The sequence below is a fragment of the Lytechinus pictus genome, chromosome 7 (assembly GCF_037042905.1).
Source record: "Lytechinus pictus isolate F3 Inbred chromosome 7, Lp3.0, whole genome shotgun sequence".
In the NCBI taxonomy this organism is placed as follows: domain Eukaryota; kingdom Metazoa; phylum Echinodermata; class Echinoidea; order Temnopleuroida; family Toxopneustidae; genus Lytechinus; species Lytechinus pictus.
Genome location: NC_087251.1, coordinates 12105832 through 12177920, shown reverse-complemented (window position 1 = coordinate 12177920; position 72089 = coordinate 12105832). Strand labels below are relative to the sequence as shown.

General features: G+C 37.6%; 1 protein-coding gene across 1 annotated transcript; it reads right to left on the bottom strand.

Moving 5' to 3' along the window:
• Positions 1-56857: 56857 nt before the first annotated feature.
• Positions 56858-70975, bottom strand: LOC129264947 (spermatogenesis-associated protein 17-like). The gene is made up of 8 exons (XM_064101946.1): positions 70850-70975; positions 66411-66633; positions 64027-64130; positions 63304-63427; positions 62512-62700; positions 60718-60866; positions 59582-59711; positions 56858-59035 (listed from the first exon to the last, which is right to left on the bottom strand). The coding sequence occupies exons 1-8, from the start codon at positions 70915-70917 to the stop codon at positions 58952-58954; spliced, it is 1071 nt and encodes a 356-aa protein (XP_063958016.1). The 5' UTR covers positions 70918-70975; the 3' UTR covers positions 56858-58951.
• Positions 70976-72089: the final 1114 nt, after the last annotated feature.

Below are 72089 nucleotides of genomic sequence, written 5' to 3'. Positions count from 1 at the left end.
TGAAATTTTATTCATTTCTAAACCACTTAGTTTTTCAAAATTTTAAAGATAAAAAACACCAAATATATCATTGTTATTTCTGTTAGATGATTGGATTGCTTTTGTTTGCTTGAAGTTTGAACTTTTTCCTCTTTCGTTTTTATTCTTCATCCTTTTATCCTTCCTGCTTGCTTTTTTTTGTTCCATCTATCTTTTAATATTTCCTACCTTTCTTTCCTGATCCAGTCTGTGTGTTAATTTTCTTTCTTTCCTTCTTTCTCTTATCTGCCCTTTTTATCTACTTCCTTCTCCCTTCCTCACCTTTAATTTCTTTTCGTTTTTTCTCTCCTTCCATTATTTTTTTTTTCATTCTCTCATCCCTCCAATCTTTCCTCCCTCTCTTTCATTCTTTCTTTCATTCTTTATTCTATTTTTCCTTCTAATTCTTTCTTTCTTTCCCTCCCTCCCTTCCTTCCTTCCCCCTTCATGTTTTCTTCTTTCTTCGTTTCTTTCTTTCAAAGAATGAAAACATTTTTCTTTCCGGCATTCTTTGTTTCCCTTCTTTTTCTTACTTTTTCTTTCTCACCTTTATTTTGTCTGTCACACATCTTCCCTTTCTTTCTTTTTCTTTCTTTCTATATTCAATGAATTCAACGAATGACGGAAACCTTTTTTTCTCTTTCATTCTTTCTTTCATCGTCTTTTTAATTATTCTAACTTTCTTTCATGTTTTCCCCTTCATTTTCCCCTTCATTTTTTCTTTCTTCTTTCTCATTTCATTTCTTTTCTTTCTCTCCTTCATTCTTTCGTTCACCCTCCCTTCCAATTCTTTATATTTTTTTTCACAAGTATAATACTGTGTAGCCTTCTTTGATTATCTTTTTTTTATGGATTGTCCCGTATTTCATTTTTTGAAATCTGGTCACCCTGATTTAAACCCTTTTTTTAAACTATATGAATTACCAGGTCCCAGTACATAGTGCATATAGAAATATGTTTGTACATGATTGGCTTAATGACATTAAAATACACTTTGCCACACTAGGTAGTACATCAGTATTAATCTTATATTTATAGAGAAAACATACTGCATCTTGCACATACTTTCAATTGCCTTCTACGGCGCGTTCTCGAACAATTGACCTAGCAAAATGGCGGCGGTCACGTGACTTATCGAGTTCGCCGGCGATGTTTTGCTTGGGTGAACACGACTTCCACGTATCTCTAGTTCAGTGGATCTAACTCAGCTCGACTCACGTTAGCTTGCTCCATGCTATAATGCACGTCGTGTCCGACCGCGGCCGGGTCCGGCCGCCTTGGGGCCATTGCATGCAGGCATGTCCGCATATGGGAATGATACGATCGATGCAATATCGATGTGGCAGATATGGCAAGTTCCGACTCGGAGTCCTCGTATAAGACACAGTAGAAGTCCGGATCTATTCTAAGTTAGTTGAGCCACATGGCTGATTTGCTTGTTTGTTATGTTAAAACAGTAGTAGAGTACATTTTATTTTAAGGCACTTAATTGCCGGCTTAAAACGAAACTCGAATTTCAATTTCATTTTATTTTCCCTGCATGTCTGTCCCATTGAAGACACCGTTAAAAAAAAATCGCACCGAAATAAAAAAAAATCGCCAAAAATTCAAAACGCGAGTGATTAGGAACCCGCACGCGACGCGAGTGATTATAAACTGCCACCAGACCAGCTACGAAAACGATCATTACTACTATGTGAACATGGTGAATGTTAAAGGATAGAAGAGGGGGAAACGAAAAACAAATGAAACAAACAAGAGAAAAAATGAAATAAAAAAAAGAAATAAAAAAGAAATGTAAAAAACGGATGTAATTGAGAATGCTACAGACCAGGCCACGTGATAAGGGGGAATAAGAATACTTTGCATTTCCCCCTTATACAAAATCGTTGATTATACCTTATGAAAACGATAACAATTCAGCAGATTTTTTTCGAAGAACAGTTTAAAAACCAGTTGCTTAAACAGTGGAAACGTTCCCCAGGTCCCCACTATTTTTCCCCAACACTGTCCCCCCCCCCCGGGGGGGGGGGGGGCACTTAACCATTGACGAGTGGATACCATGCGCGACCACGGGGTCTTGAAAAGCACCCTTAACACGTATTTTCCATATTCTGAAAATTCACCAATTATTGGCGTGTGAAACCGTACCCTTAACAAGTATTGGAAACAAAACGATACTCTTGGCAAGTATTCCCTGAAATGAACCCCTAAACAAGTACAGCGATGTATTTTCCTTATTCTGAAAATGCACCCCTTAAAGTATTGGAAACAAAACGATACTCTTAGCAAGTATTCCCTGAAATGAACCCCTAAACAATTACAGAGGTATTTTATTGTTATGTCACGAGTCCGTCGGTCGTCGGCTTTACCTTTAGACACCATTATTTTGGTTTAGTACGGCCCCACCTTCCACACCTCGCGCAAATCGGACTCTAAACACGTAGTGTTGTGGCAAAAAGGACATCATTTATAAAACATTTTGACTTTGTTTTATCATCCCTGCATATTTGACCCTTAACACGTATATTTTTCCGAGCAAAATAGATACCCTTTTTTTCAATATTTTTGTGTTTTTGACACCCTTATCACGTTACGTACGTAACGTGCCCTATCATGAAAAAGACATCCTTTTTACGTGTTTTTTTGGTCGCGCATGGTATCCACTCGTCAATGTAAGTGCCCCCCCCCCCCCCCGCGGGCACTGTCCACCACAATAGTCCCACAGTATTAACTGTTTAGTGCATGAAATCTTAAAGAACAATTAAAAAAAAAACATTTATCAGCAGTAAACAACCAATGGAAAGTTCATATAGTAAACTTCAATCAATCAATCTAGTCCCACTACTTCAGTCTCTGCATTAGGCTACGAACTAGGCGATTTGCGAAATCAAGGGTCTGTGCCTGCAGACTAACTAAACATTAGTGCGGTGATCGAGACAGCATGTGGGATCGTGTGGGAATTACCCATAGAGTTAACTGTATATTGGAATATATGAATTACCACTAGTCACTACACGGCCATGGCCACACTGAACACGAGAAGCCACCAATGATGACATCTGAAAGCAGACAGCTAGGAATTGCTTTCAAAAAGCATTTGGAACATTTGTTGCCCAAGGAACTCTTTGGTTTCCCTTAGTTACATTATTCGAAAAGACGTTGAGAAAGTATCCTTGTTATATGGCCGCGGTGAACCCAGAGCTAGCTGCATAGAGATCAGTTAGGCTACCGGTATAAAGTAGACAGGGTACAATGCTGGTGTGAATCTTTGCCCCGGGCGCGCCGGGACCTCGACACGTCTTCAGATCGACAGTACTGTGCTCGGGCTATCTCTGTGCCTATTACCGGTATATGATGGGGCTGCCGCAGTAAGGTGAATCTGTATATTAATTTCCTCGATGTATAGCACCTCATCTCCGACCAAACAAGAGAAGCAACGATTTAGAATTACGGTGAGCCTTGAAATTTAGACTTTGTACTACTACTAAAAACTACTAAATAGTACTAGTAGTAGTACTAGTAGTCTGTATAGTATTAGTATAGACAGTATACATGGTATAGACTTAGTTAGGGTGTCTGGAGAAAAAAATTATTTTTCTTATTTCAAGAAAATATCACATTTTCTTTGTGAATTTGAAGAGAAATGACGTTCAGACTGACAGAAATGTAACATTTTTGAAAAAAATCCAATTATTGGCTGCAAAAAATAAGAATGAAATTAGGTCATTTTTCAGCATTTCTCTGCCATAGACTGTGTAGTTAAGAAATGGACACACACAAATCCAAATTTTTAGCTTCCGAGAGCTGTTTTAAATTTATTATTAATGCCAAAAACTTGTCCATAAAGAGTCCAATAGGATTTTTTATGCTCTATCTGATGGTATGATTTTTATAAAGATTTGGAAACCAGATCACAATGAAAAATTGCGACAAAGTGAAAAAAATTGTGCAAAACAGAAATTTCATTTTCCCATAGAAAACGCATGGAGAAATGGCAATCTCAACACACACAAAAATAAGGGTTTGCAATTTATCTCTAAATCCTTATTTAAAATGATCCTATAAACTTGTCCTTTCTGTCAAAAGAAGCCCCTGAATTTTCTCTTTCCATACATGCCAAACACAAGTTGATAATCAATTCAGATCACATTTTTCTAGTAGCCTGAACTTCCCCGAAAAAATGTGCCATATTTTCCCCTAAATCAGCCTGTTTTATGCTGACACTTTTCAGTGTGGCTTCAGACACCCTAGTATAGTCATGATTAGTCTTGAGGACGCAATGATTATGACTTTTTAAATGCTGTCATATACTTCTTCATGACAGTATTTACAAAGTCATCATCATTGCGTCCTCAAGACTAAGTCATGATAGTATTTAGATGCACTTGTCCACTGCAGCTTCCTCCATCCTGCCTGTGGTGTGGCCTGTGGGTACCGTGGGGAATCTACAGGTAGTATAAACTATAATAATACCCGGTACTAACCTCGCAATACGTGTGAGTGGGTAGGACTATAGTATGGTATGCCAATGCTGTACAGAGCACACACTTTAAAACATCATTAAAATATCACTTTTGTGACCAAAATTACTAATTTCCTTACAGTTGCAATTTATTTTTCATTAGTAACTTGGTAATAATTTTTGTATTCACCAGAGCGCTCAAAAACTTGAATTTTTGGCATATTTTTGTGTACGCCTTCTATTGTTGGAAAGTATGTATGGCAAGAAAAAGAGAAAATAAGCCAAACATTGCCACCCTTATTTTGCCACACATGGAGATACAACAGAGAACAAGGTTATATCATAACCTTGTTCATTGAATGAGTGTTTAGATGTAAGAAAAAAAATGTATTGCTGTACACACACGTGGCCAAATTATTTCCAAACACCCCCTAAATAAAGTTTTTCTCTGTGTGCAAAATAACCCCCTAAACAAGTTTTTTGCAGGTTATATTTATTTTGGCCCCTAAACAAGTTGTGGCCAGAATATGATCCCGGGGGTGAAAAAACCATGTTTGGCTAGTCTTAAAAAAAAGCTTTGGAAAAAAACATACCCTAAATACGTTTGACCCTAGTACCTTGCGATTGACCATTGACCAGTCTTTCAAAACTACCCCTTTTTTTTTTAATCTGTGTTTTTGTTACCTTTAAAGGGATGGTCCGGGCTGAAAGTATGTATAGCTTAATAAATAGAGTAGAATTCACTGAGCAAAATGCCGAAAATCGGATAACAAATAAAGTTATTGAATTTCAAAGTTTAGCAATATTTTGTGAAAACAGTCGTCATGAATATTCATTAGGTGGGCTGATGATGTCACATCTCCACTTGTTCTTTTGTATTTTATTATGTGAAATTAAGTTTATTCAATTTTTTTGCCCAAGAACTAGAAAAGTGGATTGACAACTGATTTAGTGCATTAGATATTTATTGCTGCAACTTATTTCATTATAAGGGAGACAAATTATTCACACAAGTATGAAATAATGAAAAAAATATGATTTTATGTAATAACATAAGAAAACGGAAAGTGGAGAAATTACATCATCAGCCGACCTAATGAATATTCATGACGACTGTAACATACTGCAAAATTTTTAACTGTAATAACTTTATTATTTGTTATCCGATTTTGATGAAGTTTTTGGCATTTTGCGCAGTGAATTCTACTCTATGTATTAAGCTATAAATATTTTCAGCCCGGACCATCCCTTAAACGAGTGCATGCACGGCCCGCATCCAAAACTGAGAAAAAACACCCCTTAAACGCGTTTTTTGGTCATGCGTGTGTACAGCAATATATTTTACTGCCCCCCCCCCCCCCCCCGAGAAAATACATCACCTAGTCACACTGTAAGCAACTTTTAAGTAGCAGTGCCAGCCCCTTTGCATACTAATTAACCTCGTACTAGTGTGAGTGGCCCCTTTGCAGTCCTCCGCAGATCCAGGGGGGATGTGCCCCCCCCTCCTTTTGAGAAGCAAAATTAAAATTTGGTATGTAAAAATGCCGTTAAAACCGAGGTGTGCCCCCTCTTTTGAAATTGAAGACCTTTTTTTTGTCACATTTTTTGGGCACGAAATATCCTTAATTTGTGGTTGAAAACCTTTTTTTGGGGGGGCTTGTCAAAATTTTCCTCCTTAAAGTCTGCCCCCCCCTTTTTGAAAATCCTGGATCCGCCCCTGTCTACCCGGGTTGAAACTTTGATCAAACAGTGTCTCCACGCAAAGACTAGCACATATAAAATTTTCAGTTTCGTGCCTTCAGGACACAAGGCATATAGGCTGCACATTTAAAAGGGGTCGAATCCCCCCCATTCAAGAGCATTGCCCCTCCCTCCCCGGGGGGGGGGGGGGGGACGCCAGTCAAATGTATTAATACGCACGCGTGGCCAAATTATTTCCAAACACCCCTAAACAAGTTTTTCTCTGTGCGCAAAATAACCCCTTAATTTCGCGGGCTTTATTTACACATTTTGGCCCCTAAACAAGTTGTCACCAGAATATTACGCCGGGGAAACAGCTTGGGGAAAAAAACATACCCTTAACACGTTTGGCTAGTCTTAAAAAAAGCTTTGGAATAAAAAACATACCCTAAATACGTTTGACCCTGCGATTGACCATTGACCAGTCTTTCAAAACTACCCCTTCTAAAAAATCAGTGTTTTTGATACCCTTAACTTGTGCAAGCGTAGTCCACGTCCTGGACGATTTTTATTGAAAGGGGCAAACCCTATCGGACCGTACCGATGCCCCCGCGCGCACACATATCCTATATAGGAACACTAACATATCCACAGGGGGGTGAAACTCCGCTTCTGCATCCGGTCAGAATTGGGGAAAATTTTGGAGGGTCAAAAGTGCACACTGCTCCCATTTTTCGTGAACAAGCCTATGGACACCGCCACTGTTTTGGTACACCAGCGAAATGAAGGCGTGGTCATGGAACGTCCTTCGCGCAAAGCATAAAAATATGTAAATTAGTATTTTGTCACTAATTAGCATAATGCGTGACCTGATTTAACATCGTTGGTGTCTGTGATTACATCATGTCATCTCATTCGTTTTTTTTTCTCCTCAGAGTTCTATTATTCATCTATTTTAATGATCTATTTGTTATTGCCTGTTACGATTATTACTGCATCTTTGCTTTGTTTTAGCTGCAAATGGCCAGGATCTTTGCTAAAAAATATTACAGAGGAGGTTCCCAAAGAAAATGTTGCCATATACGATGACATCTCTTTATTTTTCTGGAGCCATTTTTTCTTTATATTGCAGAAAACGAAATGAACCTTTTTTCATAATATAAACAAAGATAATAACAAATCAAATTCTATTCCATAATTGTAGTCTCCAATATAAGTCCTATTATGAATAGCAGTCCTCGGAGCACTTAATTTTAAATGGCGACTTCTATGTCAAACATCAATAATCATGACCTAGGTATATACCATATTTTAAGGGGGAGGGGGTTCTCAAAATTAAATAGGCAAGAGAGCAAACCGATCGTAGGCTAAAACGTATTTCTTTTTTATTTTCAACTGAAAATGAATCTGGTGCAATTTTCATATGGAAAGAAAAAATACATTTTATATGTTGGTTTCAAATATTTGGAGAAATAATTAGCCCCCCCCCCGTTACCCGTCATGAACAGTAAAAGAAACTGAACTTTCACCCCCCCCCCATCTCTCTCTCTCTTTCTGTCTGTCTCTCTCTCAGAAACTGACATAACTATTTGCATACAAGCAAATAATTCTCCTGTCATTTTACTTTCTTTCCCACTCTTATCCTTATTTCTCTTGAATAATATTTTAATTGACTGCTGTTTGATCTCATGTAACAGCGGCATCATCACATTTCAGTACAGTGCCATCATCACATTTCAGTACAGTGCAACATCTTGTGCCATTTGTGCATAACAGCTCAGAAGCAATATATCATCACACTTAATTGATAAATGAAAATTACCAAGATCTAAAAATTCAATTCAAAATTAACATGTTTATTAAGGAATCCATTTTCTAAAACATTGACATTAACATAAAAATAATAATTAGCGTCTACCAAGCATTAAATTGTATTTTAAAAAATGAAGGCAATGCATAGCTAAAAAGGGCTGTTACTGGGTAGGGGTAGTATGGGGTGGGTATATAAATGTACAAAAATAGGATTTTTTGGGGTGGGTATATAAATGTACAAAAATAGGATTTTTCCTTCCTTATTCAGGCGATATAATAATTATTATATATATATTTTTTTTTTCTCCACTCACCTCTTTTAGATTTACCACATTTGCTTATTTACATGTATACTATGGTTTCTTCATAATACACCCCTCTCTTCTATATTTGCTTTTACCTTTTTAGGCAATTTGCTTCCTCTTTTTCACATATACAGGTTTTTTTTTCCTACTGTATAGTCCTATGTTTTTTTCCCGTCACACCTAGCGGATTACAATATCAGTTACACCATATGTGTATTTATATTTTTTCATATACATTTCTTTTTTGGATATATTTATATACATATCACTTATAGATACATATTTACACTTACCTTCTTCTCTTAGTTTGTTTAATGCTTTATCATATATATTTATATGTCTTTTGCACATTATCAGTTGCTCCCCATTCTTTTCCTTTTTTTCCCCCACTCTTATGCACCAGTTTATTATGCCTTTCTTTGTAACCTGTTTGACCCACCTCTCACTAATTCTCTAGTTATTCATCCCTCTATCACTGTTTTGTTCCAGATCCTGTTTGATGTTGCCTGCCTCATTATCTTAATCCCTCTTGGCCTTACTTACACTAACTTCCCTTTGTGTCTGCCTACTCCTTTTCTTTCATCCCCTTCACTAACCTGATTGGTCTTCTCTACTCACTAATGCCCCTTTTGTCTCCTTGTTTCTAGTGTTGCTGTAGCTTGTTTGTGGTCTATATTATGGTTGTTCCACTTTATATGTTTGTCATTTTGCCTCCGACGAAGATTCTGCTAGGATCGAAAGCTTAGGCCCCTTTTTTACTTTCTAAAAATAGGATTAAGTACATTTTTCTACATTGTACAATGTTTGTTAAAATTTCATTCAAAGGATCTCGATGAGCCTATAGTTAATATTCCATAAAAGAGCATAAAAATCTTTGATATTTGTTTATCTTTTTCCACAAAAGTTTGTCACTCAAAAAAATTGATAAATTCCTTTCAAATTTGCTGACAAGAAATAGTCTACTGATGTGAGAGCACTCCTCATAAGGGGGGGGGGGGACACAATGCCAGAATCTACCTAAAGAGTGCCTTCCCCAATCAATACATAAGCAAATCATTAACAAAATTTGATTTGTCTACTGTCACTATGGTTAGAATTCAATCTATTTTTGAAATATAGTCTATTTATATATTATTGCAGTGGTAACACATTTCACATTTTTTTCAAATGAAGATAACAATAAATGCAACTTAATAACCCTACATAATTTATGAAGACTTGCAGTGGCGTACCGTGGGTCACGGCATGGGAGGGGGGGCACCAGCAAAAATTTTGAGTCACTTAGTGAGCGCGTAAAGCGTGCTCAGTTGCCAGGTATATTGACCTTATAGAGACATTTTTAAGGACAGTGCCATTAAACGGATATGTATCTCACTGGTCAAATAATGCGAGCGCGTAGCGCGAGCTCAAAATTTTTTATATTCAGACCTAAAAAGTAACATTCTAATCAAATTTTTAATCATGATACGTACATGTCTCGCTAAACAATGCGAGCGCGAAGCGAGCTGAAATTTTGGTATATATTGAGCCCAAACAGGGAGATTTTAAGAACTATATTTTAGGAATCCATTAAGAGTATACATATTTCACCATAGTCATCTAATGCGAGTGCCAAGCGCTTGCTGATTTTGTTAGAATTACATCTAAACACATGAAGCACTTGCAGTCATTTTAATCATGATTATTAACATACGCAAAGTGCGAGCTGAAAATTTAGGAAATTCAGACCTGAAGAGGGGCTTGTTTGTAGGAATTCACGAAGATCATACGTATTTCACTAACCAAATGATGCGAGCGCGAGCTGAAAATGTTTGATATTCAGATCAGAAAAGGGGAAATTTTAAGAACTGAAGCCAAGACATATCCAAGACATATCTCAACAATCCACTAATGCGAACGTAAGCACGGACAGGAAATATTTTATATTAAGACCACAAAATGGGGCAACCACTTTAAGTAGTCATGAAAAAGAAACACTATTTCAAGTAGTTAAGGGATAGACCTCATCCTAATTGACCTTTGACCCATGACCTTTGACCGCATGACCTTTGACCCCAACTTCCGGTCACTGTTGACCCCGTGACCCCACCTTCCGGTCAATCATGACCTTTGACCTTTGGGTACGCGGTAAACAGGAAATTGGATAATGGAGCGCGGGAAGCGATTTTAATTGGATAATGACTCCGCGTGGGGACGCCATCTTAATTGGATAATGAAGCGCGGGACGCGATTTTAATTGGATAATGACTCCGCGTGGGGACGCCATCTTAATTGGATAATGAAGCGCGGGACGCGATTTTAATTGGATAATGACTCCGCGTGGGGACGCCATCTTAATTGGATAATGGAACGCGGGACGCGATTTTAATTGGATAATGAGGGTCGGCGTGGGGACGCCACGCTTCAACCCGGAAATGATGGGGGTGAATCTTAAAGAAAGAGTAAAAAGCAGCGCGTGCTATAAAACCCGCCAACTTGGACACCCGGCGCATTCTGGACCTCGGACTAACCAGAACAGCTCTGCCTCAGGAACACCAATTTATCTACATGCCATGTTGATAACCGTGTGGATGTTGTTTGCGTTTTGGAAAGCGCCCATGTGTGGTTTCGAATATTGGAATCATATCGAAAAGGTGTTTGAAGAGTGGAAGGCGAAAAGAGAATCGCCAACTATTGACAATCATGAGTCAAGCAAGGTGGACCGCCGAGGACGAGGCGACGTTCCGCCTCCTTCAGGAGCGCAGGAGGAGAGCAACGGAGCGGCAAAGGCAGGCCAGAGCAGAGGTGGTGGAGAGGATGCGGGAAGAGAACATCGAGGATGAAGAACGGGACGCGAGGTCTGATATGGACGCGATGGAGGGACATGATGGGGATGAAAATCGAGGTAAGCGTTTGCTATCCTTATTAGTGAAGGGGAGAAATTAGAAATTCGAGGTATAGTAGTCATTTTGACCCCAACGCGAATTTAATTAAACACGGGCGGGGTCCGCGTGAAATAGTCATGACGATCAATTACTATATAATCACACGCAAAAAGTTTTTGAACCAGTAATACGTCGTATCACGAAGCAAAGACCCTATTATTCATTTTGGTTGTTTCCATTTTATCAACGATGTTGGTCACGGTGTGGATAGTATTCGCATGGTGGAGGGAGCCATATATCGGAACCCCCTATTGGACGCGGTTGGGGGAAACGTAGTTAAGGGATAGACCTCATCCTAATTGACCTTTGACCCATGACCTTTGACCGCATGACCTTTGACCCCAACTTCCGGTCACTGTTGACCCCGTGACCCCACCTTCCGGTCAATCATGACCTTTGACCTTTGGGTACGCGGTAAACAGGAAATTGGATAATGGAGCGCGGGAAGCGATTTTAATTGGATAATGACTCCGCGTGGGGACGCCATCTTAATTGGATAATGAAGCGCGGGACGCGATTTTAATTGGATAATGACTCCGCGTGGGGACGCCATCTTAATTGGATAATGAAGCGCGGGACGCGATTTTAATTGGATAATGACTCCGCGTGGGGACGCCATCTTAATTGGATAATGGAACGCGGGACGCGATTTTAATTGGATAATGAGGGTCGGCGTGGGGACGCCACGCTTCAACCCGGAAATGATGGGGGTGAATCTTAAAGAAAGAGTAAAAAGCAGCGCGTGCTATAAAACCCGCCAACTTGGACACCCGGCGCATTCTGGACCTCGGACTAACCAGAACAGCTCTGCCTCAGGAACACCAATTTATCTACATGCCATGTTGATAACCGTGTGGATGTTGTTTGCGTTTTGGAAAGCGCCCATGTGTGGTTTCGAATATTGGAATCATATCGAAAAGGTGTTTGAAGAGTGGAAGGCGAAAAGAGAATCGCCAGTAGTTAAGGGATAGACCTCATCCTAATTGACCTTTGACCCATGACCTTTGACCGCATGACCTTTGACCCCAACTTCCGGTCACTGTTGACCCCGTGACCCCACCTTCCGGTCAATCATGACCTTTGACCTTTGGGTACGCGGTAAACAGGAAATTGGATAATGGAGCGCGGGAAGCGATTTTAATTGGATAATGACTCCGCGTGGGGACGCCATCTTAATTGGATAATGAAGCGCGGGACGCGATTTTAATTGGATAATGACTCCGCGTGGGGACGCCATCTTAATTGGATAATGGAACGCGGGACGCGATTTTAATTGGATAATGAGGGTCGGCGTGGGGACGCCACGCTTCAACCCGGAAATGATGGGGGTGAATCTTAAAGAAAGAGTAAAAAGCAGCGCGTGCTATAAAACCCGCCAACTTGGACACCCGGCGCATTCTGGACCTCGGACTAACCAGAACAGCTCTGCCTCAGGAACACCAATTTATCTACATGCCATGTTGATAACCGTGTGGATGTTGTTTGCGTTTTGGAAAGCGCCCATGTGTGGTTTCGAATATTGGAATCATATCGAAAAGGTGTTTGAAGAGTGGAAGGCGAAAAGAGAATCGCCAACTATTGACAATCATGAGTCAAGCAAGGTGGACCGCCGAGGACGAGGCGACGTTCCGCCTCCTTCAGGAGCGCAGGAGGAGAGCAACGGAGCGGCAAAGGCAGGCCAGAGCAGAGGTGGTGGAGAGGATGCGGGAAGAGAACATCGAGGATGAAGAACGGGACGCGAGGTCTGATATGGACGCGATGGAGGGACATGATGGGGATGAAAATCGAGGTAAGCGTTTGCTATCCTTATTAGTGAAGGGGAGAAATTAGAAATTCGAGGTATAGTAGTCATTTTGACCCCAACGCGAATTTAATTAAACACGGGCGGGGTCCGCGTGAAATAGTCATGACGATCAATTACTATATAATCACACGCAAAAAGTTTTTGAACCAGTAATACGTCGTATCACGAAGCAAAGACCCTATTATTCATTTTGGTTGTTTCCATTTTATCAACGATGTTGGTCACGGTGTGGATAGTATTCGCATGGTGGAGGGAGCCATATATCGGAACCCCCTATTGGACGCGGTTGGGGGAAACGTGGGTGTCAGTGAGCGAAGAACTGAGAAGGGAAGATGACGCCGCTGATTTGGTATTTGACGGGAAATAAAACTTGTAGGTTCGAGGAAAAATCCGAATCTCACCGATAATTGTGTTTTAACCACCGATCGGAAAATTAAAAGGTAAGAATCTTTTACAAACTCTAGGCTTATGCTCTCGTATTAGTGTAAACGATAAATTCACATACGATGTACAAAACAGACGTATGATTTCTGCAGAGTTTCCTATTGAAAAAGGGATATTTTTCCGCCTACCGGCGGATATGCCAAGCGTCTCGCATGACGTCACCGGCTACGCAAGCACCGTGATGTCATATCCCAGGGAATTACCCTTTACCCGGTATTGCACCACCGTGGCGCAATCGCAACGTATAGGATACGATGCACGAAACAGACGTATGATTTCTACACAGTTTCCTATTGAAAAAGTTATCTTTCTCCGCCTACCAGCAGATATTTCAAATGCCTCGCTGTTCACGAATCGATCACCCCATGCACGGCCAACGCGTCATTGAACTTGGGATATCCTATTCAAGGTGAAAGCCGGCTCTCTCTGTCTCGTATTACAACAATTATCGGTAATCCAACATGTGATTATAATCCTGATAACAGCGACATCTCAAGCTCTATTCATTCCAGACTTTCCCCCATCAAAACTCTCTGACTTTTCCATACTGTTTTGTACATACTTCCATACTTTTCATTTTAACTCACATGACCTGCACGGCTCTCTGACTCGCAAAAGTATACTATATTGAAACCCGTAGACGACTCCTTTCAATCAACTTCATTCATCCGCAGTACAGATGGTGATAACATGAAACACTATACAGTCAAGGATGATTCTTTATTATTACTATCATTTATTCTATTCCATTTCAATGTAGATAGGTTCAGATAGTGTATAAACAGCAGATTTTGATACAAAGGTAAAAATAATGTAAGATATGTTCTCAAATTACGTTGTCACAACAAAATAATTAACTGTTCATTGTTAATATTAAAGTGAAGTTCTCGTTTTTCTATTTCTTCGCTTAACTTAATGGATTGTAACACATGTCTATGGATGGCATTCAGAAAATATGAACACAATGAAGTTCAAACTGTCATTTATGTTGACGGCGTTTTCTTGGATTATTCGACAAGCTGATGTTTGTGCCTTTAGTTGTAGGTTCCATCTTCACCCTCCGTTTCTTCTCCACCATCATCATTATCGTCATCGTCACCTTGATACTGGAATAAACCATCGAATTGTGAACCATGCCTGGCTAACACTCTCTGTACGGCTTTCCGGAATTCCATGCCATTCTCTAATCTTCCCGTGAGATCGGACACGATTTCACGATTGATGTCAGCGTCTTCGAGGTACACGTTCTGCTGCAAGAACTGAGAGTACAGATCGAAAAAGATGCGTTTGACTGCCCACATTAGTTTCACGTGAGCCTTTGCTTTAGCGTCTTCTTCTTCCATTCCTTCTGAGATGTATTTCTGATATTTTTCGTCTCTCAAGTCCTTGGTGGCCGTCATGGCTTGCTCTAACCATCCTCGATAAGCGAGGTTGTCTTCAGTTTCTTCCATGTTTGCTGTCATTGACGATTCGTGTCCATCGCTTTCTGATACGCTCGTTTCGGAATCACCGTTGGATTCTTCAACTCTTTGCATTTGAGAGGATGTGTCGGATTCTTCATCTTCACTCGTTTCTTCTCCAGTATCATGCTCAATTTGTTCATGCCTCTGCATGTTATATTTCCTACTAAAAGTTTTATCGCATCGTGAACAAGCGTAACGGTTGGACATATCCAATGTATTCATGCTGACTCGATGATTATTTGTTGGGAAATGAAGAAAATTAACGTTCAAACTTGTAATTATACGTTATCATGAAACGCGCGCGAAGGTACTTTGATTCTTACGGATGTTTACTCATTCTTACGGATTTTTTACGGATTCTTACGGATGTTTACGGATTAATCAATGCTTTCATATAATGTCAAGGAAAATATGTTCATCCACATTGGAATGACCCATGCAGCATGGGAATCCGCAAGAATCCGTAAGAATCCGTAAAAATCCGTAAGAATCCGTAAAAATCCGTAAGAATCCGTAAAAATCCGTAAAAATACGTAAGCTATAATCCGTAAGAATCCGTAAGAATCCGCAAAAATCCGTAAAAATCCGTAAGAATCCGTAAGAATCGGTAAAAATCCGTAAAAATCCGTAAACATCCGTAAGAATCCGCAAAAATCCGTAAGAATCCGCAAGAATCCGCAAACATCCGTAAGAATCCGTAAAAATCCGCAAGAATCCGTAAGAATCCGTAAACATCCGTAAGAATCCGTAAAAAATCCGTAAGAATGAGTAAGAATCCGTAAGAATCCGTAAACATCCGTAAGAATCCGTAAAAAATCCGTAAGAATGAGTAAGAATGAGTAAGAATGAGTAAGAATCCGTAAGAATCCGTAAAAATCCGTAAGAATGAGTAAACATCCGTAAGAATCAAAGTACCTTCGCGCGCGTTTCATGATAACGTATAATTACAAGTTTGAACGTTAATTTTCTTCATTTCCCAACAAATAATCATCGAGTCAGCATGAATACATTGGATATGTCCAACCGTTACGCTTGTTCACGATGCGATAAAACTTTTAGTAGGAAATATAACATGCAGAGGCATGAACAAATTGAGCATGATACTGGAGAAGAAACGAGTGAAGATGAAGAATCCGACACATCCTCTCAAATGCAAAGAGTTGAAGAATCCAACGGTGATTCCGAAACGAGCGTATCAGAAAGCGATGGACACGAATCGTCAATGACAGCAAACATGGAAGAAACTGAAGACAACCTCGCTTATCGAGGATGGTTAGAGCAAGCCATGACGGCCACCAAGGACTTGAGAGACGAAAAATATCAGAAATACATCTCAGAAGGAATGGAAGAAGAAGACGCTAAAGCAAAGGCTCACGTGAAACTAATGTGGGCAGTCAAACGCATCTTTTTCGATCTGTACTCTCAGTTCTTGCAGCAGAACGTGTACCTCGAAGACGCTGACATCAATCGTGAAATCGTGTCCGATCTCACGGGAAGATTAGAGAATGGCATGGAATTCCGGAAAGCCGTACAGAGAGTGTTAGCCAGGCATGGTTCACAATTCGATGGTTTATTCCAGTATCAAGGTGACGATGACGATAATGATGATGGTGGAGAAGAAACGGAGGGTGAAGATGGAACCTACAACTAAAGGCACAAACATCAGCTTGTCGAATAATCCAAGAAAACGCCGTCAACATAAATGACAGTTTGAACTTCATTGTGTTCATATTTTCTGAATGCCATCCATAGACATGTGTTACAATCCATTAAGTTAAGCGAAGAAATAGAAAAACGAGAACTTCACTTTAATATTAACAATGAACAGTTAATTATTTTGTTGTGACAACGTAATTTGAGAACATATCTTACATTATTTTTACCTTTGTATCAAAATCTGCTGTTTATACACTATCTGAACCTATCTACATTGAAATGGAATAGAATAAATGATAGTAATAATAAAGAATCATCCTTGACTGTATAGTGTTTCATGTTATCACCATCTGTACTGCGGATGAATGAAGTTGATTGAAAAGGGATCGTCTACGGGTTTCAATATAGTATACTTTTGCGAGTCAGAGAGCCGTGCAGGTCATGTGAGTTAAAATGAAAAGTATGGAAGTATGTACAAAACAGTATGGAAAAGTCAGAGAGTTTTGATGGGGGAAAGTCTGGAATGAATAGAGCTTGAGATGTCGCTGTTATCAGGATTATAATCACATGTTGGATTACCGATAATTGTTGTAATACGAGACAGAGAGAGCCGGCTTTCACCTTGAATAGGATATCCCAAGTTCAATGACGCGTTGGCCGTGCATGGGGTGATCGATTCGTGAACAGCGAGGCATTTGAAATATCTGCTGGTAGGCGGAGAAAGATAACTTTTTCAATAGGAAACTGTGTAGAAATCATACGTCTGTTTCGTGCATCGTATCCTATACGTTGCGATTGCGCCACGGTGGTGCAATACCGGGTAAAGGGTAATTCCCTGGGATATGACATCACGGTGCTTGCGTAGCCGGTGACGTCATGCAAGACGCTTGGCATATCCGCCGGTAGGCGGAAAAATATCCCTTTTTCAATAGGAAACTCTGCAGAAATCATACGTCTGTTTTGTACATCGTATGTGAATTTATCGTTTACACTAATACGAGAGCATAAGCCTAGAGTTTGTAAAAGATTCTTACCTTTTAATTTTCCGATCGGTGGTTAAAACACAATTATCGGTGAGATTCGGATTTTTCCTCGAACCTACAAGTTTTATTTCCCGTCAAATACCAAATCAGCGGCGTCATCTTCCCTTCTCAGTTCTTCGCTCACTGACACCCACGTTTCCCCCAACCGCGTCCAATAGGGGGTTCCGATATATGGCTCCCTCCACCATGCGAATACTATCCACACCGTGACCAACATCGTTGATAAAATGGAAACAACCAAAATGAATAATAGGGTCTTTGCTTCGTGATACGACGTATTACTGGTTCAAAAACTTTTTGCGTGTGATTATATAGTAATTGATCGTCATGACTATTTCACGCGGACCCCGCCCGTGTTTAATTAAATTCGCGTTGGGGTCAAAATGACTACTATACCTCGAATTTCTAATTTCTCCCCTTCACTAATAAGGATAGCAAACGCTTACCTCGATTTTCATCCCCATCATGTCCCTCCATCGCGTCCATATCAGACCTCGCGTCCCGTTCTTCATCCTCGATGTTCTCTTCCCGCATCCTCTCCACCACCTCTGCTCTGGCCTGCCTTTGCCGCTCCGTTGCTCTCCTCCTGCGCTCCTGAAGGAGGCGGAACGTCGCCTCGTCCTCGGCGGTCCACCTTGCTTGACTCATGATTGTCAATAGTTGGCGATTCTCTTTTCGCCTTCCACTCTTCAAACACCTTTTCGATATGATTCCAATATTCGAAACCACACATGGGCGCTTTCCAAAACGCAAACAACATCCACACGGTTATCAACATGGCATGTAGATAAATTGGTGTTCCTGAGGCAGAGCTGTTCTGGTTAGTCCGAGGTCCAGAATGTGCCGGGTGTCCAAGTTGGCGGGTTTTATAGCACGCGCTGCTTTTTACTCTTTCTTTAAGATTCACCCCCATCATTTCCGGGTTGAAGCGTGGCGTCCCCACGCGGAGTCATTATCCAATTAAAATCGCGTCCCGCGCTTCATTATCCAATTAAGATGGCGTCCCCACGCGGAGTCATTATCCAATTAAAATCGCGTCCCGCGTTTCATTATCCAATTAAGATGGCGTCCCCACGCGGAGTCATTATCCAATTAAAATCGTGTCCCGCGCTTCATTATCCAATTAAAATCGCTTCCCGCGCTCCATTATCCAATTAAAATCGCTTCCCGCGCTCCATTATCCAATTAAAATCGCTTCCCGCGCTCCATTATCCAATTAAAATCGCTTCCCGCGCTCCATTATCCAATTAAAATCGCTTCCCGCGCTTCATTATCCAATTTCCTGTTTACCGCGTACCCAAAGGTCAAAGGTCATGATTGACCGGAAGGTGGGGTCACGGGGTCCACAGTGACCGGAAGTTGGGGTCAAAGGTCATGCGGTCAAAGGTCAAAGGTCATGGGTCAAAGGTCAATTAGGATGAGGTCTATCCCTTAACTACTATTTCACATAAAACAATAACTCGAAGTGCGACGAAATATATTTGGTATATATTGACTTGAAAACGGGAGGTTTTAGTACAACAGGATTATATATCTTGTTAAACAGACAGTGCACGCACCAAGAACATTGAAGACATAGGCCATGAGCAAATTATGTTTCATAAAGTTATAAAAAAAAAATGTTTCTTATGTAATATAACATAACATAATCATAATATAATATAACATTATAATGAACAATAATTTCTTCTTTCCCACTACGTTTCTCTTCCTCTCCCCTTTTCCTCGTTGTTTTTTGTCAGCTGATGGGAGGGGGGGGGGGGGCACGTGCCCCGCCCCATAGTTACGCCACTGAAGACTTGTAATCATGGTAACTTTGCCCCCAGCCTGTTTTAGGTAACATAAAAACCTTAATTTCTTGCTCAGCCCTTTTACCATAATTGTCATAATGACAAGATTGCAATAATAATAACTTGTTTATGAAATGAGGTCCAGGAGTGCTACTAACATTATTTCTTAATCTTCTGATCACCTTTTATTATCATTTAGCTATGCATGATTTTTATTTCAAAATACAATATTTTTTGTCTTACAACCCTAAGTATATCACCAAAGGAAGACCTATTCTGATATTGAATAGGCCTTTAAACTGGAAAAAAATATTTATTTTCATGAAAACTACTAAGAACTAGAAGAAGTACAAAATATCAATAAAAGGTGATACATTTGCCCGTTGGAAAAATATTTCTTACTTGTATTTTGTGTGAAATTTTGTACCAAAACTTGTATACTTCAATGACATTGCCCGGTGATGCAGGGGCCGCGGAAGTGGGGGGGGGGGGCGGGCTTCAGCCCCCCACTTTTTTCCAAAACCATGTACAAAAACGTAAAAATTACCATACGATTGTGACACTTTGAAAACCGTTCCGAGGCCCCTGTGATGAACCTGAACTTGTACCGCATTCTTTTCTACAGATGTGTAATTTAAGTAACATTCAATGCTTTATTAATATATTTATTTCAAATTAATTCATTTTTAATGTGTTATTACAATGAAGTAACTACTTTTTATTAACTTGGCCTTCATATCTCTTCTTGGCACTTATGTTGTGATACCAGTACTTAAACAGCTTGGGAAGTGGGAAACCTGCATGGTAAAAAAGAGAAAAGAACAAAATAAGCGGTAAATTATTCTTACTCATCTAGTCCAGTTTATAAAAAAAAAGATGTAAACTCTATTTTATACTCTTCAGTGGTAAAACAAGTTTAGCACATGCAGTTACTTTCGTCCCACATCCAGATAAATTCATATATCAATATAACTATCTACAGTATGTTTTGAAAATATAGAGTGCAAATTAATTCAAATATTTATCATAATTTTGTGATAACTGTTAATATCTTGTTTTTTTTATGCAAATGCATGTATAGACAGGAGATATGGATAATTAGTATACAGTGTTAAAAATGGAAATACTGGTGAATCTGAATTCAAACAAATATTAACTCACAATGGAACTTTAACATTACATGATATCGCATCATGTTTCAGCACAATTGGCCATAGCCCACCCCCTCCCAAAAAGGGGGAATATTTATTATTATTATTATTATTTTTTTTTTTATTTTTTTTTTGGGGGGGGGGGTGATGAGCTTAGATACAGCCTGTATAATATAAAAACAGTAAGCATACCTTGTAATTTTTCCATTCAGATATCCTGTTCCTCATTAGATTGTAACTAACACTTGCTGATCGGCATGGTTCTCAATTTTGTACTTCTGACTAGGTGTGAACTGTTAAGAACTTGGTCCCATTGGATCTGCAATTGACAATTTAAATTTGAGAGTTTTAGAGATAAACAAAATTACTCTTCTTTAACAATATCTTTGAAATTTCTAGCTGCTCATATCCCAGGTCTATGTATGAATATTCCAAACTAGAACAAAAAAGTTATCTGGACCCGAAACTTCATTCTCTATCACATAGAGGCATAGGCCTACCTCACTCTGTTTATAAAAGTAAAATGATTCCAACCACATATTTCTACAGCTGTATATAGCTGAATCTGGATCTGGTCTATGCTGGGCCTGTATAACTTAAGAATCACATCACATTTGAATGAAGTAAACACTAAGAACGTTTTCAAATTACCACCCCAGGCCAGGCCCAGTGTATCCTGTTCAAATAGACTTGATTTAGGTCTAGGGAGTAGGGTAGGCTACGCATTTCATTCAATTCAAATGTAAGACTTAGTAACACTAACACTTAACACTAAAATTTAACAGACACTAATGCTAGGTCAATCGTATTTCAACACTGATTGTTCTGAAGTAAAAAGTTCCTGAATAAAAGAAACTGCTGAGAATTATTCTTATTCATATGAAGATGAAATAGCGGGGACGGACTAGGCCTAAACTTCAACTTTCAAGCTTGAAGTTTGGGCCTAGTCCGTCCCCGCTATTTTTATACCCCATGACTACATCGACAATCTCGCTAGCCGGCTAGCACCGGCGATATCAAAGGCCGGATCCCGCTCTGACCCTACATTGACCTAAATTTGAATAGGCCTAAAATCGGCAGTTTGTCGTTACTAAAAAACAGGAGGTCGGAAACAAGTCCACATCTACCCCTGATAATTGTCTAATCACAATAAAACTGAAATACATGTTTACTTCGGACCTACATGAAGCATTCCGATGAATGTCTAGATCTACGACAAACTATAGACCCCTAGATATAGTATTTTTGAGAAACTCAATGATCAGACTTATTTGGAAGTCAGGCAAAAGAAATATTGAAATTGAGGTTTACATAGTATACGTAATACAGGATGAGCCCCGAACCCCGGTAAACACATTATGATTTGCAAGTGAGATCAAAACATGAAAATGAGCGTAACTTACGTTTATTCGTATGGAATGTCATTAGAATAGTATTGATGTTCCCTCCAAGATTTTCTGCTCCAATGAAGTTCACTCAGAAACCATGATTTCGAACACCAATTCTATAAACAGATAATTAGTCTAGCTATTTCGTTTCAGAAACTTGGAATTCGCAGAGTCCAAAAGAACGACACTTCGCACAGATATCGTAGGGAATTGTGGGAGGGAAAAAATGTTTAATGCATGACTACATGAATAAAACATTAGCGTTTTATCCAATCATACAAGTGCATTATGCGTATTTTGACGTCATTCTCATGAATAAAACATTGACCCTCCAAAATCAACCTTCAAATTGTCCGCCGGTGTAGCGGCGGATTTGGTTCCACCGGCGGATACCGTATCCGCCGGCAGATATGGTTCTAAATGGCCGATATCGTTTTTAATCGGAACCATATCCGCCGGGTTTGACGCGGCTTGATGTTTGCAGATTTGGTTCCTCGGCGGATTTGGTTCTATTGACTATACGTTTAATATTGATTTGGACAGACAACCTCGGCAGCGCGCGCATGCGCGGCTCTGCAGGCAATGTCGATCGCAATGGGGGGGGGGGGGGGGGTTCGTCCGCCTTTAGTGAATTCTTATTCAGGGGCGGATCCATACAGCTTTTGACAAAGGAGAAATGATGTCTCGATATTTCATGTATTACATAGACCTGGCACATACGCCAAAACTATGCTATTTATTATAAGATTTTGATGAAATTTTCATCATTCTATTTTGTGAATTTTTATACTTTTTTCAGTCCGCAGTATGCATCGACCTCTTTAACTGTGCTTTTTCACACCATGTTTAGTGTCAGTTTGCCAGACTGTTTGGCGAAAATTTGCACCCCATATAGGCCTATAGGTTTTTTAAACTACAAATGTTTAGAAAAATTTCAACAAGTTAAAACTTCATATTTCAAAATAAATGATGCAAATTATGTATGAAAATAATTATGTTTTGCTGTTCGCTCATAATATTATTGCTTGTAGAATGCTAATTTTTGGTAAAAACATAAATTTGATATTTCTAACAAACATAAAAAAAGAATGTCAAAACGTGATCAACTTCTTATGTAGTTAATTGTAAGCCTATATTTTTAATTTTTCATGTATTTAAAAAAAGAATTAAAAAAAACATTCTTTTTTTTTCAATGTTAAGGAATCTGAATTAATTAAAGGGGACCGGAAGTTCACCCGGACAAAAGTTAGATACGCCACGTACCGTTTGGTGCTCCCTAATTTACCTCTCAGTCATCTAATTTTAAGATCAATATGGGATCTTTAGTGAAATATAATTTCTCCTTTATATCTTTTGTTTCTCACTATACCCCTCCTGGTTTTCATTTCTTTATTTGTTTTGCCTTTCTTTCTATCCCTGCTCATTTCGCCCCTTTTGCCTCTTTTCCAGTTTCGTAACCTTTCTGGCACATTATGAATAATATATCTGGGGCGTATACGCGTGGGTAATATAGCACCAAAAAGAAGAAACAGAAAGAGGAAGGGGAGGGAGAGAAAATAAAAAAAAATATACGAGAAAATGTGGAGGAAATAATAGTAATACATTGGAATTTCGTAAATCAAGAATTTCATTTGCAGTGATCATTATTTATACTTCCCTTTAGAAAGCTTAAAGGGATGGTCCGGGCTGAAAGTATTTATAGCTTAACAAATAGAGTAGAATTCACTGAGCAAAATGCCGAAAATTTCATCAAAATCGGATAACAAATAACAAAGTTATTGAATTTTAAAGTTTAGCAATATTTTGTGAAAACAGTCGTCATGAATATTCATTTGGTGGGCTGATGATGTCACATCTCCACTTGTTCTTTTGTATTTTATTATATGAAATTAGGTTCAATTTTTTTCCTCCAATAACGAGAAAAATTGGATTGACAATTGATTTAGTGCATTAGATATTTATTGCTGCAACTTATTTCATTATAAAAGAGACATATTATTCACACAAGTATGAAATAATGAAAAAAATATGATTTTATGTAATAACATAAGAAAACGGAAAGTGGGGATGTGACATCATCAGCCCATCTAATGAATATTCATGACGACTGTTTTCACAAAATATTGCTAAACTTTAAACTTCAATAACTTTATTATTTGTTATCCGATTTTGATGAAATTTTCAGCATTTTGCTCAGTGAATTCTGCTCTATGTATTAAGATATGAATATTTTCAGCCCGGACCATCCCTTTAATACAAAATACTGATTTTAATTATCGAAACTGCCATTGTTTGCCTTCATTTAATACTCTGTATTAATCGATGCATATTGTGCCCAATTTATCCCTAAAATTGTGATAAGAAGGATTTGTCATACTGCAATAAATTAATAGGTATGAAATAAATTAACAAATGCATGTTATTTGAATACAATCATTATCTTGGGGGAAAATTCTTTGTATACTAGTAGTGCAGCAGACATTGACAGTTGAATGAAGACTAAGTGTGGACTATTTAAAGACCCAGACCCCAAAATTTAATTGACAAATCAGACAAATCGAAAGCTATTAATTTAAACTAAAAACAGAAATGCAAGTTTCATGCAGTCATCGCTTACAGCTGAATATATCGGGTTTCGAAAATGCTTTCACCGGCCTCGCAATGTAGAAGTGGTGTAATTCCATAGAGTTGTAACAAGAAAATGCGTTATTTTCCCCTTTCAGATTACGCATTTTATTTTTTCACTCATATCACATAGAGATAACATAAATATCTTTTTCTGCAAGCTTTAATTGATGAAATCTACCGCTTTTGACTAGTTTTCTCGTACCACGTGACGTATGTGAATGAATGATATCGCGATAGCGCAAGAACGATATCTTCCGAAGAGAGTGGTAGTGAATCCGCCAGAGTAGAACACGATCCGCCGGCGGATTTGGTGCCTAGAACAGTATCTGCCAGGCGCAGGATCCGCCGGTACACCGGCAGCCATGTTGGCTATGTACAAAACCTATGGGAAATAAAAACGCGCGGAAAGAGTTCCCTCTCTAGCTCCCTTCGGGAGCTTATACGTAAGATCGTATCTCTGTGCATATCCAACACACACACGCCCTCCACTGATTCACTTACCCCCAGTGATTCGCCTAACCCACTGATTCACCTAACCCACTGATTCACTTTCCCCGAAAAAAATCTGGGATGTGTGTATGCGTGTTCTGGGGATGTAGTGTGTTATGTGTTTGGTAGTCGTATCGTACCAAATAACAACAGTCCAAGAGGTGGACTAGTGCAAGCGCAGCCCGCGTCCAAAACTGAAAAAACACCCCTTTAAACACGTTTTTTGGGTCACGCGTGAGTACAGCAATATATTTGACTGCCGCTCCCTCCCCCCAAAATGTTCAAAACTAAAAACAACACGCATGAAATGTATAGTATTAACTGTTATCGTAAGCATCCTACTCAAATGTAGAGTGCTCCAAAACAACATTTTTGTCTCACCTGCATAGCAGAGTGAGACTGTAGGCGTCGCTTTTCCGACGGCGGCGGCGGCGTCAACACCAAATCTTAACAGAAGGTTAAGTTTTGAAATGACAGCATAACTTAGAAAGTATATGGACCTAGTTCATGAAACTTGGCCATAACGTTAATCAAGTATTACTTAACATCCTGCCTGAGTTTCACGTCACATGACCAAGGTCAAAGGTCATTAGGGTCAATGAACTTACATGTAGACCATGTTGGGGGAATCAACAACAAAATCTTAACCTCAGGTTAAGTTTTTGAAATGTCATCATAACTTAGAAAATATATGGACCTAGTTCATGAAACTTGGACATAAGGTTAATCAAGTATTACTAAACATCCTGCTTGAGTTCCACGTCACATGACCAAGGTCAAAGGTCATTTAGGGTCAATGAACTTTGTTGAATTACCATCATAACTTTTAAAGTTTATTGGTCTAGTTCATAAAACTTGGACATAAGAGTAATGAAGTATCACTGAACTTCCTGTTTCCATACCTGACCAAAGTCAAAGGTCAATGAACTTTGGCCATAATGGGGGTACCTGTTGAATTACCATCAAAACTTCGAAAGTTTATGGATCTGATTCAGAAACTTGGACATAAGGGTAATCAAGTATCTTTGAACATCCTTTCCGAGTTTCAGGTCACATGACCAAGGTCAAAGGTCATTTAAGGTCAATGAACTTTGGCCATGTTTGGGGTATTTGTTGAATTACCATCATATCCGTGTAAGTGTATTGGTCTAGTTCATAAAACGTGTATAAGAGTAACCAAGTATCACTGAACATCTTGTGTGAGTTTCAGGTCACATGACCAAGGTCAAAGGTCAATGGACTTTGGCCATGTTGGGGGTATTTGTTGAATTACCATCATAACTCTGTAAGTACATTGGTCTAGTTCATAAAACTTGGACATAAGAGTCATCAAGTATCACTGAACATCTCATGCGAGTTTCAGGTCACATGACAAAAGTCAAAGGTCATTTAAGGTCATTGAACTTTGGCCATTTTAGAGATAATTATTAGATTGCTGTCATAACTTTTAAAGTCTATAGATATAGTGTATAAAATGTGGATATAGGGGTAATCAAGTATCACTGACAAGTTTTAGGTCACATGATCAGGTAAAATATCAATGAACGTAGTATTGTATCATTATATTTGGTGTTTTTGTGAATAATTATTTTATAGTAGTTTTCAAAGTCAGCACTGCTGCTATATTGAATCGCATGATGCAGGTGAGACCGCCAGAGGCATTCCACTTGTTTTTTATCAGAATTCCTCAGGAATTAGAAAAAATAAGTAGTTCAAGGGCTTTATTTATAGATATGAATAGAATTTGTATTTCATGCACTAAAATTGGTATAATTGATTCAAATGAAATAAAGCATATTGATTTACCGGTAATGAAATTGCATCATTCGTTGGAAAAAAACGTTTTAAAACAATTTAAAACGTTTTATTTGTTTTATTTTAATGAAAAAAAAAAATTCAACCCTGTTTTATAGCAGTTTTCAAAGTCAGCACTGCTGCTATATTGAATCGCGTGATGCAGGTGAGACAGTCAGAGGCATTCCTCTTGTTTATTTTTGCATCAATTATGTTCATACTTGGTACATATGTTGGGTAGTATCACATGTGACCCCATGAGAATGATGAGGTCAAAGGTCATATAGGGGTCAAAAGGTAAAGGTTTTGTTCAATTGGTCTAATTTCTTTATTTCTGTATCAATTATATCACATTTGGTGCAATTGATCGTGTGTCCACTAGGATAATGGGGACAAAGGTCATCTAGGGGTCAAAAAGTCAAATGATGAGGTCATAATCATCCTTTTTTGAAGTTTTTGTGCATCTTGTAATTGTTCTTATTTCTTTATTTCTCCATCAATTTTGATCACATTTGGTTCAAATGATCATTTGGTAATGTGTTGTTGAGGATGAAAGGGTCAAAGGTTATCTAAGGGTCAAAAGGTCAAGTTTTTGTTCTACATGTAATTGCTCTCATTTCTTTATTTCTGCATCAGTTATGACTTATGTTCACGCTCATTACAAATTATCCTTGGGTAATACCACCTGTGTGCTGTTGAACATGGGGTCCAAAGGTCAAGTTTTTGTTCAAATATGAGTTATGTTCACACTTGGTACAAATGATCTTTGGGTAATACTACATGTGTGTTCATGAGGACGATGGGGTCAGGGTCATCCAGGGGTCAAAAAGTCAAAGTTTGGTTCAAATCGCTCACATTTCTTTGTGCATCAGATACATGAATGTTCACACTTGATGCAAATGATCCTTGGGTAATACATGTGTCCATGAGGATGATGGGTGCAAAGGTCATCTAGGAATTAAAAGGTCAAATGATATGATCATATGAGGTCATGTCCATCCTTTTTTCAATTTTTTGTTCAACTTAGCATCAATTGTGTTCTTACTCGGTATCTTTGGGAAAGACGTATGTTAATGAGGATGATTCCGAAATGTCATGTAGGGGTCAAAAGATCATGGTTGGTTCGTGAACCACCTCGTTATTATTATTATTGATATTAAAAACAAGAACCATTTAGAAATAAAAGTGCATGTAACGTTGATTACCAATTTTCGTCAGTGTCCCGGGCCGGGATTCCGGTAGAGAAATACTTTCAGATAATTTATGAAGATGAAAATTTCGCTCACGTTTCGTCCTCGAATTGCACGTTGATCGGACTGAGATCCGCTTAAGAGCTAGCAAAATGGGGCTTGAAATATCCCGTTTTCCATTAATTCTGCTCTGGATTAAAGTTTTCATTATTTTGTTTTAACGATATACAATATTTTTATGTAAGAAAAAATAGTCCACAATATGCGCTCGGATAACTGCCCCAGAGGTTTTGCCCCTCCCCTTGCCCCCTATATATGACAAAAATCATGGTGTTGCCTCTGGTCAACAGGTTCAATGAACGTTCACCATGTTGTGGTGTCAACATAAAATAAGACTTGACCGAAGTTAAGATATTTATTTTCAAGACCATAAACTGTAATATAATGACGATCACGGACACGGTATAGGCCAAGTTCCCGAATCCCTCCCAAATTTTCTCGCATTCGCGGAGGGAAAACAGAATCTCCCGAATCCACCCGAATACGTGTATTCTGATGAATTTGCAGCTGATTCAGTTTAGGTGTACCCCTAGCTTTAGGGTCAGTAAACTAGCTGGTTTCAACTTCAAAACGTTAACCAAAGGCTGATATTTTGAACTGAAAAAATATTTTTGTTGTTGAAATATGAAGTCCTTATTTAATTAAACTAGGACAATCCGACATGTCGGTTATCACAATTTACGATTACCTAAATTTAATGATACGTCACTGGGTCAAGGTCAAACAGATGAATTAATTGTTAAAACTGTATTTTTGTTATTTGTTAAAAACTATTTAATGAATAACAAAAACAAATTTAAAGATCCCATCACTGTAAAAATAAATAAACAAGCATGTTATTTAAACCAGTCATGCATGCAGTGCGCTCTAACTCTCTAACAAGTCTGAACATTTTTTAAATCGTTTAAACGTTTCAATAACTTGATTAAAACTTTAATAATTGTTATAGTTGTATTACTTGTATAGAGTGACTGGCTGAAACAACATACTTAAAACTAATAAACACGGAAGTTCTGAAGAATAGCCTTTCCTGGGGCCTGTTTCATAAAAAGTTATAACTATTGCAACTACCATGGTAACCTTGATTTTGATTGGCTGCTGAGCCCTGTTACCAAGGTAGTTGCCATATTGGCAAAGTTACAACAGTTGTAACTCTTTATGAAACGGGCCCCTGAAGTACGTGTACCGTGTCGAAATAAAATAAATGAAACAGCGTTTTTTTTTTTTTTTTTTTTTTTTTTTTTGGGGGGGGGGGGGGGGGGGCTAAGCGTGAAAATCGGGAGTGTATTCAGGGCCTTGGGATTGATTTTTTTATTAACAGGGGGTGCTGATGTAAGTTTGACAAGCAAAAAAAGGATATCAATGCAATAATGAAGCTAGTCAGTTTGGTCACGAAAAATTTTACAAGCAAAAAAAAGGGGTGTTTGTCCAGAGAAAATTGTAAAGCAAAAAAAAAAAAAAAAACAGGGGATGGAGTCACTACAAATTTAAGGTCATTGTGGTTACATTTCTCAAGTTTGCATACGAGAATTTAAGGGGTGCTGCCTATGGAGAAAACACACGCAGCACCCCCATGGAAAATCTTGGGGGTGCTTCAGCAACCCCGCTTCCTAGGGCCATGAATGTACTGTGTATTTGATCCACTTTAAAACATTTTGGGTTTTTTAATCAAACTGATAATATGACTTTTTTTTTTCTTTTATCCATATTGATCAATCAGAAACTTATACATACTTGACGGCTGAGTGGAAGAACAAACGGTCGACGGTAATGGCTCATCGACATGGACAAATCATCAGTATCAGACATTATACACCACCACCTGATCACCTGACTACCTTTTAAGTTGAACAGTAATTTAGAATAAAGAATATACTACATTGGAGAGTACATGCATTGAGATGCCTCATGGACTGTAAAGGCTTTTTACATTGGACAGTCTGGACTTCGGACCTTCTCTTGCATCCAGAAAACCGAACTTGTTCAGGATACGACTACCCCATGCACCAACACTACGAAAGTCTCACTAGACAGTCATTATTGAACGAGAAGAGGGATGTATTCAGGATCGAAAGACATATTAGATTAGATAATTATAAACATATTTCACTGCGGTTTTTATAGACTCTTAACTCATAATTATTGAATCTAACAAAGAGAAGGTTTAAGTATTAGCCCCTCCTGAAACCTGCTTTCATTTCATTTGGCATAGCTATCTTGTATGCTACTGAACGCTTGTCATAAAAGCTTGTATAAAACCTTTAATGTTTTCTTCTAAGCGATATTATCTGTGTAGACATGGATGGGGATTGCCAAGCAAGTGCAGTGCACACAGCTGATAGTGATGTCAATTTGCCTCATACAATTGTAATCGATGTTCCAAACATCTTTTTGTTCAACTTGGTTAGAGAAATCAAGGGATTTATCAACGATAGGAATGTCCACAAATGTTTTGCTTCCATACTCCGTCGGTATCATATCCCAGAAGATCAGGTGGATTTTGGTAATATATATCCATTAACATGTAAACTAATGTACATATGGAGACAATGGAAAAATATCAAAGGTAGTTCCGGGCGTGATAAATTTAGAAAGAAGTATAACATCACAACTTACTCACTGAAAATCCATTTCAAGTCTGGCAGTCGGTTTCCGATAAGGAGAATTGATGAAAATTATAGGCCTACAACAACCAAACACAGTCCAGTACACACAACTGATGATGATGGTGATCTGCGTCACACAATTGAAATTGATGTTCCAAACATCTTTTTGTTCAACTTGGTTAGAGAAATCAAGGGATTTATCAACGATGCGAATATCCACAAATGTTTTGCTTCCATACTCCGTCGGTATCATATCCCAGAAGATCAGGTAGATTTTGGTAATATTTATCCATTAACATGTAAATTAATGTACATATGGAGACAGTGGAAACATATCAAAGGTGGTTCCGGGCGTGATAAATTTAGAAAGAAATGTAACATCACAACTTACTCACTGAAAATCCATTTTAAGACTGGCTTTCCGATAAGGAGAATTGCAGAAAATTAAGGCAACCGAAAAAAAAAAACATAATCCGATGCCCAGTACCATAATGAGTTCCCTGTATATGTTTCAATTCCAGAGATATATTCGTTCAACTTGCCAAACGGTGTTCATAAAACATATTCAAAGTAGGCCTATACTAACTCAGTAATCGGTATTTTAAAATGCGTGTATAGCATTGTCTCTTGTCTCTAACAGATAAAAGCCGGGTTGGAGTGGGAGAGCTTAAACAATTATATACAAGTTTTTTATGTCCCCGCAGATGAAGTCCGGAGGGGGCATTAAGCGTTGCCCCTGTCCGTCCGTCCCCCACTCGGTTTCCGCGAAATAACTCGAAAAATATTTGATGGATTTAAGAAAATTTTGGTGTGTAGGTAGATGACACCAAAATACAGGCGAAGCTCGAATTCGGAGTCCGCAGGTCAAAGGTCACAGCTCATTAAATATGCGAGTGGGTTTCCACGCAATAACTCGAAAAATATTCGATGGATTTTAAAAATTGTTGGTGTGTAGGAAGATGACACCAAAATACAGGCTAAGTTCAAATTCGGAGTCAGCAGGTCAAAGGTCACAGCTCATTAAATATGCGAGTGGGTTTCCACGCAATAACTCGAAAAATATTCGATGGATTTTAAAAATTGTTGGTGTGTAGGAAGATGACACCAAAATACAGGCTAAGTTCGAATTCGGAGTCCACAGGTCAAAGCTCATTAAATATGCGAGTGGCACAGCTCATTAAATATGCAAGTTTGTTTCCACATGATAACTTAGGAAATATTCAACAGATTTTTAAAAATTTGGGTGTGTAGGTAGATGACGCCAAAATACAGGCTAAGTTCGAATTCGGAGTCCGCAGGTCAAAGGTCACAGCTCATTAAATATGTGACTTGGTTTCCGTATGATAACTTATGAAATATATTCAACAGATTTTTAAAAAAATGGGGTGTGTAGGTAGATGACACCAAAATACAAGCTGCTAAGTTCCAATTCGGAGTCCGCAGGTCACAGCTCACTATATATGCGAGTTGGTTTCCGCATGATAACTTATGAAATATTCAACAGATTTAGAAATATTGGGGTGTGTAGGTAGATAACACCAAAATACAAGCAAAATGCAAGCTAAGTTCGAATTCGGAGTCCGCAGGTCAGAGGTCACAGCTCATTATATATGCAAATTGGTTCAAAGGTCTAAATTTGTTCATTATATATATGCATATTGGTTTCTGCACGATATTAAGTTCAATCATATTGAATGAATTTCTGATCGCGTTAAGAGGGGGCATCTGTGTCCTTTGGACACGTCAAATTTTTGGGGTTTTTTTTATAATTCATTAGACCTAACCTGACAATGCAAGCGTGAAGCGCGAATTTGATATTTATATATATATACTGACCTGAAAGGGGCAATTTAATTTAGTTTATTGTACGCATTAATACGATGATTTATCTCACTATGCGAATTCCTTGAGATACTGAAAAAGGACAGGACTGTTCGTAGAAATTCATTAGTCACGATAATATTTTGCAAGCCCAAAACACGAGGTCAATATTGATATTTTTTGTTATACTGACATGAAAAAAACATTTAAGGACTGTAGATTATGTATAAGAATTCACGAACATTGGTGGTAGTCATTCGTCTGCTGTCTGTGCAAACCCTTCACTCGAGTTAAGGGTCTGAATGTGCAGCCTACTCATGCCTTGTGTACTGAAGGCCCTCTCGCCTGCATTGAAACAGCAAGTTTTGTATGTGCTAGTCTTTGCGTGGAGACACACTTGCTGATCAAAATTTCAATCAGGATCTGTGCCTGCAGACTAGGTAGTCATTGCCCTGGGAAGCGGCGGGCACCCCAAGATTTTCCTTGGGGTGCTGCGTGTGTTATATTCCATAGGCAGCACCCCCTGGAAGGTATGCCATGGCACACACATGTAACCAAAATGAACGACATTTTGTAGGAAAATCCTTTTTTTGTCAAATTTCTCGGGACCGAAGCCACCTCCATTCTGTAGTGAACCCCTTTATTATGCTTATCAAATTTACTTCAGCACCCCCAGTAAAAAATAAAGTTCCCAGCGCCCAGTGTACCGGTATATGCGAACTAAGAGTGAGCTCATAAGTTTATTTCAAGGTTTCTTACCTTAACCCTAAAAAGACTGGGGGGGGGGGCTGATTCAGCCCCCCCTCGACATTTTTCGCGATAAATCTGTAACGCGAAAAGCTGGCGCCGTGCCGTTCCATGACTTTTTCTTTCAAGTCTTGCGCAACTTTTGAGACCAAATTTGCGACGCCCGGGTACGTGGTTCCGCAATTACGCAACATTTTGTAAGTGCATGTCGACCCGAAATTGCTCAAAAACGTGAATTTGTGTACAAATCCAATGCAAATTGTGTTTTTAGCCAAAATTCATAAATGTATCATTATTTTCAATTTTACTAATCACACTCAATTAATTTCATCTTGTTTATGGTCAAAATAAAGCAGCGGACGATTTCCATTGAAAAAACAATAAAAAACAAAAAGTCGAAAAACAAAGAAATACATAAGAAATTTTAAAAACAATAAAATTACATAAAAAAAGAATTGTGATATTGAATTTTTTTTAAGTACATTTGATCAGAATCCTTCAAAGAGTCTGTGAATAAAAATTAGCAGTTTAGAGGCCTTATTTAGTTAATTAGAGCAAATGTTTGATTTTACGCATAAATTAGCATAATTAATGAATTATGAGATTTTTCGGAAAATTTGATCCTACAGTCTTGGAGATTATGCCATGGGTAATGCACGTGCCAACTTTCGTCGCGATCGCGCGGTCGAGATCATATGGGGCTGAATCAGCCCCCCCCCCCCCCCCAAGTCTTCTTAGGCATCGAAATAGCCCAGTCTCTTTAGGGTTAAAGGAGAATGGAGCCTTTGGAACAAGTAGGCTTGTGTCGAAACAGAAAAATAAAATAAACAGATCAACGAAAGTTTGAGAAAAATCGGACAAATAATGAGAAAGTTATGAGCATGTGAATATTGCAATCACTAATGCTATGGAGATCCTCCATTGGCAATGCGACAAGGATGTGTGATGTCACATGTGAACAACTTTCCCTTTGATGGACTGTAAAATACCACCAAAATGTCAATTTTTGCTCTTTCTTAGGGTGATACAAACTCTTTATCCATGATGTATTCTTTAAAATCTGTATTACATGCCCTCCTACAGAAAGAACACATGATCTACAGATAGATGTGATAAAAGAGGCAATTTAAGTGAAATATATACTAAACTAATGGGGAGAGTTGTTCACAAGTGACATCACACATCTTTGTCACATTGCCAATATGAGGATCTCCATGGCATTAGTGATCGCAATATTCAAATGCTCATAACATTCTCATTATTTGTCTTCAAGTTCAAAGGCGGGGCCCACTTAGCTCGTCAGGGATCAGTTTTGACTCGTCAGGGGGGGGGGGGGGCAGAGATACGTCCCTTGCATGTGTTGTGACTCGTCAGGGGGGGGGGCAGTCTGCCCCACCCCCTTAGGTACGCTAATGGCAGTTGTAGTAGGTTCATGGTATGCATCGAGTTAATGACACCACTTATTTACGATGTGTTTATGACATCTATAACTCTGTCCCTAACGGTTTTTTCCGTCTCGCCTGCATAGCAGAGTGAGACTATAGGTACCGCTTTTCCGCCGGCGACGGCGGCGTCGTCAACATCAAATTTTAACCAAAGGTTCAGTTTTTGAAATGTCATCATAACTGAGAAAGTATATGGACCTAGTTCATAAAACTTTGACATAAGGGTGATTAACTATTATTGGAAATTCTGCCCGAGTTTCAGGTCACATGGCCAAGGTCAAAGGTCATTTAGGGGCAATGAACTTTGGCCATATATTTGTTGATTTGCATCATAACTTTGAATTTTTTGTGATCTGGTTCATGAAACTTGGACATCGCTCCACTTAATGTTTTAATCTAATATTCAAATGATTTGAAAGTTTAATCTAGCCCCCCCCCCCCGTATTATGGTTGTTACTGTTATCATGGTTATGTAAATTTGTAAATAGAGTAAAGCATTCCATGTGTGATGTGCGCTCAACGATATGTGTTCTGTTGAGTTTTATCGTACATTGATAAGTTCTGTCGTTATCAATATACGTGTAATTTGATATTAATCCTTTAAGTATGTTATACTTCGTTTTGATTGTTTTACAATTAAAATATACTTGGAAATTAGCCTTGTATGTCTTCGATCACTTCGTTTCTTTCCAACTATCTCCACTTCAAGGATAAAATCGACCCTTTTCTGAATTTTATGTTGAAAAGAAGGAGAAACATAATTATGCAGTCTTTACAATTACAATGTCCTGAAAGTTTTTTGTTAATCCCGGCCCCTCCGCCTTCCTATCCCCCTATCGCTTCTCTCCCCCCCCCCCTCTCTCTTGATCACATTTAATTTCTGCTCGACTTTTTACATTTATGGTATGAAATCCTGGGTAGGCCCTATTTGACAGCTGATTTTATTTGTTATGTGAAAAAACGAAAGATTATGAAGTACGTATTTTTCCAGTTCACTCTAAAACAAGGGAAGTTTGGGGTTGTAACAACCTTAATTGGAAGAATGCATATTCAGTAGGACCGACATTAAGGACTCTGGTCCGGGTCACACATGTTACATGCGATGACCTTAATGAGCTGACCGACCGGGTCACCGGGATGACCCCATATTTGTTACATAAATGAGGAGGAAGGGAAAACTGATGTTGATTGTGAAGATGATGAATGATGATTATATGATTATATGATGACGGATGATGATGGTGATGAATTGATAATGATGATGTTATGTTGATTATAATATTGATGTTTATTATAATGATGATGTTGATTATAATGATGATGATGATGATGATGAGAGAGGACCTCTGGAAAGGGGGGGGGGGTTCTCTCAAACTGCGATTCGAATGAAATCCTTGAACAACATTCTGTTTTCTATATGAGGAGCCAGGCGCGCGTAAGAAATTCTGGATTGGGGAGGAGGCGCAAATTGAGCCTCATTTATTTTTAAAGGGTTCATTTTTTGTGGCATTTAGGGCGCACAGTACACAGAGCTATTGCAGGGGTTGGAGAGTTAGGTTTTTTTGAAGAATCTTGAAATCGAGGCGCTTTTGTGTCTTTTTAGTGCACATTTTTTTGCGAAAAAATCAATGAACATTAATAAAAATCGATTAAGTTATGACATTTTTATTGATTTTCACAAAACGGTCACATGCACATCTTAATCGGTATGCAAAAGAATCAAGGACATATTAGGCCTACATGAAATATTTTAATGTTCTCATGATAATGTGAAACTATGTTCAGTCCTCCCTGACCATGAGGAATTGACACTCTTGTAATCTATTTTGATTCGATGAATAGTGTTTGTTTGAAATCTGAAGAAAAAAAAACGGCTTCAAACAATAAAATATGGCGAGTGACATCCCACAACAACCATTCTTCTCTAGCATGGAGGTATAGTCTACCACGGTGAAAGGGGAAAAGGGTTCTTCGAAAGAATATGTTTTTGGCATTGTAAAGTCCACCCCAGAAAAATATTGATTAGAATAAAAAGAGTAAAATCAAACTAACGTCACACTGAAAATTTCATCAAAATCGGATGTAAAATAAGAATGTTTTGACATTTTAAAGTTTCGCCTTTTTTCACAAAACGGTGATAGTCATTATGTACAATATTCAGTGACATGCCAATGAAACAGAAACTCACTATTTCTTTTGTTTTTTATTGTTTGAATTTCACGATATTTCATTTTTTTTCAGATTTTACAATAAGGACTAACTTGATTGAATCATATAGTATTAAACAATGCTAATTCCACATGTTCATTGAGGAATTAATCATTGATTCACTTGACAATGAGGGGCAAATTAGAATATTTTATATTTCATATAATAAAATACAAAAGAAATAGTGAGTGGATGACGTCATCCGTCTCCTCATTTGCATACCGACCAGGATGTGCATATAACTGTTTTGTGAAATAAAGCGAAACTTTGAAATGTCATAACTTTCTTATTTTACATCCGATTTTGATGAAATTTTCAGCGTTATGCTTCTTGGATTTTTATCTTTTTATTCAATTCACCTTTTTTTAGGGTGGACTTGTCCTTTCATGATTAATTCTGACTGTTTGTATAACAAGTACAAGATCTTGCGAAAAACAAGTCTGTGCCTGCAGACTAAGCAAACCATGACCCGAATGCCATGTGGAGTCTTCTGTGCAAACGTTCACTCGAAGGGTCTGAATGTGCAGCTTACTTGTGCCTTGTGTACTGCAAGTTGTGTATGTGTTAGTCTTTGCGTGGAGACACACTCGTTAATCAAAGTTTAAATAAGAGTCTGTGCCTGCAGACTAGGTGTGACAGCAATCGTGATAGGCCTTGCTCCCAACACGAAGAGATCACGAAATTCTCTTCAAGCCCTACAGCCCTACAGCAAGCAAGCAGACTGGAATTTGAAACTCAACACAGGCTTTCGAATGCTTCGTCGCCCATAGATCTACTCGAAAAGCGTTGAGAAAGTCTAATTTTCTGGCTGCGGTGAAACTATAACGTGCACAGCCTAGGGAGGTGCCCTTGTTTATAGTCAATAGATATCAATATCTCTGTTGTCTACCGGGCATGCTGGGTGAAACTATATGCTGTTGATAGTTGAGACCCATGATGTTGTAGCAACGCAACCTCATCTCCGGCCAAAGAAGACATTCGTCTCGAAGATTAGGAGCAAAGATTGGAATTAAGGTGAGCCTTGAAATTTAGACTTAAGTAAAACAAAAAATACATAAAGTCAAATTGCAAGCAGCTACATAAGCAGCAGTGTCTGCCAAACCCCAGTCAGACCGCAGGTCCCTATGCTAATGAGCAAAAAGGCCAGATTTATCCAAATCATCTCGTGGCTGAATCCTCCTTGCAAAATCTCGTGATTCGTGAGATTTTCTTTCTCTAAGAATTTACCTGTTAAATGAAATATCATTGCACCATCAGATAGAGTAATTGTTATTCTTTCATATTGGTCGTTTATTTTGTATACAATATTTTGATAAATAAGTACATTTCTGGCCTGAAAATGTGCCTCAAAACTGAATTTTCTTCCTCTGTTTTCTTTTGCAAATTGTGCAAAACTTTTTATTTTGAGCCTCAATGATACATATATCACCATAAAGCTGAACTTCTGTACTTTCTCACAATGCCACTCTTGATATGCGGCACCTTTTAATCGGGTCAAGACATAGAGATGTATACTATAACAACTTTAAGGGTCAAGATCACATTTTTCCCACCAAGGTACAAGACGAGATTTCTGAAATTTTGTACTTGCATGAAATCCAGAGTTCTGATTGGCTGGATAAGGTTCGCAGAACAACAGGCGCGGGTAATTTGAGGAGATTACCACATGGGAAGTGTGACCTTCCCATGAACCAGGCACTGGAACCGTTGGAATTTGCCAGTGTGTGGTCTCTTTGACCAATCGGAGTGCAGTATTTTTGTTTTCAAGCTGTTTTATGTACTTGGCCAATGAAAAGTGTGATCTTGACCCGATTAAACCAATTCTTATTTTGAAACCTATACCATTTTAAGGACGTTCCACAGTTATATTTGTGCGCATTATGATCTGCGCATAGTTTACACTCTGCGCGCTGACGTCACAATGGATGAACAGGTGATTAATTAGCTGCGGGTATGAGCTGATTTTTCTCATCTTCTGCACTTTAACTGCAGATCCGATGCGTTATTTCATGAAGCTAAAAAATTGAATTATTCCATGGACCATTCAAAAAAATATTCTCTACAATTTCAAAATACTTTACTCTGCAGTGCTGCCAAGAATCACGAATATTAGCCCGAGTTTGAATAAATGGTAGAGTGGTTTTGATTTTTTCTTCACATAGATACTAAGCATTCGGCCCATTTTTTGGTGTTTTAAAAAGCACATTTGCTCTAATAAAAATGCCGATAGTTTAAAAACAAGCACATGAACCCCTATTTTTTAATGTTTGTACCTCTTAGGTATACCTTCCTCTACAACTCTGCAAATTTTGGTGAAAATGACATGGATTTTGAATAAAGTGCAGCATTTATTGTACGTTTGTAGTTTGTTACTGAAATTTTACATTTTTTAGATTGGGATTTTGTTATCTTTTACGCCATTTTTAAGAACTGACAGTGCTGTTAAACTTAAAATTGCAAACAAATAGCACTATTAATAGATTCTCCATTCTAACGATACAATTATTAACTCTCTTGCGAAATTTGATGACTTTTTCATGTATTTTGAATGAATAATGGAGGTTTAAACTCATTGTAGTAATCTTGGGCGGTCTAAAAATGCCAAATTCTTTTGAATGCGCAATTCTTAAGAACATCAATTTGGGTGAACTTTGAAGCTCTATAGCAAAAAATCAAGCACATGGACCTATGTTAATTTTTGCATATTTCGAATATTAAGGTTCTAAAGTATCTATGTGCAAAGTTTGGTGAAAATGACATGGATTTCACTTTAACTGTGGAACGTCCTTAAAGGATACATACTCAGCTTTATCAGGATCCAAACATCATTGGGCTCAAACAAAAATAAAGTGTGAAAATAGCAGCTTTTGTCAGGTGAAAATAATTATTTTGTAGCATATTTTAGATCAAAATTTTAACCTATATTACAAAATCTTTGAATAAATTCAAACACATGACGTGAAAGAATGATTCTTCTTCTTTACAATGATACCAAAATCATGAAATTCGATGCACAATTAGAGCAGCAATGACCGAATGAAAAGAGGTGTTTTGGTCCGCATCAAGCTCATTAAATATATATGCAAAACATCTCAAGTCATGAATATCACTTGGATGAAAGAAGCCACTTTCTTGGGACCTGCCGACTGACTGACCCCCCTTCCGTCTAGTCTCGGGAGGTGCCATGCACAGGCCCTGGTTGAAAGTTTGTTAAAGGACACGTCCACCCCAATATAAAGTTGATTTGGATAAAATGAGAAAATCCAACAAGCAAAACAATAAAATTTCGTCAAATGAATCGGATTTGAAATAAGAAAAATATGGCAGTTTAAAGTTTCGCTTAATTTTGCAAAACAGTTAAATCCTGCTAGTCGGTATGCGAATGAGCAGACTGATGACGTCACTCACTATTTCTTTTGTATTTTTTATTATATGAAATATGAAAAATTCTGATATTCTCCTCATTGTCATGTGAAACAAATTTTATTCCTCCCTGAACGTTGACCATTTAGGGGAGGCGCGATAGCTCAGTCGGTAGAGCGGGGGTTTCGGATTCCGGTGACCCGGGTTCGATTCCCAAGTGGTGCGCTAGTGCCCTTTGGTAAGGCATTTATCCTCATTACCAGGTCCCTCGGAGAGGACCTTAAGCCGTTGGTCCACTGGTTGCTTGCTCACAGGCATTCGTGCTTTCTTAGCAGTCAGGTAAAACAACCTCGGTATAACATTATTTTAAGAGTTTAGGATTCAAGTTGGTCCTTGTCAAATCTGTAAAAATTGAAATATTGTATAATTAAAAAAAAAATTAGTGGGGACATCATCGTCTCTCATTTGCATATCACTGTATTGTGCATAATATAACTGTTTTGTGAAAATAAGTGAAAGCTTAAAATGTCATATCTTTTAATTTACATCCTCAGCATAATGAAATCTTCAGCATTATGCTTGTTTGATTTTGCTCTATCATTTCCAATTAAAAATTTTCTGGGGTAGACTGGACCTTTAAAAAGTGGGTGTCTACTCTCCACGCAAAGGCTCTCGCAGCTGTTTCAGGCCTTTAGTACACAGAAGGCCCTCTCGTTGAAGTTGTTTTCATGACCTAGTCTTGTATGAAGACACACTTGTTGAATAAAGCCCACCCCCATCTTTATAGTTGCATCCATGTAAATGGTTTCTATTTCCTGCATATATCTGCGTTGTATTTTTTAATTTTTTTACAATGTAGGCTGTCTGCAATTCATACTTAAAATCAACGATAGTTGCCATTAATTGATTTAGGCCTATATAGCCCATAGGTCTATCTAGGCCAAGTCTGCAAGCCCGGGTCTGCAAGCACAGACTCATAATAATAATAATAATGATAACGGCATATTTACCCAGTAGCCACGTCAGTTACGAAAACTGTTCTCCCAGCGGGGCAGCCCTGCTATTATAATTACCCGGCTAAGCTAGGCTACATAGCTTTTTAGGCTACCTATACAGCTTTTTGAGGATTTTTTTCCTGCCGGTACCCATTTACCTCACCTGGGTTGAGTGCAGCACAGTGTGGATAAATTTCTTGCTGAACACGCTATGGCTTGGGTTCGAACCCACGACCCTCTGTTTGAAAGGCGAGAGTCAGAACCACTAGACCACGACGCGCCCACAATTTGACAATAATATTGAAGTGTCATATTTGATACTTCAACCATGCAATAACAGGTCTAGAGTAAAGACTAGACTCCGAAGATTGTCTGTGTAGAGCCAGCCACAGTACATAGTGAATCTAGTCTCACTAATTCAAACTTTGCATTGTGCCCTCTGCGATTCGCACAGCGAAAATCGAGGATATTTGCCTGCAGGCTACTAATCTGTTGGAGCTCCGAGAACCGACGGCATATTATTTTCTACCACACACAAAAATATGCGTTCGTAATTATACCCTAGGTAATTATAGACATTACACAGTGACGTTGCCGACGCTTTCAACTACATGTATTTGTGACATTGACCACCTCCCCCCCCCCCCCCGTATAAATCTTGAAGTTAGGATGTGTTCATGGAGGCATGTGGTTTGTAACATCACAGGCACTAGCGTACCTACGGGGGGGGGGGGGGCAGACTGCCCCCCTGACGAGTCACAACCCATGCAAGGGACATATCCCTGCCCCCCCCCTGACGAGTCTTGAATTATTTCATCGTGTCAATGATAGTGCCTAATAAAATGATGCATGGAGATAATAAGTCTTAGATGACTTGCATAAGATGTATTTAAAGGTCAAGTCCACCTCAGAAAAATATTGATTTGAATCAATAGAGAAAAATCAGAGAAGCATAATGCTGGAAATTTCATCAAAATCGGATGAAAAATAAGAAAGTTATGACCTTTTAAAGTTTCTCTTATTTTTTACAAAATAGCTATGCACAATTTAGTCACATGCAAATGAGAGAATCGATGATGTCCCTCACTATTTTTTTTATTGTTTGATTTATACAATATTTCAATTTTTACAGATTTGACAATAAGGACCAACTTGACTGAACCATAAAGTAGTTCCAAACGTTCAGGGCAAAATAAACTTTGTTTCACAGGACAATGAGGAGAAAATTATAATATTTCATATGATAAAATACAAAAGAAATAGTGAGTGAGTGATGTCATCACTTCCCTCATTTGCATACTGACCGGGATGTGCATTTAACTATTTTGTGAAATTAAGCGAAACTTAAAAATGTTATAACTTTCTTATTTTACATTCGATTTTGATGAAATTTTCAGTGTTGTGCTTGTTGGATTTTTCTCTTTTTATTCAAATCAACTTTTTGTCGGGATGGACTTGTCCTTTAAATATAGAGAAGATGTGTAAATTTCTGTTGTCTCGCCTGCATAAAAGAAGCGTCAGGGGCAGCGCCTTTCTGATAGCGGCGTCGCCAACGTCAATTCTGAATTATCATCATAACTTTGAAAGTATAAGGACATATTTCATGAAACTTGTGTATATACAAGTCTCATTGGTCGTGCGGCATGTGATTCAGGTCACATGATCAAGGCCAGTAGTGGCAGCACCAACGGAGGGGGGGGGGGTTATTTTGGGCATGTGCTCCCAGTTCGAAGCGTTGCATGCCCCCCCCTTCAAAATATTGAAAAACAAAGATATATAGTAATTGTCATAAGCATAAAGCATCATACGCAAGCTGTAAAGTGCACCAATTGAAATAGTACTTTTCACTTTTTCAATTTTTGACACTTTTCTCTGTTCAGTAACCTCAGCTTTCAGTTCACTTTCGTTGCAGCATGCACCTATTGCATGGTTGAAGAGATCCCGCAAAGTCGCATTACGCAAAAACCAGAACCATTTAGCAATAATAGTGTACAATTTAATATTTACCAATGTCTGTCCATCATGTCAATGGCCGGGCCAGAATCATAAACACTTTTAGATCATTTATTATAAAGATGATAATTTCGCTTACGATTCGTCCTCGAATTGTTGTTTGTTGAATGAGACAGTAATCCGCTTAAGAGCTAACACGGGGCTTAAAATATCCCGTTTTGATGTCTGTACGCTCCAATCTTTTCTGCTCTGGATTCGAGTTTTCATTATTTTTTTAACGTGATACGCATATATTTTTTACGTAAGAAAAATTATTAGTCCACGCTCGCGTAACTGCCCCAGAAGTTTCTTTTGCCTCTCGGTATCTACATAAAAAAAACTTGACCAAAGTTACGATTTGTATTTTCAAGGTCATTTTGGTCATCTTTGATCATTTGAAATTATACACAACAAAAAAAGTAAGTCCCCCCTAAATCAAATTGCTGTAACTTTTGAAGCGAATTATTTTGAGATATGATATTTTATAGGTGGTTTTCTACACTCATTAAGCAAGTCCTGGAGAAAAATGAGATTGATCGGTTGAGTCATGCATGAGTAATTAAAGATTGAATTAAAAATGACAATTTTTTTAAGTCACAAGAGTCGTTTTTCAGTTTGTTCAAATACAAAGTTGGGCAAAAGTTGTTTTTAGGTGAATTTTATGGTGTTATGCTGTTTTACTATCCATCATTTAACCACTTCAGACCAGATTTTGATATCGTATGTTCATGGCTGAGTGAGCACAATGTATTGCAGGGGCCGCGGAAGCGGGGGGGGGGGGGCTTCAGCCCCCACTTTTTTTTCCAAAAGCATGTACAAAAATGTAAAAATGACCAAACGATTGTGATTTTTTGCATGGTCAGCCCCCCTTCCCCCACTTTGAAAACCGTTCCGCGGCCCCTGTATTGTGACGTATCATCATAGGGGTTTATGGTAGTATCCTCTACAACTTGTTAGAACATGTTAAAATTTGAAAATGTTGGTGGCTCCCCCGATTATAGGCCACTCCCCCATTTTAAAATTCTGGATCCACCACTGATTTGTCCATACATTCAACTGATCCTGAGAAATTGTTAGGAAAAGAATACATTTATGCAGTATAAAGAGTATTCATTCCTAAGTTTTCGAATGTGCTCGCTCAACCATGAAAATGTTTAAAGTTCGGAAAGTGCGTGGTGATAGAAATGATGGATGATAAAAACAACAACAATTAAAGTCACATTTGAAACCGAATTTGCCCCCAATATTCACTTTATTACCCTTTAAAATGAGTCTGTGACATTGAAAATTTTCCCACTTTGATGCGTGCTCACTCATCCATAAATAAACAAATCGATTTCATTTTTGCACAGAATTCTGCCCATAGGTTGATAAATATTACTGCCAAACGACATTGCTAAAGACAGACTTGAAAAAAAGTTCAACCATATTGAATAAGGGCTTACTTATTAAACATAATATGCATCCATAATGTACACAAGTCTATGAGAGAGGAAGTCAAAATTTTAACAAATATGAAATGAGTGTTTGTTTCATGGACGTTTTTTGTTACTTCTGCTAACAGTTATTTCATGAAACTTCGCACATGGCTTCAGAGTAACACTATCCAAAACACGCGCACACCAATCGATACGGCACAGAGTGGGGCCAAGGCCTTGAACTTTCTTCTCATTTGCATAATTTTCGAATATTGTGTGCTCACTGATGCATTAAACATCGGGATTTTCATAAAAATCAAATCAAATGAACTATGCAAGGAGGTTTGTGACAGATATCCATAGTTACAAATTGCATTTTTTCCAATAACGTACAAAAGAGCTAATCACACTCCACATGTTCATTCAATTTGAATGTTTAATTAAACGCCTTTGAATCATTGAAGCATGTTAATTGGTCATGAACATGACGAAAAAGTTGAGAAAATATCATTTTCAGTTACGAACTGTTACCAAAATGAAACAATACTTGCCTATGATATTTGAAAATCGTATTTTTTGTTTTCAATAAATGTTCATTAAACCGTGAAACGATGAATATTGTTGAAGATACTCTTACCAAAAATAACTGTCATCATATTCTATCATTTGTATTGATAGAAATGTGTAAAAAATCCAATTATAACAAAGTTGGTCTTGTGTTTATTCAACCGTGAAATTTAGCCAAAAAAGTTGTATCGTCTTTTAGAAAGTACCTTTTACAAGCCTTCTGACTATTTTTCATGATGAGAATGTGGAATTAGTTCCAATAAAATGGAATCAAAGTCATGATATTTGGCTCGTAACTTTTGAAAAGTGACATGTTTGCCTTCTGACGGTGCTCACTGAGGCATGACGTAAAATACGTCCATAACATTTACTCAGAGGGTATAGCTTATAAAATTACCTACACGCTCATGTAAAAATATATTAAAAACTCGCATTGGTTCGGAAATGATTGATGTTTGTTTAAGGGGGGACTTACTTTTTTTGTTGTGTATATAATGACGGTATCAGTAAATGGATGATTGTAATTTCAAATAACTGGGCAGCGTACAAAACGTTTTTGTTCAACTTGCTCTCATTACTCTATTTCTGTCTCAATTTTATTGGCACTTGCTACATGATCCTAGGGTAATGTATGTCAATGAGGATGATGGGGTTAAAGGTCATATAGGGGTCAAAAGGTCAAATGATATAATGTTAAAGTTTTCGTTCAACTTGCTCTTATTTCTTTATTTCTCCATCAATTATGTTGATACTTGGTGATGGGGTCAAATTCCATCTAGGGTCAAAAGGTCAAGTTTTGTTGAAATTGTTCTCATTTCTTTATTTCTGCATCAATTATGTTCACACTTGGTACAAAGTGGTAGTACCACATGTGTGCCCATGAGAGTGGTGGGGTCAAAGGTCATCTAGGGGTCAAAAAGTCATGTTATTGTTCAAATTGCTCTCTTTTCTTTATTTTCTCATAAATTGTGTTTACCCTTGTGTGTTCATGAGAATAATGAGGTCAAAATATCATCATATCACATATTTTATCGATCGCGATATCAGGCGAGACTCGTACCATTTTTTTTTTGGTGGGGGGGGGGGGGTTAGCGTGAAAATCGCGCACATATTTTATCCACTTATATATATTCTTTTTTATGAAACTGATAACACTACTTTCTTTATTTCTTTTATTTATATTTTACTCATCAGAACTGAAAGACTCGATGGTGGATTGTAAGAACCAACGGTCAACGGATTACAACAACTATACGGCTGTTCGACATGGGCAAATCAGAATTGAGCAATACAAATCAGTATATGCACCACCTCCTGATCACCTTTTTAGTTGAACAGTTTGAATGAAAATTTCAGAATAAAGAATATAAACTACATTGGAGTGTACATGCGTTTGAATGCATCGATAAATGAAAATTACTGTGGACTATAAAGGCTTCTTTACATTGGATAGTCAGGAATCATACCTTCTCTTGCATCCATAACACCAAGTTTTTATCAGTGAACTTGTGAATCTAACAGAAGAAGAAGGACGGTTTCGTAACCCCTCCTGGAACCTATTTTAATTTCATTTGACATAGTTATATCGTATGCTGTTGAATGCTCGCCATTTTTATTTTTGGAAGAACAAAACTTGTATGAAATCTTGGCTATTCTATCCATTAATGGTTCTTTCGACGTTTATGTCTACTCTGTAAGTGCTACCGTTTTTGACATACTATGGATGGGGATTGCCAAGCGAGTGCAGTGCACACAGCTGTAAATGACGATTTGCCTCATACAATTGAAATCGATGTTCCAAACATCTTTTTGTTCAATTTGATAATGGAAATCAAGGGAATTATGAGCGATGAGAATGTCCACAAAAGTTTTGTTTGCATACTCGATCGGTATCATATACCAGAAGATAAGGTAGATTTTGGTAATATTCACCTATTGAAAGGGAAACTTAAGTATACATGGAGACAATGGAAAAATACCAAAAGTGGGTACAGACGTGATAAATTGCTTAAGAAATATAACGCCACAACTTACTCAATGAAAATCCATTTCAAGCCTGACTGTCAGTTTCCGATAAGGAGAATTGATGAAAATTATAGGCCCACGACAGCCCAAAACAGTCCAGTGCACACAACTGATAATGATGGCGATTTGCCTCATACAATTGAAATTGATGTTCCAAACATCATTTTATTCAACTTGGTAAGAGAAACCAAGGGATTTATCAACGATGAGAATGTCCACAAATGTTTTGCTTCCATACTCCGTCGATATCATATACCGGAAGATAAGGTGGATTTGGGTAATATTCGCCTATTGAAAGGGAAACTAAAGTACATAAAGAGACAATGGAAAAATATATCCAAAAGTGGTTTTAGGCAAGATAAATTGCTAAAAAAGTATGAACTCACAACTTACTCACTGAAAATCCAATTCACGACTGGCTTTCCGATAAGGAAAATAAAGCAGAAAATTAAAGCAACCGAAAATACCGAGAATAATACGATGCAAAGTACCTGGGAATGATGGAGATATTTATTCCCTGTATATGTTGCAATTTCCAGATTGTTTAACTTGCTAAATAGTGTCAATAAAACATATTAAAAGTATACTAACTTGATAATCATTATATTTAAAATGTGAGTATAGCATTATCTTGGGGGGGGGAGGGGGGCTGAGGAAAAGCCACATTTCCCACAGAATGGCTATACACTAACAGCGAAAAGTTGGAGTGGGAGAGATAGTCATTTTGTAAGATTATTTCTGTGAATAATATATAGGCCTATAATTCCTTTAACTCCTTAGACCTACGAGCGCGAATTTAATTTTCCTATAATACTGATCAGAAAAGGGCGATTTCATACTTATATTGTAGGCATGAATACGATGCGTATTTCACTAAAGAATCATGCGAAAATTCTTGGAGATACTGAAAAAAGAAAGGACTGTTTGTAAAAATTTAATTTTGAAATACTTACTTGAAAATGGAACATTTGAAGGAATGTAGATTATGTAGGACCTGTATATAGGAATTCACGGACGTGTCTCAATTATACATAGATGGTGGTGTGAACTACTAGTATATAAATGCGAAGCGAGAGCTTAAATGTTTACTTCTAGGTTTCTTACCCAGAATGAAACATTTGAAAATATATATATGATATCATATATCCCAAAACAGTGGTGAAAATTCCTTTTACATAACATTGATGACTCCTCACCACCGTGGTCACAATAGAAGAAAAAAAGGAGATCCCATATTGCATGGAGGGGGGGGGGGCAAATAATAGCAGTTCTACGTATGCATCGATTATGGATGATACCACTGTGAATAATGGGACAGTCCCCTTTAAAAGAATGATTTATGATGTGTTTATGATCCCTATAACATTATCCCTAACTTAGTGTTATCAATCTAATTTGTATTAGAAAGTTTAATCTAGCCCCTTCCCCCCGTATGGTTGTTTCTGTTAAGTAAATTTGTATACTATAGATTGGGCATTCCATGTGTGATGTACGCTGAAGGATATGTGTTGAGTTTTACTGTACATTAATAATTTGTGTCTTTATCTACATGTTAATGTTAATATTAATTTGCTTATTTATTATTCCAATCATCAGTATTATGTTATAATTCGTTTTGATTTATTACAATAAAGATACTTAGAAATTAGCCTTTTTATGTCTTTGATCATTAATTTGTTATTTTCTATTCCCCTCCTCCACATTGGAAAGAATTCTCTCTAAATTCCGTAGATTGAAAGTCTAAATTATCTGACAGATTGTGGTCAGGGACCAATCAAAAATTGGATCGAAAGTTTCAATAGAATAAGATTGACACCCAAATCTCTTAGATTGAAACTTCAATCTAACTGGATTTTCCCCTGATCGCAATCTAGAGAGAACAGTCTTTACAAATACCACTGGGCATACAAATGTGAAGAATATGCGACATTTAAATGTCATAGGCCTATTTTGCATCCGATTTTTATGACATTTTCAGCATTGTGCTTGTTTGATTTTTCCCCCACTCATCAAATAAGTTTCATTGGAGTAGACTTGCCCTTTGAGAAAACAAAATCGACCATTAGTATATCATGAAACAAACCTGTTTTTACCCAAGGACAAGTCCACCCCATTAAAAAGTTGATTTGAACAAAAGGAGAAAAATCCAACTAGCATAACACTGAAAACTCCTTAAAAATCGGATGAAAAATTAGAAATTAAGTCATGACATTTTAAAGTTTCGCTTAATTTCACAAAACAGTTATATGCACATCCTGGTCGGTATGCAAATGAGGAGACTGATGATGTCATCCACTCACTATTTCTTTTGTATTTTATTATATGAATTATGAAATATTCTAATTTTGTCCTCAGTGAAACAACGATTAAATCCTCCCTGGACATGTGGAATTAGCAATGTTTAATAATATATGGTTCAGTCAAGTTGGTCCTTGTCAAATCTGTAAAAAAAAATGAAATATCGTATAATTCAAAAAAAAAAAAAGAAATAGTGAGGAAGGTCATCGACTGTCTCATTTGCATGTTACGGAGTTGTGCATTGTCACTGTTTTGTGAAAAATAAGCGAAACTTTAAAATGTCATAACTTTCGATGTTGCTATTTTAAGCATTATGCTAGTTTGTCTTTTCTCTTTTTTTTCAAATCAACATTCTTCTGGGGTGGACTCGACCTTTAAATGGTATTTCAGTGGGAGAACAACGGCAGCAATGAATGCTCTGTCTCAGACTATGGACATAGGAGCAATGAATGCTCTGTCTCAGACCAAGGAGCAATGAATGCTCTGTCTCAGACCATGGACCTAGGAGCAATGAATGTTCTGTCTCAGACCATGGACCTAGGAGCAATGAATGCTCTGTCTCAGACCAAGGAGCAATGAATGCTCTGTCTCAGACCATGGACCTAGGAGCTATGAATGTTCTGTCTCAGACCATGGACCTAGGAGCAATGAATGCTCTGTCTCAGACCATGGACCTAGGAGCAATGAATGCTCAGTGTCTCAGACCATGGACCTAGGAGCAATGAATGCTCTGTCTCTGACCATGGACCTAGGAGCAATAGCGCAATGAATGCTCTGTCTCAGACCAAGGAGCAATGAATACTCTGTCTCAGACCATGGACCTAGGAGCAATGAATGTTCTGTCTCAGACCATGGACCTAGGCGCAATGAATGCTCTGTCTCAGACCATGGACCTAGGAGCAATGAATGCTCTGTCTCTGACCATGGACCTAGGAGCAATAGCGCAATGAATGCTCTGTCTCAGACCATGGACCTAGGAGCAATGAATGCTCTGTCTCAGACCATGGACCTAGGAGCAATGAATGCTCTGTCTCACTCCATGGACCTAGGAGCAATGAATGCTCTGTCTCATACCATGGACCTAGGAGCAATGAATGCTCTGTCTCATACAATGGACCTAGGAGCAATGAATGCTCTGTCTCAGACCTAGGAGCAATGAATGCTCTGTCTCGGACCATGGACCTAGGAGCAATGAATGCTCTGTCTCAGACCATGGACCTAGGAGCAATGAATGCTCTGTCTCAGACCATGGACCTAGGAGCAATGAATGCTCTGTCTCTGACCATGGACCTAGGAGCAATGAATGCTCTGTCTCAGACCATGGACCTAGGAGCAATGAATGCTCTGTCTCACTCCATGGACCTAGGAGCAATGAATGCTCTGTCTCATACCATGGACCTAGGAGCAATGAATGCTCTGTCTCATACAATGGACCTAGGAACAATGAATGCTCTGTCTCAGACCTAGGAGCAATGAATGCTCTGTCTCAGACCATGGACCTAGGAGCAATGAATGCTCTGTCTCAGACCATGGACCTAGGAGCAATGAATGCTCTGTCTCAGACCATGGACCTAGGAGCAATGAATGCTCTGTCTCTGACCATGGACCTAGGAGCAATGAATGCTCTGTCTCAGACCATGGACCTAGGAGCAATGAATGCTCTGTCTCAGACCATGGACCTAGGAGCAATGAATGCTCTGTCTCATACCATGGACCTAGGAGCAATGAATGCTCTGTCTCATACAATGGACCTAGGAGCAATGAATGCTCTGTCTCAGACCTATAGGAGCAATGAATGCTCTGTCTCAGACCATGGACCTAGGAGCAATGAATGCTCTGTCTCATACCATGGACCAAGGAGCAATGAATGCTCTGTCTCATGCCATGGACCTAGGAGCAATGAATGCTCTGTCTCAGACCATGGACCTAGGAGCAATGAATGCACTGTCTCAGACCATGGACCTAGGAGCAATAAATGCTCTTTCACAGACCATGGACCTTGGAGCAATGAATGCTCTGTCTCAGACCATGGATCAAGGGGGGCCTAGGTACATGCAGGCAGACTGCCACAGCAGTGAGAGCCATATCTAGTCTGCAGACACAGACCCTTGGTTTTAGCATTGTGCATAACGCAGAGTCGGGCGCAGAGTCTTAATTGAGTAGTGAGACTAGATTCAGGTAGGCCTATATTGTGGCTGACACAGACCATCCATGCACAGACAGAGGGTGTCAAATGTGATTCTGTGCTTGGCTGCTGGGGCTGCTTGCAGCTAGTGGATACCCTTCATAAGAAAAAAAAAGATCATTGTGTAGTCTGCAAGCACAGACTCGAAGCTGACCATGTCTGCAACATTATACACGTAAAACAGTCCCCGTGGAGATTGTGTAAGCGTACATAGTTATGTTATACCGAGGGTTTTTACCTGACTGCTTAGAAAGCACGAATGCCTGTGAGCAAGCAACCAGGGGACCGACGGCTTAAGGTCCTCTCCGAGGGACCTGGTAATCGATAAATGCCTTACCAAAGGGCACTAGCGCACCACTATTAGAAGCATGGTTGAAGCATTATTGTATGACCCCGTTCTCGCATTACCGACCTTTGAATTGGTTTCCGGTGGGGGGGGGGGGCATTTGCATTGACGAGTGGATACCATGCGCAACCCCCCCCCCAAAAAAAAAAAAAAAAAAAAACCTAAAAAGGTTGTCTTTTTCCAGATAGGGCACGTTACGAACGTAACGTAATACGTGTGTCAAAACACTTAAATAATTAAAAAAGGGTATCTATTTCCCCAGGAAAGCAACGTGTTTCATTGGGTCAAATTTGCGAGGGTATAAGAAAATAAAATGTTTTATGAAGGATGTTTTTTTTTGCCCCAACAGTAAACACTACGGCCCGTATTCTGAAGTCGGGTTTAACTTAAACTCGGGTTTAAAGTTGTGTTCTAAGTATGGATAGCCAATTGTTACATCAATAACAGTAGAGATATAATATTTCACCTCATTTGGCTCTCAAATCATTCAGAATTGTGTAGGAAGTGTAAATAGATTATTGTCTTCACCAGCTATGAATCAGAAAAGAGCACAGTAAACATAAGAAACATACAACTTAATAAAAATTTTGACACTTTTGGCTTCCCATTATTTTAGGACAGAGGGGGACAGAGTGCATGAGACCATTTAAACCCAGATAAATACGGGCCTTTGTGTTTAGAGTCCGATTTGTGTGAGGTGCATGGGGCCGTACTAAACCCAATGAGGTAGGAAAAGACAGTAAAACCGACGTCCTTAACGTACAATTAAAATATATCATATGAAAGTGGTAGGGTCCATGGTTTTGGTCATCTACGATCATTTAGTTTACGTAGCAGACGATGCTAGACTGCTAGTTTATACGTATGCAGGCCCTATTGCAAATCAAAATCAATTCCGGACTTGATACTACTATATTAGCTTTCTCGAATTTGAGATATGTTATAAATATCAGTAGGTAAATATCCCGGGTAAATATTTACAGTACAAGAACATTGTTACTATCAACATTAAATGCGTTAATTGATTTTGTTTTAACTGTATTAATTGTTTGAAATGAAAAGGGTCTAGGCATATGCACGGAAACTATCACGTGACGTTCTACAACCATATGCCATGTTCTGCCTGCTCGATCTAAAAGTTCAGGGGAAAAAACAAGATCATTACCAGTCACATACACCAACATGTAGGTAATCTATTTAGCAATGAGATGACAGTCAATCTCGACTTTGGAAATATTTCAGTGGGAAAACAAAGGTGCCAGGGTCTCGAAAAATACGGGTGATTTCGACTGATTGCCATGTGGGATTATTAATAATTATAAAGATATACCCAGGTTTTTTTGCAATATTACGCTGGTGAAAACAACTGTTCCCTGTGTTGAAGCGCTGCAATGTGTGTCGACTTTCGGACACTCAAATGTACGCGACTAACCGTTATGCTGTGCTTGTTTAGGTGTTCAATTCAGTGAATACTTGCCAAGACTATCGTTTTGTTTCCATGGAGTAGGTTTCAGGCTACACTGACTGCCAATCATGAAGATTCTTGCAGACTCGCAGTTATTGAAGACGTTACATATTTCAACAATCAAATACTGCGAGCTGAAAAATTTTGACATTTCTATCTAAAGAATGGAAATTCTAAGTACTTTTTGTAACTTAGAAAGAATAGCTATATATTTAAACACTGATGCGAGCGGAAACTTGAGAGATTTAGACCTAACAACGAGACACTCTATTCATATTTTGTAAATCAAGAAAAGGATGAGTAATTGGGTATCTTTCTTACAATAATAATTCGAGCCCAAAGCGCGAGCTGAAAAATTTTCACATTTCTACATAAAGAATGGAAAATTTTAATAATTGTTTGTAATCGTGAACAGGATATAGCTTTATAACTAAACAATTATTGATGCGAAGCGCGAGCGGATGATTCGAGATTTAGACCTAAAAACGGGACACTCTATTCCTGTTTTGTAAATCATGAAAATGATTAGTAATAGGGGATCTTCCTACTTTAATAATGCGAGCACAAAGCACGAGCAGATTTTTTTTTGATATTGTGATCCGAAACTGGATAATGATATAAATAGAGAACAATTGCGTATCTGAATAAACATGCGCGCACGTGTTACAGATTCAGACCTAGAATCTAGGCATTCTAAATACATCTTTTGTCATGAAAATCAATAAAGCGAAGCGCGAGTTTAAAAATATTTGATATTCCGATCTGAAAAAGGGTTAATAAATTTATGGATCGCTCTTAATAAAGAGCTGGGGTCCGTTTCATAGAGAGTCACAACTGTGTAACTCCGAGTGTAACTTTGCCATTATGTCAACTACCATGCATGGCAACAGGGCTCAGCAGCCAATCACAATCAATGTACCATGGTAGTTGCCATACTGGCGAAGTTACAACAGTTGTAACTCTTTATGAAATGGGCCCCTGATATTTTTCATTATTATTACTTTGAGTTTTGACATAATTATAGGACCTGGACATTCTAAGGACATTTTGTCATCATATTGAAATGATGACTATCTTCCTATTCCTCTTCCTAAGCGCGGGATGAAACTTGTCGATACTAGTATTCCATTCTGAACAAAGGGACAATTTAATTATTAAATCAATATCTTATTTATCAATCTAATAAGCATAATGAGAATGCAAAATCTGTTAATATTATGGCCTGAAAACTGGACATTTCATGCATTTTTGAAATTATGAATACGATACATTAGTTAATATTTTTAACAATTAATGCCAGCGGAAATCGGAGCCGAAATTTTCGATAAACTCTCATGATATGGGGATTTCAAGTAATTTGTTAAAGAATTAACATTGAGATAATTATACATAACTCATCAAAATGCAAGCGTGCAGCGCTAGCTGATACTTTTTTACAATCATACCTGAACGGGGGATATTTTGAGAACTTTATGGAATCACGAAAATGATAGGTACCTGACAATCAAACAGCGCGAGCAAAAATTGTTAATATGACATTTTTACAGAGCACTTTTTTGAAAATCAATTTGTAAATAAAAAATAATAATGAAAGTTCGATTTCCGAGCTGAAATAACTTCAAAATCTTGATATTTTAAGCTCCATATTGAGCAAGATATGTAAATCACCTAACAGGCAATGCGAGCGCGAAGCGCGAGCGAAAATTTTATATAGTGACATGAATTTTTTTCCAAGTCTTCCACTCAACTGTTTTTTTACTCGTCTTCCTCATCTTATCTTTCCTCTTCTTTTTTTCTCCTCTCTTTTCTTTTTTTTTTTTTTGCTCCGCCAATAGGGGGGGGGGGCGGGCCTCTCGCCCCCCCTTCCTGGATCCGCCTATGCTGGAGAGCAATTATGGGTCAGTAAAAGTAGGTCCCTTATCATCGCGTTAAATAAACACTCGTCTTATATCCATACATCTCGGATGACATTGACATATTAAATAGGCGGCATATAGGCCGAAAACAATTCGACTTATCCTTCTTTGATATGATTAAGTGAACGTAATGACTTGGGTAAATAAATAAAAATAAATAAAGAAGCTTATAGGAACAGCCCCGTAGCCAAAATCATATCTCCTAGGCTTATAATTATCAGGGACGTGAGTATATAGGAATGTCATATAACCTAGCACTTCGCTGACTCAGTGTTGGTTATTCAATTTTGGGGACAGGCGCGGTCGAGATGTAATGCCAAGAGTGAAATAAAGCCGCTTCTAAATTCATTCTTATTTATCTCTCAATCATTTAAATGTTTTGTTTTGTTATCCCTCGTGGTTTTATGTAGAAATAATTTATTTTACTTTTAGTGGCAGTAATTGGTTATCTTTTGTTTCAATAAACCCCCCCCCCCTCTACGATTCGCCGCGCGAATTTTTTTTAACCACGCCACTTGCTGACTTTTTACTTTCAAGTCTTGCGCATCTTTTGAGACCAATTTTGCGACGCCCGGGTATACGCGGTTCTTAAAATTACGCAAGCTTGCCGGACAAAAATTGCTCAAAAACATGATTTTGTGTACAAAGTCAATGCAAATTGAGTTTTCAACCATAAATCATAAATGTATGATTATTTTTAGTTTTGTTGATCTAAACGAATTTATTTTATGCTGTTTATGATCTCAAGAGTGCCCAACAAAGTTCATCAAAAAAACAATGAAAAACAAAAGGTCCAAACAAAGAAATACATAAGAAAATTGCAAAAAACAATATAATACATAAGAAATTGATCTGATATCACATCAATTTTTTCACGTATATTTGCTAAGAACACTGCAAAGAGTTTCTATACCAAAAATTTGAAAATTTGGAGCTTTATTTAGGGAGTTAGCGGAAAAAGTATGATTTTGCATACTAGTTACGCATAAATTAGCATAATCACTTAAGTACTTTCCATGCAGTAAATTAATATACAATTTTGTAGATTATGTCCCAGACAACCTGCGTGCCAATTTTCTGCACGATCAACGGCCGAGATCTCAAGGGGGGGGGGGGGGGCCTCCCCACCCCTCGGCTATATGATCTCCCAAAATACCTCGGTCTAGATAGGGTTAACTGAGGCTTTTCCAACAAGACCACATTTTGTAATATTTCATCACTTGATATTAATCTTCAATTTCATGGAATGAACCGAACATGAGTGTACAGGTCATTGATGAAAATGTTGAAAAGATTAATAAAGGCACCCTTTTTTAACATTCGTGAAAAACAAGAAAATGCAGACAAATGTGTATATAAGCTGTATCATACATTATTTTATTCATAAAATCATATACAATAATAATCAGCAAGTCAGAAATGGAATTGGGAAAAATGAATCTTGATCCAGTTTGCATCACGTGGAGGGCTAGAATGAATGTGTTGTGCCAAAAGACAATAATTTTTGTCTGTTGACTGACTCGTACTTTACAAAGGCATACATTTGTAGTCAAATATCAAGGGGAGGGGGTGGTGCAATTCAGTGATAATTATTCAAAAAAAAATCGGAAAATAAGCCAAGAATTTTGTTTTAGTAATTGTTAAGGAAATAGTGTGAGCAGTCATGTGCAGGAACATAAATATAGTAGCACATGTGTGAAACATGAATTGTTCCCTTTTTCATTACTTTTCTGTACCATGCATGGAATTGTGTCTAAATAAAAAATGACCACTCTAGCAGATTATCAAGACAAAAAAAATATATGAAAAGGTTGGAAAATCAGCTTGTGATCTGAATTTGTATATAATAAAATTCTTTACAACACAGTGATGCTCATTGCAATACAAGAAAGGGTAGACATCTTTAAATGAACTAGAATCATCTTGTAACACTGCATGGGGAGAATTTAATGAAAGTACTTGTCAGACGTTTTATCCGACAAGTCCTGTTTTATTTGACAGTTGCCATAGTAACAGTGCTTCTCAGTCAATCAAAATCAAGGAAAGTAGTCGAATCTGACTTTTCAGATGAAAAATGTTGATGAAATGCTCCCCAGATTAAGCTAAATTTAGGTTAACACACTTTATGGAGTCTGAATGATTCACCAGGTACAACTGTGTTAATCCTGTTGTGAAATCCTGTAGTGAAATATTTTATTCACATAATTATTTTTATTGTGACATGATAAGAAAATTATAATCTTAATATACTGTACAGTGGATTTACAGTAGTTCTTTGGAACATCTTCTTTTCCTCCTAGCATTTTAATTTTTTAGTATGGAGTTTAACTAGGTTTGATTATGAGAATACCATGCATGGTGATTGAAATTCAATAAGTAGCTTCCTGTTTACTCATGGTAAACATTCATGTATCTAATCATGTTCATGTGAGATAAGAAAACAGCACATCATATTAATAGCTGGTTTCCCTTTCATGAAAACAGTTTGATTGCAGTAAAAATGCTAAATGCCTGATATTGTCCATACACACATGCATCATTGCATATTATGGATGAAACATAATAATAATTAAACATGTTTAATCTTTGTGTTAACCATCCTAGCAACCCATTCATGTAATGTACCATGTGATATACCTACTTCTTGTTCATTAGTTTCAATCAGGGTCTGTGCCTGCAGACTAGAGGTATAGGGTCCTAGAAACCATGAACCATTAACTCTCCATGATCATCTGATTAATTGAATAACTTTTAAATGAAAAATTGATGAAGTACCTGGTCATACAATGACCATATAATTTCCAATGAGGATACAGCATTTTCGAGATATGTAAAAAAAAATCAGTGATATGCACATGGCAGTAAGAGCACTTCAAATGCATTTTACTTCAATCCTGGTACAGAGGATAAGAAGCTGGTAAAACATGAAACACAGATTGCTGTGGGTGCCTCTTTATGTTTGAAATTTGGAAAAATTCAGGAAATTGATGCTATATCATTTTTTATTGCTTCAAGATTTGTCATAAATAATTGACAAATTATACAAGTATATGTAATTAAAAAATATGGGTTTTTTACACTTATGATATTTCACTACATCATATGCTGATAAAGCATGGGAAGAGAAAGTGCCTATATTAATCTTCAAATTTTTTTTATAATGGAATAAAGTGAATTAACACATTATCATTTTCCAAAACATCAATGAAGTATAAAATCATTTACAGATATAAGTACTGTATATTTACATTTATAGGATATCTACATTAACATATCATACAGATTTGTACAGTTAGGTATATTACAGTTTCATTTACATTTTTGTACAGAAATTTACAATCCAAATGACTCATCATATATTTGATTATTTTCAAATGAAGGAATATAGGAGATAATATTGCAAGACATTTACATATAGGACATCGTAAGAATCAGTTAAGCAGCACCTCTTCATGGAACAGTTTCTGTTCCTTTTGAGTATGTGTCGTTTAATTTATCGAAGACAGGGATTGGAGAAACAACCGGTTGAAACATCTGCAAAGGAAAATAAGTATGAAAATAAGGAAAATCAATTAATAAATGAAAATATAAAATTTAAGAATGATAGTTATCAAGCTCGGTTACTAATATTATCATTTGATACCCAATCAGAGCTAAGAAAGTTTTGCACTGTTTTTTTTTTCATTTTAGTTTAATTATCCCGCGATTTCTGAATGAGCAAATTTTTCTGATGAGAACAATCTTGAGATCATTTGTATTATAGATGCCATTAGGCTGCTTCATGGGTATCATTTCACGAATAAAACCCAGAGTTGTCTTTTGATATTTTTTCTTGGGGAATAAAACATGTTAACAGTTTGGGCTTGGGATCATTTTTCCTGACATACCATAGCATGCTATTTCCACAAGGGAAACATTGTGCATGCTGTTCCTTAGCTCAGAATAACATTCCATGCTCAAGCGAAAATTCTTCAATGGGCATTATGTGTTGAACAGGGCTGACTGAGATAAAATTGAGCAAACTGGGGTTGACTTGAAACCACCTAAAGAAATCAAGATGTGTCACACTGTCACACTTACCTCAGCAGTGATATGCTTTGACTGATCCGATTCTCTGTAGTAATGTGACCCATATGGTAAGTGGCCATATTTGGATGTGGTGTGAAGCAAGGGCTCATAATCTCGATCTCTCCTTGTAAAAGGTACAAAACTGTAAGAAAGAGAGAGGACGAAAAATAGTGAGTGAGACTGATATTTTATAGAGCAGGTGAATTTCAATGAAAATATTTTGAGTGATTGAAATCTACTGAAATCCATGATTCTGATTGGCTAATAAAAGTAATAGCAAATTCGTCCATCAAAACCTCTCACAAATGACTCTATAAAAGAATGCCCTGTAGATGTCAAGGTCTAATGGATAATGTATCAACAGATGACAAATCCACCACAATGCTTATTTTGTCTTTTTAGCAAGACCTCATCCCCGGCATTTATATAAAGTTTCTTATATGATTCATTATTTAATGAAATGACTGTTTATTATTGCTGGAGGTGAAGGGTGGTGAGTAAAATGTAGGATTTTAGGCCACACTTAAAGTCTTTGATACATAACTAACAACCCCCCAAAACTTTATGAACCTCAACATCTAATTTTGGGGAACAGGCCATCGCCCATGCCGGGTTAACCCTGTGGAATTCTCTTCCACAGTTCCACAGAGTTTGAAAATCCAGGCATCAGCGACCATCTTCAGGTGCATCCTGAAAATATACCTGTTAAAGCGCGTTTCTTGACATGGACTCATCGTTTTCATTGCTAAAGTGTGTATAATGTTTTAAATGTTTGATTTGTTTGTTTTTTACTTTTTCTCATGGTATGAAGCACCTTGAGCATCTAATTAACATGGAAAGTGTGCTTTACAAGTTTCATGTATTATTATTATCATTTTCATTATAAAAAAAATTTCAGGGATAATTGAATTTTCTTTTTCTGAAAAATATCATTATGATATAAACATTCTATTCATTTTCTTACAAACAATGTGGAAAACAACATTTACATACAAATGAAGCATGATGTTTAGCTCTGGTCTGGAGGTTCTCCATCCTGGCTGACATACCGGCACACGCAAATCATAATATATATATAATATGACCATGTTACATGGGTCTGTGATTAAAACTAGAATTCATATTCATGAGATAGATGTATGACTTACATGTTGTCATTAACTCTCATGACCCATTCCTGAGCTCTCATTGCTGCTCTAGCCTCCTCTACTGAGGTGTAGTCGGTGGAAACCCTCAAGGTTGGTTGCAAGGGCTTGTGTCTCTGCTTCTGGACTTCAAGAGGCTCTCGGAATGGACCCTGAATGAATACAATATTGAGGATGGAAGGAAATTCAAGTAGAGGTGCTGTTTTATGTATACTGACAGATGTCATAGTCCAATCTGGCTCCAAGTATAGTGGTACTTGAATCACCAGTTACACTGAAAATTTGTACACTTGGCAAAAATATAGCAAATTTTGGTCCAGATAAATGTAACTGCGAAAAAAAAATTCTTCCCAATATACCTACTCAGATTGAATATAAAGGCAATTTAAAAATGAAAATATAATTGTGTTAATTTCCAATTAAGATGTAAATTCATGAAATATTATGCATATCAATATAGGGTAAATACAATTTACAAATTAAGATTAAAAAAGAACATTTCTCAAAGAGGACTAATACCTATCAGGAAACTTGTAAAACTTATGTTGAGACAGCAATGAAACAAGTGGATCCTGGGAACAAATTCTAAGGCAAATTTGAAGTAAAAGTAAGGGAAGAACAAAAATATTAAAAGAGAGAAGAGAGAGAAAGATTAACAAGTGGAACGCCTCTGGCAGTCTCGCCTGCATTACGCGATTTAATATAGCAGCAGTGCTAACTTTGAAAACTACTACAAAATAATCATTGACAAAAACACCATTCATATAATGACATAATACCACATTCATTGACCATAAATGACATTTGAACGGTGACTTAAGACTTGTCAACTACACCCATGTCCACATTTCATTCACTCTATCTATAAACTTTCAAAGTTATGATGGCAATTCAACAATTACCCAAACATGGCCTAAGTTTATTGACCTTAACTGACCTTTGACCTTGGTTTTGTGACCTGAAACTCACAGGAGATGTTAAGTGATACTTGATTACTCTTATATCCCAAGATTTATGAACTAGATCCATAAACTTTTGGAGTTAGAATGGTAATTTAACAAATACCCCCAACACGGCCAAAGTTCATTGACCTTAAATGACCATTGACCATGGTCATGTGACCTGAAACTTGCACAGGATATTCAGTGGTACTTGATTAACTTAATGTCCAAGTTTCATGAACTAGATCCATATATTTTCAAAGTTATGATAGTAATTCAACAAATACCCCCAACTTGACCAAAGTTCATTGACCCTAAATGACCTTTGACCTTGATCATGTGACCTGAAACTCGAGCAGGATTTTTACTAATAGTTTATTAACCTTATGCCCAAGTTTCATGAACTAGGTCCATATACTTTCTAAGTTATGATGTCATTTCAAAAACTTAACCTTCGGTTAAGATTTTGAAAATAATTCTCCCAACATGGTCTAAGTTCATTGACCCTAAATGACCTTTGACCTTAGTCATGTGACCTGAAACTCAGGCAGGATGTTTAGTAATACTTGATTAAGCTTATGTCCAAGTTTCATGAACTAGGTCCATATACTTTCTAAGTTATGTCATTTCAAAAACTTAACCTTAGGTTAAGATTTGATGTTGACGCCGCCGCCGTCGGAAAAGCGGCGCCTATAGTCTCGCTCTGCTATGCAGGCGAGACAAAAATTAAAGAGAAAGAGAAAAAAAAATGACAAAGAGCAGAAAGAGGTAGGGAGAGAGCAAGAGAGATAACAAGAGAAGCATGAGGAGGAGGAGAAAGAAAATGAAAAATAAAAACGAGGTCACATGATCTTACCTGTGGCTTCTGACCGATTGGTGGCAAGGGGGTAGTGAGGGGTAAAGGAGGGCTTGGTGCTATCACCTTGCCTGATCTATTGTCTCTCTTCGGGTTTGGACCAGGGGGTGGGCGTGGCTTAACACTTCTTAAGATGAACTCCATCTCGTCTGGGTAAGGCTTGAAAGGTGAGTTGTAAACACCAGGAACCTGCAGGGGAGGAAAATGAATATTATTTTTCAAGGGTTGGCAAACAAGAAGAAATAGCTTCCTACACTGTATATAGGGCCATTTTGAAATTCTTGTACCAAAGAAAGTAGCCCAAATAGCCCAACAATTAAGCTTTTAACAGAATGCAATTTCATATTGCCTATACAGTAAGATATTACTCCAACTACACCTCAATGGAGAAAACTCTTTGAGAACTTGAAATTCTGAAAATTTCTGAGTAACAAAATTCTGTTCAGAAGAAAAATAATGTAACATCCTATACAATGAAAACTCATAATTTTCTAGTCAAGGCCTTCTTTTGTGCATCATTAACATTTTGGGATACACATGCGCTGACCCTTTTGCATTGAACCTGTTACTGCATACATGTATCTAGAAAATGACTTGTTTCTCTCCTTTAATACTGGAGCTCATATTGGGATTTGGAATAGTCTTTTTGGAAATAAAACTTGTGACATTGCAACTATTTTGTAAAACAAATGTAGACCCTGACTTGATCAAACACCTAACACAGTTTCTTTTGCAGGGACAAATCAAAATGTAATAAGGAACATCCGATAATATGATTTATGATTTATTTACCACTTCAGTACTAAGGAGATAGTGATTCTTCCTGGCTTCTTCAAACACCTTTTCTTTGATCTCTAATTGTAGTTTTTGTGCTTTTTCTTCATCTTGCTGCATTTTGTACTCCTCCAATTCTTTCCTGCAAATATGAAAGAAATTTATGTAATATATCAATATTTCATGTAAAATTAATATTAACCTCTTTACAACTCACCTTGGATCCATATTTTGTGATTTCTTATTGTTGGTTGAGCGCAGTGACATAAGATTCCTTTTTTAAATAGAATATTACATACTTCACATTTAGAAAATGTGCAATACAATGTAACATTAATTCAAATCCAATGTCTTTTTTTAGTGTATTCATCTGACTCATGTGCTATTTTATATGGAAGGCCAATTATTCTGCAAATCATTATGATATGAAGTGCATTAAATCGGACTGACTGCAAGCTTTGATCCAAGAATTGAAAGCGAACAGTAGCTTCCATTACTGTCTGAATCTCCAAGGTATATAATCTAATTATGGGCTAAATATACTATCTTTATCCAATAACAGATCTAAGAGAATGATTGCATTTAATAAATTATGTATATTTTATTTCTTTCATTTGCTAATTGGTCTACTCTTATTGAGGCTGTGTTCTAACTCATAACTTTTAGCCTTAGTATAAAGCATCTATAGCATAAATAGTTTAGAAGATGGGTCATTAAGTTGAGACATTCTGATCAACTTACCTTATTATTTCATTCTTGATGATGAGGCCTTCTAGATATCTCTTTCTACTGAAGTAGTTCGCTACATATTTCCTTGTGTAATATCCTTTCCAAATCTTTTGTATCTACATAAAGGTAAAGTGATTCCAATAGGTCAATAACTCATCATGAAACGTGACAACAAAAATAATACATCAATGATATTCTGTCTTTCCATTTTCTATGATACAATAGAAACAGTATGAAAACCGTAAATATGCAAATGTACTAATTAATGAGAATATTTCATTGGGTAAAATATCTGGGGCGGGGGCCACTTACATTGACGAGTGGATAGCATGCGCGACAAAAAAAACACGTAAAAAAGGATGCCTTTTTCAAGATAGGGCACGTTACATATGAAGAGCTCACTTGCAAAAGGGGTTAGGTCCATTTTTCATCAAATTTGATTTTTATGTCTCAATGTATAGATTTTAAGTAGCTCTATAAGATGATACCAAAGAAAAGTTGAAATTCCTATTAAAAAGTGAACTAAAATGGCAAAGAAAATCATTTTTTTTCAAAAGGGTTAGGTCCATTTCAGTTTAGTTGCAAAAGGGGTTAGGTCCACACAGATTTTTTTGGGGAAAAGAATATAGATATCTTAAAAAATATGAAAACAGGTAAATTTCTTTTATACCCATTTTATGTTCTCATGGTAGGGTATCATGAAAATTCAGTTTCGCATAAGAATATTGCAATATGGGAGAATTAGAAAAATGATTTTCTTGGAGTGGACCTAACCCCTTTTGCAACTAAACTCTTCTGAATAATTCATTGGTCAAAAGGGGTTAGGTCAATTTTTCATAAATTTTATTGTTTTCTGTCTCTAAACCTCTAAATTTTTTGTCACTCTGATGATACCAAAGAAAATTTGAAATTCAAATGAAAACGTGAATGAAAGTGGCAAAGAAAAATCACGTTTTTAATCAAAAGAGATTGGATCCATTTCAGTTTAGTTGCAAAAGGGGTTAGGTCCACGATGATAATTTTTAAAAAAATATATAGAAAAAAATTGAAGACAGGTAGATTTCTTTTATACCCAATTATATGTTCACATGATAGGGTAGCACACCATGACAATTTAGTTTGCCTTAAGAATATTGCAATAAGTGAGAATAAAAAAACATGGTTTTTCTCTGAATGGTCCAAAGTGGACCTAACCGCTTTTGCAACTATACTCTTCATATGTAAATAATGGAAAAGGGTATCTTTTTCACTAGGAAAGCTACATGTTTAGGGTCAAATTTGCGAGGTTTAAAAAAGACTAAAATGTTTTATAAAGGATGTACTGCCTCAACAGTCAACACTATGGCCCGTATTCTGATAGCAGGTTTAACTTAAACTCAGGTTTAAAGTTGTGGTTTAAGTATGGATAGCCAATTGTTACATAAATCACTAACGGTGGAGATATCATATTTCAGCTCATTTGGCTCTCAAATCATTCATAATTGTCTAGGAAGTATAAATAGATTATTGTCTTCACCATCGATGAATCAGGAAAGAGCACAGTAAACATAAGAAACGTTCAACTTAATAAAAAATTTTGATACTTTTAGCTTCCCATACTTCAACCACAACTTTAAACCTGAGTTTAAGTTAAACCTGCTATCAAAATACGGGCCAATGTGTTTAGAGTCCGATTTGCACGAGGTGTGGCCATACTTAACCCAATGATGTAGGTAAAGGTAAAACCGACGTCCGTGACATATAATAATTATAATATCGATGTCCTTGTTTAGGGGTTCAATTCAGGGAATAATTGCCAAGAGTATCGTTTTGTTTCCAATACTTGTTAAGGGTAGGGTTTCACATGCCAATACTTGTTAAAGGGTGCATTTTCAGAATATGGAAAATACGTGTTTAGGGTGCTTTTCGAGACCCATGCTTGCGCATGGTATCCACTCGCCAATGGAAATCCCCCCCCCCCCTGGGTAAAATATTTTGACACACATTGAGCATATGCTCTGACAGCAGTATATTTTGCCTTCATTCTTTTGATCTATTTTTATTTTATTTTATGTATTCATTCCTCTTTCATATATATATTTTATTCTATTTATTTATTTTTTATTTTTTATTTGGGGGGGTTCAAATTATTTGCTTGAGGTTGGGATATGTTGCATTTATCATAATCTTAATTATTTGGTTGGTTAAGGTCAAGAAAATTATCTGCATTTAAAAAATAACCCAAAAAATATTTCAACAATCCCTTTGAATTATCAATGATTAGACAATATACATGTACATCTTATCTAGCAAATTAAAACATTTTGTACACAATGAAAGGTTGAAATATATGAAAAGTTGATGTTTATTTATACAAAAATGTTTGATATAAACAAAATGTAATGCCCAATACTTACTAAGGTAGCCATCTTGTTATAATATTTCATCCTCATCACCAACATGAGTTGTTTGATCATAGCCCGGTAAACTCTTCTTCCAAGATAACCTCTCCAAACCTTCTGTAATATAGTAGCACATCGATGCAGATGAAGAATATATGCCCGGACACGCTGTCCACGGAACCATGCTTGGACCCTCACTACTGCTTTGTATTCAATATCTCTCTGCTCCTCTGCATCTCTGGATGGTTTAGAGTGAGCACATGGCAAAAATGAATTATAAACAAAATACATGGAATACTCAGAAGTTAAAGAGGAAGTATATAGCAGAATAATGAAAGAAACAAAGGGACAAACATTTTGTAAGTACATTTTGTGACATTACATAGGTATCAGCAGTTCCTTCACATTTCATGTGATAGAAGTTTACTGTGTAGGCTCCTATAGAATTTATCATTTGACATAGTCATAGGCCTGTAATTTCAATCCATATCACACTCTATGATTCAATCGAGGCAACTCTGGAGTTTCATTTGACAAAGTCAATGCAGTTGACTTTTTTTTCACCAAGCCCTAACTTTTGTTAGTTTGATTTTTTTTATCATTTTGAAGACATGGTCCCAAGGCCAAACTCGGAATGTATTGTCATGAATCTGAGAACTACAACTAAACTGAATATTTGATTCCTACAGTTTCCTAGTAATACTAGTAGAAATTTAACCCAGAGAGCTCAGGACTCATCTGTGTAATACAAGGCAGACATGGGTACTCTCCAAAATGGGGTCACAATAGCACTCCAAATAAAAGGGTAAAAAAATAAATAATGCATTTACCTCGATTATATGGATGAAGGTCTATCGTGACACAGAATCCTGACATCATGGCACAAACTGGACCCTCAAAAAAAAGGAAAAGTTTGTTTTCAATTTTTGAAAGGAGAACGAACAAGACAGAACTTTTCCTTTTTTTGAGGGTCCAGTTTGTGCCTCGAAGCCCTCGATGTCAGGATAGACCTCCCTGAGTTAGTAGAAATTGTGACTTCATATCCTGTGTGTGGTGCATGGTGCCTGTACTGTATGTTTGGTGTGTAGATCTATATTACTTATTCTAATGGTGATTGATTGTGCTGGCTTATGTGTCTTGATGACTGTCTTGAACTCTTGATTGATGTCTTTGTCTGTCAAGTGTCATGACTCATGTCTGTAATGAAAGAATATCTGCCGACTGTCGTACGATATTTTGGGGAAAGCTTCGAATCTCCTGTTCGTGTTTGAATGTTCCCAATCGCGATATTTGGAAAAGTGTTTATTGACCTCAAAATGTGACAGAGATTTGCCATAACATTTGTGAACAGTTTCCGGTGGGAAAATTTGCTTGAAGTCGGCCAGCGCAAAACTGCAACGAATATAGCTCCCGAGTCCTTACCTCGAGAGAAGTTCGTGCAGGCTCTACTCCACTTCACTACCGCTACACTACACTCCACCTACCTGAACTTCGAGACTGTGAACTCGATCTGATATTCCGAGTGACAAAGGTGGGATTTTATGGGAAGAAAATATAAAATTCATGCAACATCACGATCTTTAAAAACAATTAAAACTAATATTCTTACTAAATTACATAAAGTTTCACTTCTTTTCCATGCTTCTATCAGTCTCAAAATTGGTGATTTATAGCCAACATGAAGTTCCTAACACATATAAATAATTCGCTGCTGATTTCAAAACATCGCATGCGATATGCGCGAGGTACTGGGTCCGGTCCAAGCTCGGACCCTCGCGCATGCGATGTTTTGTGAGGAACTTCATGTTGGCTCTAAATCACCAATTTTGAGACTGATAGAAGCATGGAAAAGAAGTGAAACTTTGTGTAAAGTAAGAATATTAGTTTTAATTGTTTTTAAAGATCGTGATCAGTAGAGGCGCTGGTCCAAAAATTGGGATTGTCCCAGAAAACAAGGATATCCTCATAAACCAAGAGTAAGACAAATCATGTCTTGATAAATTGAGACTGTCCTTGATTATGGGGACGTTTTTTTTTCACTTCCCCCTAGGGGACAAAGACATTAATTACGGGAATTGAGAGTGCTAAAAATAGATTCAGTGACCTCAATTCAATTCCACCCAGTTCACCATCTATTTTTCATGACTGACCGTCTTCCAATAATCTTGTTATGAAACCTGATATGTTTACATTGACTAGCGCACTTGATTGGTGTCGGCACTTGACAGGAGGAGAATGAACTTTCCTAGATTTCTTGTGTGAAGAAATCTTTAAAAACTTAGACAGTCCCTGTAAACTGGGACGATCCCAATTTTCTGACCAGCGCCTCTATGGCAAGTTCCCCCAAGTCTGCGCAGTCCCCCTTGTCTGCGCACCCGCGTATCTGCGCGATTCTATTAAAAGATACGCAACGAACACAGACTTTACACATGCAATACATAGACAGGTATTCATAAAACATTTTGACTCAAAATAGTGGAAAAATAATGAATTTAGGGCATTTCATGTTAGGTGCACAGACTTGGCCGTCTTGGTGCCCACCATTTGCTGAGTACTGTATGATGGTGGGCCCCAAGTCTGCGCACCTAACAATTTGAGTTAAGATTTCACATGAATTTCTTCTTATTTCACAAAATCTTTCAGTTAATAAGGTTCCTTTTATTATCATGAGTAAGTGTACCAAATTTCTCATTGAAAAATGAAAGAAAATATAGGATTTTCTTGAAAAAACCTCGGGCAGTCATTTTCAGATTGAAAAAAAAATAGTACCCCATGTCTGCGCACTCATTTACTTTGCACACGATTCGGGGATTTTGATGAGAAAGGCTGCATTTTGAGGCCGTCACATGAAATGCCCAAATTTCATTATTTTTCCACCATTTTGAGTCAGATTTTTTTATGAATACCTGTCTATGTATTGCATGTGTAAAGTCTGTGTTCGTTGCGTATCTTCTTTTACTAGAATCGCGCAAATATGCGTGTGCGCAGACAAGGGGGACTGCGCAGACTTGGGGGAACTTGCCATACTATTACTAGTTACTACTGGGGCCCGTTTCTCAACACCGTCATAAGTCTAACTTCTTTACTAAATCGGAGATAGTGAGCTACCTGTCTGCTAACCGTTTCACAAAGCCCTCTTTACCAAGATCAGGTACAACAACCTCACTAAATATTTATGACACCTCCGAACCTGTCATAACTTCTTTCTTAATGACGTAGTGGCATCACGTGGGTAGACTATGACATGCAAAATTGCCTCGAAATTTGAAAAGTGTAATCTTACGTAATCATTCATAGAAGTTGAAATTACATTGCAAAACAGGTGTGATAGATCATTCAATAGTAATTGTTATGCACAGAAACTATCAAAACTGTTGGTAAAACGCAACAAAACCACTCATTTTAAAGTAGTAAAGTAATTGAATCGATAAAGATTCTACCACGGCAGGTCATCCATAACTGGACTCGTATTCGTCGTTTTCAAACACTTATCAACATTTTTGATAAATTCTATCTCTAATTTATGCAAAGAATTTGTCAAATCGTGTGTTTCGGTATGTAAAAAAATTTAAAAAAATTAATTTAAACTATATTTTGATGATGTTTGGAACCATAAATAAACGTATAATTATCATTATTTTACAAAGATAACAATTGTGGTTTACTTTCGTAAACTATCAAAATTTACTATCCCGGGGATACCCATCTCATTGTCCCCATGTGATTTTTTAGTCATGAAATCATATATTCATAATTTGATTTTCTCAGCAATTAGATGCTCAAGTCTTCATGGTTTAAGTATGCATGGTTCATATCTTGCCTCTGCTATTATTTTTATTAGATGTAGGCCCTATTTCCAAATTAATCACAATAATTGCAGTTTTATCACATTTTTGCTTTTCAAAAATTATGCTATTTTGTGACTAAGGCTACGTCTCGTCTGCTCTTTCTACCGATAGTATCGATATCAAGGGATTCTAGTTAGGAAGCCCTTCGTGAAACGGGTTTAGTAAGATTGGAACTAACTCCGTGGTTGGTGGATAAAGATATGACTAACTTGTCCAGGTGTTGAGAAACGGGCCCCTGGTGTCTGAATCTGATGTTGCATGAATTTATTTTTATATTTTCCCCCCATAAAATCCCACCTTTGTCACTCGGAATATCAGATCGAGTTCACGGTCTCGAAGTTCGGGTAGGTGGAGCGTAGTGTAGCGGTAATTAAGTGGAGTGGAGCCTGCATGAACTTCGCTCGAGGTACCGAGTCCCAGTCGAGTCGGCGTCGTTCCGACTGGGCCTGGGTCTGTATCCAACACAAGGATAAATGAGTGGGACCACACCTAACTAATGCCACTGGATAATCACTCCGGAAATGTGATTAGAAGTGATAAAATATTACAATAAGTATGGAAATGAATATATGAATTGAAATAAATCATATTAATGATATCACTTACTTATTTCTAATGAATATTTGTTGCATAATAGACCCGTTGCTCCGCTGTAAGCGTAAAAGAGTCGCCATTTTCCCACTCAGTACGTGTAGACAATCGGAGTCATAGCAACTGAATTAATTTGCAAAATAATTTGTCGCCCTCTCCGCTACAGACAGAATCAGGGACCGGGAGAGATCAGTGGGGCCTGGCCGCGAGGCCCGCACTGATCAATACTATCAGCTTAACGTTAGATTGGTGTTCCCTGGCTTTGGTAAATTAGTTGAAGCTATCAAAATATTGGGAATAACTTTTTCATTAGATTTAGAAATTCAGGAAATGTTGATTACAAGGAGATTTTAAGTGAAATAAAGAAATTATTGATATGGTGGAAGCAAACGTTTTTGTATACATCGAACCCGTAATGTAGGAGGTCTTTGGTTATTATTCACTATACTTGAGTCACTGAATATTTGTAAAATATCATTACCAAAATTATATGGATATGTTGGAAATTTGGGGCGCTACCAAAGAAGTACTTCTTTAAAAAGCAACATCTAAAAGAAATTAGATATTTTTTAACAACAAACTTATTCGACTAAACGGGCAAATGCTATTTTATGAATTGTATCATTGTTGACAGGGAAGGTATAACATCAAATCTCCATTAGAGACTTTCTGAGAATTGGGTTAGATGGCACTCACTCACTCAGATCCAAGTACCTTACCGCCAAGAAGAACTTCCGCATATCCCTTAGGCAGTCCTCTGCTAAGGTTAAACTCACTCACAAGATTGGAGATTGAAAGTGCCGGCCAATCTCGTAATGCTCCTATTTTCTAAAAGTTAGTCAACAAGCGAAAATCAAGTAATGCTTCAACTTAAAATCTAGCCTACTTAGAATATGACAACACACGCTTCACAGGAGAGCAGGTCATCGAAGGTTGGCAGAGATACTTCTCCATGCTCTCTGCCTGCTCTCTCAACCCATCTAAAACCCCTGTAGAAGACCCGGACATCAATCATTCCCCTTCGTCGCCTCTCAGTCCTCTAGTTCCTGCCACTCCAAGGTAGCTTCCTCGTCATACCCACCCCTCGTCCGCTCAGGTACCGCCTCCACTCCTCAACAAGTTACTCTAACCCTGGAAGATATAGACAATGCAATAGCCTTACTCAGACCAAAGAAAGCCCCTGGATCGGATAACATAACCTCCAATCATGTCAAGCATTCAGAATCTATTACCCGCAGACTGCTTCTTCTTCTCA

Excerpts from the sequence above, each read along its gene's own strand:
- LOC129264947 (XM_064101946.1), bottom strand. The coding sequence starts at position 70,917 with ATGGCGACTCTTTTACGCTTACAGCGGAGCAACGGGTCTATTATGCAA. Across the intron at positions 66,634-70,849 it reads CAAATATTCATTAGAAATAA|AGATGCAGAGGAGCAGAGAG; the intron begins GTAAGTGATATC and ends TAAACCATCCAG. Across the intron at positions 59,036-59,581 it reads CAAAGCATATCACTGCTGAG|ATGTTTCAACCGGTTGTTTC; the intron begins GTAAGTGTGACA and ends TTTCCTTTGCAG.